Below are 72,089 nucleotides of genomic sequence, written 5' to 3' on the forward strand. Positions count from 1 at the left end.
TCTAAGGCCCACTTGACTTTGCTTTCCAGGATGTCTGGCTCTAGGTGAGCGATCACACCATTGTGGTTATCTGTGTCATGAAGACCTTTTTTCTTTAGTTCTTCTGTGTATTCTTGCCACCTCTTCTTAATATCTTCTGCTTCTGTTAGGTCCACAGCATTTCTGTCCTTTATTGAGCCCATCTTTGCATGAAATGTTCCCTTGGTATCTCTAATTTTCTTGAAGAAGCCTCTAGTCTTTCCCATTCCATTGTTTTCCTCTGTCTTTGCATTGATCACTGAGGAAGGCTTTCTTATCTCTCCTTACTGTTCTTTGGTACTCTGCATTCAAATGGGTATATCTTTCCTTTTCTCCTTTGCCTTTCACTGCCTTTCTTTTCTCAGCTATTTGTAAGGTTTCCTCAGACAACCATTTTGCCTTTTTGCATTTCCTTTTCTTATGGATGGTCTTGATCACTGCCTCCTTTACAATGTCAGGAACTTCTGTCCATAGTTCCTCAGGCACTCTGTCTATCAGATCTAATCCTTTGAATCTATTTGTCACTTACACTGTGTAATCATAAGGGATTTCATTCAGATAACATCTCAATGGCCTAGTGGACCATTCAGTGGAGGAAAATGCAGATTGGCTTGTCTCTAAACCTCCCCACAACTCCCCTTTTCTCTTGGAACAAAAGCCCCACAGATCTTTGCCTGATTAACCCTCTAATCTGATTTCCAACTCCTCTTATCACCCTATTCCAACCACACTGGGCTTCTTCCTGGACCCTGAACAAACCAAGCAGCTCTCCTGTCATAGGGAGATTTACACTTAGTTGTCCCTCTTAAAAGAGGGACACCTCCATTGGCAAACACCTCCAAACACCTCCATTTCTGTCTTAATATTTTTGCTTTTTAAGTAAATTTACAATCTGAGACACCAGGGAAACTCATTCGCTATATATGCCAACTACCAACTCCTTTTTAAGTCCTACCAAATTCTAATACTCACTTTTTATATTCAACATAACACATTATTTTCCAATAAAAATGACTTTACCTATTTATTACCATTTTTATTTTTGTTGTTTGAATGTCTTCTCTCACTAGCATGTAAACTTATCCAATAGAAAGAATCTATATTTTGTTTACTACAAAAGTGTGTGTCTAGAACAAACTATAATGTAGAATGCTATGCTATGCTAAGTCCTTCAGTCATGTCTGACTCTGTGCAACCCCATAGACGGCAGCCCACCAGGCTCCCCCATCCCTGGGATTCTCCAGGCAAGAACACTGGAGTGGGTTGCCATTTCCTTCTCCAGTGCATGAAAGTGAAAAGTGAAAGTGAAGTCGCTCAGTCGTGTCTGACTCCTAGTGACCCCATGGACTGCAGCCTACCAGGCTCCTCCGTCCATGGGATTTTCCAGGCAAGAGTACTGGCGTGGGGTGCCATTGCCTTCTCCAATAATGTAGAATAGTTGCTTAGTAAATATTTCCTGAATACTTGAATCAAATATATTGCCAAATGTTCTGTTTTAGTTGCCATTCCATGGTTATGTCTTCTAAATATTTTCTGTCATGCCTTCTATATAAGTCTAATCTATCCAAGAGAATTATAATCTCTTAACCAGTAGTGTCCACATCTCATAATCATTGAAGCAACCATATAGTGGCTGAACAAAAAAGGCATTCAGTATTTTTCCTTTCTACAAACATCTTATAGTCTCTGAATATATATATATATATATATATATATATATATATATATATATATATATTTAAGCCAAGGCACGAGTACATCCCAGCAACATTAATCTATTAAGAGCAAGAGCATTTCCTGAAAAGAATGCAAGCAGAGATGACCTGTGATTAGAAATGTCTGGTACACATTTAAGGGAAAGAGACTGAGTTCAGTGGCTAATACTATAGACCCATAAAACTACAGTTCTTAAAGTATCATCTCACTCCTGCTGCTCAGTACCTGTGAAAACATGCATAGGTTAAACAACCTTTCTGTGCATCAGTGCCTTATCTGTAAAATAGAAATAAAAGTAACTGCCACATAAGGTGGCTGTGAAAATTAAAGGTTAATTTGCTAAACTGCTTGTTAATTTAATGTCAATATATTAAATTTAGCTTATTATCCAATCAGGCACTCTGAACCTGACATATGTCAGCTCTTCAGGAGTGTGTGACTCGAAATTTTTACATCCATTTATCTGAGAATTTTATTCCTGCTTCTTCCATGAGCAATCTCTGTGACCTTGAGTGACTCATTTAAGTATTCTGGCTTTTGTTTATTTACCACTAAAAGGAAGAAATTGATGTTTGATGATTGTGCAGATCCTGAATAGCACTAAAAATGCATGCTTCAGTGAATGTTCAGGAGAAAGAGAAATGCAAACATTTTCACACTAAAATCGGTTCTTGGTCGTTGAGCATAACAGTCCTGGGATGATCTTTCTTTTCACATCAATTCTAATGCTTATATTTGGGGTGAAGGTGAGATTTTTAGTTCTGTATTGATTAGGAAACTTAGCTGATGTTCCTCTTCATCCTCTTTATAGTCTGCACTTCTGGATATTGAGAAGTCAGGGGACAATCAATGGGCTTGTGGGTTAGTCACTCAGTCATGTCTGACTCTCTGTGACCCCATGGACTGCAGCCCACCAGGCTCCTCTGTCCACGGAATTCTACAGGCAAGAATACTGGAATGGGTTGCCATTTCTTTCTTCAGGGTTATATATGCTATGCTCTGCTATGCTAAGTCACTTTAGTCGTGTCTGACTCTGTGTGACCCCATAGACGGCAGCCACCAGCCTCCCCCGTCCCTGGGATTCTCCAGGCAAGAACACTGGAGTGGGTTGCCATTTCCTTCTCCAATGCATGAAACTTAAAAGTGAAAGCAAAGTCGCTCAGTCATGTCCAACTCTTAGCGACCCCATGGATGGCAGCCTACCAGGCTCTTCCATCCATGGGATTTTTCAGGCAAGAGTACTGGAGTGGGGTGCCATTGCCTTCTCCGTTATATATAGTAGCATGTATATATTCAATCCAAGTCCTGATTTTTCCTCACTTGCCATCCTTTCACCTTTGATAACCATAGGTTTGTTTTCAATATCTGTAAGTCTGTTTCTGTTTTGTAAATAAGTTCATTTGTATCATTTTTAGAAAACTAGGAGTAATATGACATTTGCCTTTTTCTATCTGACTGCCTTCACTTAGTATGATAATCTCTAGGTCCATCTATGTTGCTCCAAATGGAATTATTTCATTCATTCTTTCTTTAAAAAAATTATTTAATGACTTCTGCATATTTTTATTTATTTGTTTTTATTTTCTGGCTGCTCTATGTGGCATGTGGGATCTTAGTACCCCAACCAGGGATCAAACCCATGCCCCCTGCAGTGAAATCCAGGAGTCTTAACCACAAGGACCAGCAGGGAAGTCCCTATTTGTTCTTTTATGTAGTTGAGTAATATCCCACTGTATACATGGACCACATCATCTTTATCCATTCCTTTGTGGATGGACAATCAGAAGATAAGACAAGGACAATGGTAGTGATATAAATGAGATGATAATCAGTATAAAAAGCAACAAGATTGGCCTGGGCCCTGAGGATGATGCTATCTATCAGATATGCTGGTGCATTTCTGCTGAATACCAGCCCTGAGTGTAGGAAATTATTGGAGGATCAAGAAAGGTCAAAAAGGATTAGAAGAAGGAATAAATAAGGAGAAACTCAGATCATCCTGAGCATAATCAGAAGTTTAATTAAATAATGTCTAGAAATGAGAAATGCAAAATTCTCTGGCATAGTATTCCTTTCAAAATACTTTGTGACTGCCATGCACCCTACCTTAGTCTGTGTAGGCTACTACAACAAAATACCAGGCTGGGTTTAAACAATAAAAACATATTTTTCTCAGTTCTGGATACTGGAAGTCCAAGATCAGGATACCAGAATGGGTTGGTGAGATCCTTCTTCCAGGACATGGATTTATCAGTGTGGCCTCACAAGATGGTAGGCAAGGAATCTCTCTGGCACCTTTTTAATTTCATAAGATATTAATTCCCTTAATGATATTCAACCCTCAGGACTAAAGCACCTCCAAAGAGCCCCCACCCCCAGCTACCAAGGCCATTACATCTCCCAGAGCCCCACCTATTACATCAGCATTAGAATTTCAACATGAGGATTTGGGGAAGATACAAACATGGAAACCATAACACAACCCAGCACTCTGAGCCCTCAAGATGGGGCCCAAACTTCTTCAAAGACATCAGTGACTTAAGAATATTCTCTGACAGGAAACAGTGCAGATACATCAACAGAAGTTTTGTTTTCATCACTCAGTGTTAGAAGAGCTATTTTGATCTCAGTAGATATGAACTTACTCTACAACATTCCACACAGTGATGTTTCTGGTCCTGTCTCTCTTTTCTACTCCTTTGCACTGTAAATGAGCAGGAGCTTGAGCGCTTGTGAGCCCCCTTGACAGCTGATGCTCCTGTATGCTCACTGCCACTTGGCTCCTGGCTTCTGGCAGCTCACACTGGCAAGAGTAGCTCCCATGGATTCAAGGCTCAGAGAAGCAAATGCATGCATCACAGCAGTTAGCAAACAGGTTCTAGTCCAGAATGCTGGGCTTCAAAGAATTCCCCTGATACTTACTAAGTGTACAATTGGACAGGACACTTAAATCTCCATGCCTCAATTTCCTTTCTGCAAAATCAGGATAATAATAGTACTTAACTCATACCACTGTCTGAGGGTGGAATGAGTTAACATATGTAAGATATTGAGATCAGTCCATGGCACTTAGCAGGCACTCAGCAGGTGTGCAGCGACTTATTAGTAAGCTTCAGTTAACTAATTTATTAATGATAAAAATATTCATAGAAACCTGAGTTTGCTTTTGAAATTTTCTCTTTTATTCTAGAAAAAAAAAATTCCTTTTCCAAAAAATCACCAGTATACTCTGAATAAAGTTAATACCAGCATTCAAGAATATATTTTTCCATATTATTCAATATACCACTCCTTTAACTAGCAGCCTTCATATTTTCAATGATTTTTATGATTTTGCATTGTCATGGTTGCAAATACATGCATGAAATTGGAACTTAGCTCACAATATGTCACTTTTAAAATCATAAAACTTCTCAGAATATAATGATGAAATTGAGCGGGATGCTATGACCCTTGCCTGCCATGTCCTCTGCCTGCCTGCATTTTGTCAGCAGAAAAACTTCAAAGAATAAATTTAATCAAAGAAGTGAGTAAATGCAGGAGCAAAGTAAAAGAGTCAAATAAGCTAAAATAATAATAATTCAGTCAGTAGGCAATGAGGGGATGGTACCAGCCCTTGGATAGACATCTGCCATCCCTCCTTCTCTCCCCAGTTGCTGGCATCTAAAATATAAGCAAACTTTTCTTTCCACCAACTTTGTTTCTTGGCTTTTGAGTAGTGAGCAGTCAGAACCCACTTTTGGTTGCAATGATACTATACTAAACCTGCTTCCAATGATTGGTATTAATAATATTAGAGTACAACTATTGTGCTAATGCTTAAGAAATACTTAAAAAGGAGTTTTAAGCATGTACTCATTACCATGAAAGTAAACCAAGGTGGCCCAACTGATTTTGGTTACACAAAGGCAATTTCTGACCCCTGGCTCTGCAATGAGATGGAAGAGAAGGCCAACTAACTTTGACTCCTTCTGGGACATTGATCACCATTACAACAAGGGAGGAAAGGCAAGGTAGTCACCCCAGAAGCTTATTTTCTTCTTCTACTCATGATGCCTATAATTCCAATAGCTGCCAATCCAGAGGTAGTTTTACCAGTTTAAGGATATCGATAGCATTTCTTAAAGTCCTTTGTTTTATATGCAACTCTCATGCATTAGAATAAGAAAGTAAAGCAGTGAAACATTTATATGGTCAGAATATTGGTATTGTTCTTTTTTTCTCCTTGAAAACTGAAGTTTAAGATAAGATTGTGAATATGTTTAGCCCAAAATGAATTATGAATCAAAGCTCTTTTTATACTGGCCAGGAAAACCAAGAAGCCAGAGAAATGTTTTCATCTATTGCATACAGTTCTCTGAGTTAAAGTAGACAAAGTCAAAGTAGTGAATCAATATTAATTAACACTGCCCCACCACACACATTTCTTTGTCAGAAGCTTCTTTTTTTTTTTTTTTTTTTTTTTTTTTCAGAAGCTTCTGAGGAAAGAGGCCAGTGAGGTGGAGGGTGTTCTTTGATACAACACCCTTCAGGGAAAACAAATGATGAAAGTTGGTTCTGCTCTGACTGTAGAGGTAAGGAATGGAGAACTTTTTTTAAATACCTGAGCCATGTTCACAGATGACCAGTCCTGTAATAGGTTGACTTAAGACTCAACCTTCAGCCTCCAATTATCCCTGGCTCTTTAGCCGGGTAGGTACCTGCATAGACAACGCATCATCCAAAAGAAGCCATTACACTTCTTCCACAAGAGGGTGCAGTTCCCTGAGACCAAGGAAGAAAAACAGACCAAGGAATACCAAGGAAGCCAGAAACACAAATGGTTCTGGTTCTAATGGTTCCAGATGGTTCTAAAAGAGGGGAGGTGTGTACAATTCATGTCACATATATTCTTTCTTTTTTGTTCATTAGCCCTGTTAGTGGTTTCTACCCTTTAAGTAGATGTCATTCAAATGTGCTTAATTTAGTTGAAACAAGTAGATCAGAACATAAGATGTCACCTCGTCCCATCACTTCATGGAAAATAGATGGGGAAACAGTGACAGACTTTATTTGGGGGAGCTCCAAAATCACTGCAGATGATGAAATTAAAAGACATTTGCTCCTTGGAAGAAAAGTTATGACCAACCTAGACAGCATATTAAAAAGCAGAGACATTACTTTGCCAACAAAGGTCCAACAAACTTTATCAACAAAGTGTACTTTACCAACAAAGGTCTAGTCAAAGTTATGGTTTTTTTCCAATAGTCATGTATGGATGTGAGAGTTGGACTATAAAGAAAGCTGCTGCTGCTGCTAAGTCACTTCAGTCGAGTCCGATTCTGTGTGATCCCATAGATGGCAGCCCACCAGGCTCTACCATCACTGGGATTCTCCAGGGAAGAACACTGGAGTGGGTTGCCATTTCCTTCTCCAATGAATGAAAGTGAAAGTGAAGTCACTCAGTCGTGTCTGACCCTCAGCGACCCCATGGACTGCAGCCTTCCAGGCTTCTCCATCCATGGGATTTTCCAGGCAAGAGTACTGGAGTGGGGTGCCATTGCCTTCTCCGATAAAGAAAGCTGAGTGCCGAAGAATTGATGCTTTTGAACTGTGGTGTTGGAGAAAACTCTTGAGAGTCCCTTGGACTGTAAGGAGATCTAACCAGTCCATTCTAAAGGAAATCAACCCTGAATATTCATTGGAAGGACTGATGCTGAAGGTGAAACTCCAATACTCCGGCCACCTGATGCGAAGAACTGACTCATTGGAAAAGACCCTGATGCTGGGCAAGATTGAAGGCAGGAGGAGAAGGTGACAATAGAGGACGAGATGGTTGGATGGCATCATTGACTCAATGGACATGAGTTTAAGTAATCTCTGGGAGTTGGTGATGGACAGGGAGGCCTGGTGTGCTGCAGTTCATGGGGTCTCAAAAAGTCAGACACGAGTGAGCGACTGAACTGAAGTAGGTCAGAGAGAGATGCTATAGTGAGATTCTGTTATAAAGTGGGGGCTTCCCTGGTGGCTCACTTGTAAAGAAGCAGCCTGCCAATGCAGGAGACTTGGGCTTGATCCTTAGGTCTGGAAAATCCCCTGGAAAAGGAAATGGCAAGCCACTCCAGTTTTCTTGTCAGGGAAATCCCATGGACAGAGGAGTCTAGAGAGCTACAAGCCCATGGGGTCACAAAAGAGTTGCAGAAAACTTAGCAAATAAACAACATCAATTATAAACTAAGATAGTCCAAAAATAATTCGATAAAAGGATTGCCTTCTCTGGGTACATAGATGATGTCCAAGTATGGATAATTGATATCACACATACGTCACACAAGAAATATGCCTAATGTTTTGTTCTGTAGACAATATTTTGCTTATTAAGATATTGATAACTGCAAAGATTTCCACAGCCAGTGTGTCCTTAATTCTCACTAGATTATTTCAATATTATTGCAATTGTCTTATTTTCTTTGCTTTCTCTCCAGAATTCACATGTGTATCTGACTTCCATGGTAGTGTTTGTGTGTTTTTCCCAGCATCTGACACAGTGACTGAGACAGAAGAGATGCTCAGAAAACAGGTACTGAAGTGATGAGTGAACCCCACACCAGAGCTCTGAAAATGCCAATTCCCTGCTCAAAAATTTCAGTATATCCTCATGATTTGCAGCACAGAGTGTGTTCCTAAGCACAATATTCATATGCCCTACAACTTGGCCCTCCACTTTACAATCCCTGAGAAAGTATACATTCCAGTCAGGCTATACTCTCAGTCCAGTTAAAATAGATCATTCTCACAGAACACCTTGGTCTTAAGCATCTTTGCACAACCCTGCTGCCTCAGCTTAGAATTCCTTTTCTTCTTTCTCTATCCTTTCCAATCATATCCACGCTCCAAAAATCAGTTCAAGTTTCACGTAATCCATGAGTGATCCTCCAGGTGGAAGAAATGTCTCTGAGTTTACAAACCCTTTGGTTATATTTCGTCAAGTATTTATTCTTTAATTCGTCAAAAACTTACAGCATTTAGCTAAGTGCTGAAGATCTAACATTCTGTGAAATGTGGTTCCTGTCCATGAAATGGATAGTCTGGTTGGAATTCCAGATATGCCGGCAGATCACTACAGTAGAGATAATTTAGGAACTATTAGTACATGGCTCTAGGTAATCTGTCAGGGAAGAATTCAACCACAGGCTCTTGGGGTGTCAGCAAGGACTGTCTGGAAGACATACATTCTTCATTTGAAATAATGAAGAGACCCGAATTGCAAGTCTGATTATGCCAATCCCCTCCTCAAAACTTGTAAAGTCTACTTACAGTCCACAGCAGAGTTTATGCTGCCATAAACTTACAGCTGCATAGGAATTAGTCAAGTGACTGGAGGCCCAAGAGAGGGGAGGAGGATTATCTGCATCACAAAAGAGGCCAGAACCAAAAAAAAAAAAAAAAAAAGGCATCAGGCTCTGGGTAATTACCATGCTTTCTAGCCTTCTTGACCTCTGTAGTTTTCCTCAATGAACCACAAAACAGGCCTTCTATTTGCCTTTGTCTAAAATACTGGAGAAACTTTTTCTTTCTTTTTTTTTTTTCTTTTTTGTTCATCTACACCACCAGATGGTAAGCTCTTTGTTTGAGAGAACTTGTCCTATATTCTCCAGAATATCATACACAGCCAAGGACACTGACCCACAAATTATCAGTTTAGTTCAGTTGTTCACAGTCTGTCCAACTCTTTGCAACTCCATGGACTGCAGCACACCAGATTCCCTGTCCATCACCAAATCCCAGAGCTTGGTCAAACTCATGTCCATCAAGTCAGTGATGCTATCCAAACACCTCATCCTCTGTCATCCCCTTCTCCTCCTGTCTTCAATATTTCCCAGACTCAGGATCTTTTCCAATGAGTTAGTTCTTCACATCAGGTGGCCAAAATATTTGAGCTTCAGCTTCAGCATCGGTCCTTCCAATGACCATTCAGGACTGATTTCTTTAGGATTGACTGAGATGACTAGGAAGACAAGGATTCTTTAGTCTTCTCCAACACCACAGTTCAAAAGCATCAATCCTTTGGTGCTCATCTTTCGTCATGGTCCATGATTATCGAAAAAAACATAGTTTTGACTTGATGCTTCTTTATCGTCAAACTAATATCTCTGATTTTTAACATGCTGTCTAGGTTGGTCATAACTTTTCTTCCAAGGAGCAAGCATCTTTTAATTTCATGGCTGTCGTCACCATCTGCAGTGATTTTGGAGGCCAAGAAAATAAAGTCTGTCACTGTTTCCATTATTTCCCCAACTATTTGACATGAAATGATGGGACCAGGTGCCATGGTCTTGGTTTTCTGAATGTTGAGTTTCAAGCCAGCTTTTTCACTCTCTCCTTCACTTTCATCAACAGCCTCTTCAGTTCCTCTTTGCTTTTTGCCATAAGGGTGGTGACATCTGCATATCTGAGGTTATTGATATTTTTCCTGGCAATCTTGATTCCAGCTTGTGCTTCATCCATCCCAGCATTTTGCATGATGTACTCTGCATATAAGTTAAATAAGCAGGGTGACAATATACAGCCTTGGAGTAGTCCTTCCCAATTTGGAACCAGTCTGTTCTATATCTGGTTCTAATGATTGCTTCTTGATCTGCACACAGATTTCTCAGGAGGCAGGCAAGGTGGTCTGGTATTCCCATCTCTTGAAGAATTTTCCAGTTGTGATCCACAGTCAAAGGATTTGGTGTAGTCAGTAAAGCAGAAGTTGATGTTTTTTTGGCATTCTCTTGCTTTTTTGATGATCCAACAGATGTTGGCAATTTATTCTCTGATTCCTCTGCCTTTTCTAAATCCAGCTTAAACATCTGGACTTTCATGGTTCACATACTGTTGAAGCCTTGCTTGGAGAATTTTGAGGATTACTTTGCTGGTGTGTGAGATGAGGGCAAATGGTGACTGCAGACGTGAAATTAAAAGATGCTTGCTCCATGGAAGAAAAGTTATCACCAACCTAGACAGCATATTAAAAAGCAGAGACATTATTTTGCCAATAGCACTCCATCTAGTCAAAGTTATGGTTTTTCCAGTAGTCATGTGTGGATGTGAGAGTTGGACTATAAAGAAAGCTGAACACCAAAGAATTGCTGCTTTTGAACTGTGGTACTGGGAAAGATTCTTGAGAGTCCCTTGGACTACAAGGAGATCCAATCAGTCCAACCTATAGGAAATCAACCCTGAATATTCATTGGAAGGACTGGTGCTGAAGCTGAAACTCCAATGCTTTGGCCACCTGATGTGAAGAAATGACTCATTTGAAAAAACCCTTATGCTGGGAAAGATTGAAGGTGGGAGGACAAGGGGATGACAGAGGTTGAAATGGTTGGATGGCATCACCAACTCAATGGACATGAGTTTGAGTAAACTCCGGGAATTGGTGATGGACAGGGAGGCCTGGCAGGCTGTAGTTCATGGAGTCACAAAAAGTCATACATGACTGAGCAACTGAACTGAACTGAGTGCAATTGTGTGGTAGTTTGAACATTCTTTGGCATTGTCTTTCTTTGGGATTGAAATAAAAACTGACTTTTTATAGTCCTGTGGCCACTGCTGAGTTCTCCAAATTTACTGGCATATTGAGTGCAACACTTTGACAGCATCATCTTTTAGGACTTGAAATAGCTCAGCTGGAATTCCATCATCTTCACCAGCTTTGTTCATAATGATGCTTTCTAATGCCCATTTGACTTCTCATTCCAGAATGTGTAGCTCGAGCTGAGTGATCACACCAGGGTGGTTATCTGGGTCATTAAGACCTTTTTTGTACAGTTCTTCTGTGTATTCTTGCCACCTCTTCTTTTTTTTTTTTAAGCCAAAATTATATTTATTTTTGTTAAATTTTCTTCTTGTATCTTACATTTTGACAATCATTTTTTTAATTTTATTTTATTTTTAAACTTTACAATATTGTATTAGTTTTGCTAAATATCGAAATGAATCTGCCACAGGTATACATGTGTTCCCCATCCTGAGTACAAGACAGCAAAAGAGCCACCTCTTCTTAATATTTTCTTCTGTTAGGTCCATACATTTCTGCCCTTTATTGTAGTCATCTTTTTATATTCATTGCAGTTAAATATGATAGTAACATTCAAAGGAGAAAAGTTCAGTGTAGAGGAAAATAAAGCATTATTTTTTGTACACTGTCAATTGCTATTATCACATAATGTTGAATTTATCTCTTGTCCAAAAATTGTTTTAACTTCTCTGTACTCTCATGCTATTTTTTTCACAGCCAACCACAGCTGAGATTCCTTCTATCAGGGCTCTCCACTTAAGATGTCAGAAGTTTATATAAAGCTTTGCGCCTTGAGCATCAAAATTCGTTCATCTTTCTTGACTATACCGAACTAGAGCTTTATCTCTCCTTTTCCCCTTAGAATTCTGTTTTACTTATACTCCTGGAAATCTCTCAAAGTTAGAGCAAGAAAGTGATTCCATCTATAATCACATTTCCTATGCTGCTGCTAAGTCACTTCAGTCGTATCCGACTCTGTGTGACCCCATAGATGGCAGCCCACCAGGCTCCCCCATCCCTGGGGTTCTCCAGGCGAGAACACTGGAGTGGGTCACATTTCCTATAGTTTGCAACTAAAGCCAGAAGAATAAGTGCTGGTCACTTAGTAAATACTGACACTGTTTCAGCCCTTTCCTAAGCATGACATTGATACCTCTTCCATAAAGCCATGATTTTCTTACTAGTCCTACTTTTTAAAAATATAGCATGAAAAATTTGAAACAGTTAAAGGTAAATTGAGAGACTGGTGTCACTTTCAAATTCCTTAGTGGGAGCGGTCATGAAAACAAAGACATTGTCAAACATTACCACAGTAGAACCATCAAAATCAGGAAATTAATATTGATTTCTTAATACCATCTGTTTGGGGCTAATACCATCTGTTTTGAGCTTAATACCATCTGTTTGGGGCTACACTGTGTCCCCCCAAGTTCATATATTGAAGTCTTCATCCCCACTACCTCAGAATATGACTGTATTTGGAGCTAGAGACTGTAAGGAGGTGATTAAATTAAAATGAGGCCAGTAGGGTTAGTCTCAAACCATTCCCATTTCTGGCCTCCTTAGGAAGAGACTGCAAGGAGATCCAACCAGTCCATTCTGAAGGAGATCAGCCCTGGGATTTCTTTGGAAGGAATGATGCTAAAGCTGAAACTCCAATACTTTGGCCACCTCATGCGAAGAGTTGACTCATTAGAAAAGACTCTGATGCTGGGAGGGATTGGGGGCAGGAGGAGAAGGGGACAACAGAGGATGAGATGGCTGGATGGCATCACTGACTCGATGGACGTGAGTCTGAGTGAACTCCGGGAGTTGGTGATGGACAGGGAGGCCTGGTGTGCTGCGATCCATGGGGTCGCAAAGAGCCGGACACAACTGAGCGACTGAACTGAACTAGGAAGAGGCAATTTGGACACACACAGAGACACCACAAGAAGGTGGAGGCCATGAGACCATGATGCAAAGAGGAAGCAAGAGAGTATCAATCCGCAAACTGGGGAGAGAAGCCCCAGAAAAAAACAAATCTGCTTATACCTTGATCTTGGACTTCCAGCTTCCATACTGTGAAAAAATAAATTTCAGTAATTTAAGCCCACTCTGTATTACTTTGTTACAGCACCTCTAGAAAACTAATGCACTATCTAACCCATAAACTCCATTTAATTTCCCAGTTGTCTAATCAGATCAGATCAGATCAGATCAGTCGCTCAGTCGTGTCCAACTCTTTGCGACCCCATGAATTGCAGCACGCCAGGCCTCCCTGTCCATCACCAACTCCCCGAGTTCACTGAGACTCATGTCCATCGAGTCAGTGATGCCATCCAGCCATCTCATCCTCTGTCCTCCCCTTCTCCTGCCCCCAATCCCTCCCAGCATCAGAGTCTTTTCCAATGAGTCAACACTTTGCATGAGGTGGCCAAAGTACTGGAGTTTCAGCTTTAGCATCATTCCTTCCAAAGAAATCCCAGGGCTGATTGCCTTCAGAATGGACTGGTTGGATCTCCTTGCAGTCCAAGGGACTCTCAAGAGGCTTCTCCAACACCACAGTTCAAAAGCATCAATTCTTCGGTGCTCAGCCTTCTTCACAGTCCAACTCTCACATCCATACATGACCACTGGAAAAACCGTAGCCTTGACTAGATGAACTTTTGTTGGCAAAGTAATGTCTCTACTTTTGAATATGCTATCTAGGTTGGTCATAACTTTCCTTCCAAGGAGTAAGCATCTTTTAATTTCATGGCTGCAGCCACCATCTGTAGTGATTTTGGAGCCCAGGAAAATAAAGTCTGACACTGTTTCCTCTGTTTCCCCATCTATTTCCCATGAAGTGGTGGGACCAGATGCCATGATCTTCGTTTTCTCAATGTTGAGCTTTAAGCCAACTTTTTCACTCTCCTCTTTCACTTTCATCAAGAGGCTTTTGAGTTCCTCTTCACTTTCTGCCATAAGGGTGGTGTCATCTGCATATCTGAGGTTATTGATATTTCTCCTGGCAATCTTGATTCCAGTTTGTGTTTCTTCCAGTCCAGCGTTTCTCATGATGTACTCTGCATATAAGTTAAATAAACAGGGTGACAATATACAGCCTTGACGAACTCCTTTTCCTATTTGGAACCGGTCTGTTGTTCCATGTCCAGTTCTAACTGTTGCTTCCTGACCTGCATACAAATTTCTCAAGAGGCAGATCAGGTGGTCTAATAGTATGTATAATAAAATATCCAAACAAAGTTGGCCAGTTGCATTTAGCTGTCGTGTCTTTTCACTATGCTTCAAAATGGAATAGATTTTCACTCTCCTTCAGTCAGAAACCATTCACCCTTGATGCTTGTGTGTGTGTGTGTGTGTGTGTGTGTGTGTGTATATATATATATATATATATATATATATATTTCTGCAGGGTTATTTCATAGAAAGACACTCAGTTTGTTTTGTATTTCATCATGATTAGATTCAGACAATTCAGGCTGTGCTTTATCTCATTGAATCCTATTTTTGACTTTGTCTCAATACTGGTAATGCTATCTTAACCACTTGATTTAGAGTCACATCTGCTGTCATTTTCCACTTAAACGGTAGTCTTTTTCCTTTTGCAATTAATTTCTTGTTGCTGTTATTTGGTTGTTCATACAGTTTGAGATTATGTAAATATGCTAGTTCTCATCAAAATTTTTCACCCAGTATTTTGAGGACTCAGGGATAATTCTTGCATGTATCAATTACTATGATATTACTAAATAGTGAAGTTTTAAATTATTTATATATTTATTACATGGCTTTCTACTATAAGGAAAAAATTTATCTTCCCTTCATTTATTTATTCATTTCTTTATATATTTATTTTGAAATTTAAATTGTCTCTGGTTTCAACAGTGGGAAACTCTTCAGGCTCTGTTAACAAGTCCCCAGTGTTCTTTGAGGATATTTTTCATGAGCTTTCCAGCTCATGTCTGGCATTTACAATGCCATTCCTGGAATTATCCACATATTTTAAGAATACATGGTTCCTTTTAGTGACAGTGGTGTTTAGAAGCCAAGATCTAGGCACTAAATGAGCTCATTGATACTGGGGTATAACTGGTCCCAGGCTCATTCAGTGGAAAGTGTGTTGTTCCGTCACTAATTTGTGTCCAACTCTTTATAACCCTATGGGCTAAAGCACCCCAGGCTTTTCTGTCCTTCACTATCTCCTGGAGTTTGCTCAAATTCATGTCCATTGAGTTGATGGTGCCATCCAACCATCTCATCCTCCACTGCCCCCTTCTCTTCCTGCCTTCAATCTTTACAAGCATCAGGGTCTTTTTCCAGTGAGTTGGCTATTTGTATCAGGTGGCCAGGGTATTGGTGCTTCAGTCCTTCCAGTGAGTATTCAGGGTTGTTTTCCTTTAGGATTGACTGGATTGGTCTCCTTGCTATCCAAAAGACTCTCAAGAGGCTTCTCCGGCACCACAATTTGAAAGCATCAATTCTTTGTTGCTCAGCCTTCTTTATGGTTCAATTCTCACATCTGTACATGAATACTGGAAAAACCATAGTTTTGACTAGAGGACCTTTGTCAGCAAAGCGATGTCTCAGCTTTTTAAAACACGGTCTAGGTTTGTCATAGCCTTCTTCCAAGGAGCAAACATCTTTTAATTTCATGACTGCAGTCACTGTCTACAGTGATTTTGCAGCCCAAGAAAATTAAATATGCCACTGCTTCCACTTTTTTACCCATCTGTTTTCCATGAAGTAGTGAGACTGAAAGCCATAATCTTTGTTTTTTGAATGTTGAGTTTTCAGCCAGCTTTTGCACTCTCCTCTTTTATCCTCTTCAAGAGGCTCTTTAATTTCTCTTTGCTTTCTGCCATTGGGGTGATATCTGCATATCTGAGGTTGTTGATGTTTCTCCCAGCAAAGTGGAGAGTGTGGACACATACAAATGTGAATTTACACTGATACTCCAACTTCAATACAACATGGTCACAGGATTTATTATAGTTTTCTTTTCTTTTTAAATGTATACATCTACCCCCAGCTGAAATTTTTAGGATGGTATGAAGGAAGCAAATGAACTATTTTTTTTTAATCTAAACATTTCATCTTACTAAATAATTAACTCCTAGACACCTCAGGTCTCACCAAAATGTGAGTACAAATGACTCTCAAATTAAAATAGCCCCTTCTGCAGGTGTTGAATTAGACAGTCTCACTTATTTTAGGGTCTTTCAATGAGATTAGAAAGAGGTGGGCTGTTGGGTAAGCACTTTAGTTCTCTAAATTTTCCAAGTATTGAAAGCACTTGTGTTCACCTAATTAAACAGAGAATCACCTGGGAGCATTGAAAACAGACTGAGGCACTAATTCTACCCAAAGACAATTAAATTATAAACCCTGGTTTAAGGCAGTTATGAGCATGTTCTAACAATCTCAAGTTCGCTTCCTTTTGTTAACCACTAGTTTAAACCGCTTTTCCACCTCATCACAGATTTACTTGTCACAAAAATAATCTGTGATCTAAACTTAATGTAAAAGGCAAAGGCTAAGATGGAATCTATGCTGTCTGCACTCTGAGCTTCCACCCATATTCTCTCCCCTACCCCAAGTGTGGTGGGACATGCCTCTAGCCAGTGGAATAGGCAGTGGTGAGAGGATTTTGCAAATTAATATATTGTCCTAAAGCAGTTGACTTGAACTCATTGAAAAGATGTCATCTTGGGAAGGCCTGACTTAATCAGCTGAAAGCACTTAGAAGAATGGGACCATCCTTGATGAGAAGAGCTGTCTCTCCTCCTCTGGTTTTGAAAATGTGAGCTGTCACATTGTAAAAAGGCAACAGAGAGGGCTGTGGAGCAAGGGACTGAGAGGCTCCCTGGAAGGGAGGCAACAGCCAAGAAGAAAACTCTGACATCAACCTCACAATGGCAGGAAGCTGAATTTTCCTAACAACTGCAGAGATTTTGGAAGATAATCTTTCCCAAGCTGATCCTCTAGGTGAGAATGCAGTCTGACCAACACCTTCATTGCACCCTCATAAGATCCTGAGGAGATAATCCAGGGAGCTGTGTCCAGATTCCTGATCAAGAAATATAAGAGTAAGTGTGTGTTGTTTTCATCCATTATTTGTGTGATCATTCATTTTGCAGCAACGTGAAATTAAACCACCTCTTTTTAGCTGCCAGGCAACATTTCCACTCATTAACAAGTTAATGATCTTGTTTAGATCTGAAGATGGAAAAAATAAAGCACTGGACATAGGATCAGTGAGTAGTAAAACTTTTTGACTGATGGCAATATCCAGCTCCCCCCCCCCCCCAAAAAAAAAAAAATTGGTATGATGAGCATGTCTGCTCTACTATGGCTTCCCAAAAAGTATTTACAGTTTCAAGGACACTTTTGGTGTCATTGACTCCTTCTCTGTGCAAGAAGAAAGGCAGCCCTTTGACATCCTTTTCCTAAAGGGTCAAGAGTGAAGAATGCATTTCTATAAGATAGCATGCTAGGAGGTTCTCATAGTAAAGTTCTGAGAGCAATTTTCCCTGTAATGATGAAATATTTTAAGTAGAGATGTTCATTACCCATGAAAGGGGGAAGCTTTCTGCATCAAAATATTGAAATTAAATGAAATTAAACAATTTTTTCTCATTTTTAGAGCTACTTAGAATCTTTGCTCTACATCTCTAAAAAACAAAATCATGTTTATTGAATTTGCAAGAGCCCCATGACTTTTTCAATTATTGAACAATTTTTAACCTGGGAAGACAACTGGGTAAACTTATATTCAACATCAGTGAATTCTTTTTTAGAGAAAGAAAACACTTTTATTGTTGAATAAGCATTAAACCAGAATGTGCTGAGTATTGTAGGCAATCAACTTCAACCGCAATCCATTATTCACATATCTTTAAGGTAAACAAAGCTGGTCCACATGTACACCCATGGCTGATTCATGTGAATGTATGGCAAAAACCACCACAATATTGTAGGGTAATTAGCCTCCAATTAAAAAAAATTAAAAAAAAAAAAAAAAACTGGTCCTCAAGAGAACTTGACAACACCATTTGTCACCCACAATTCATCCTAATTTTACCTGGAAATTGAGGTGACCATCTGTATTATCTGAATGCCTTTTTTTTTTTTTTTCAGATGAAAAACTAACTTCTCACCTCTTTGTGATCAAGAGGTAGTTTTGCAACTTGGAGCGAGATACCCACTGAAATTAGGTTCATGTCTTCTAATAGAAGCTAGGAGATGGGCTGCTAACTCTTTTGATGTTACAGTGTGTTTCTCAGACTAGAAGCCTCAGCATCAGTACCTCCTGGACTCTTGTTAGAGATAAGCTCTGTATCCAACCCCAGACCAGCTGAATCAGAAACTCGAGTCTGTTTTAATCTACCCACATGCCAGTTGATTTTGATTCACACTGATGTTTGAGATTCATTTCCTTATTCCACATATGATTTGTGGGATCCCAATCCACTCCTCTCTTCAGGACAGACTTTTACTCTAAGGTGTGTGTGTGTGTGTGTGTGTGTGTGTGTGTGTGTGTGTGTGTATATATATATATATATATATATTAGTACAGACTTAGTGTGTGTATATATATATATACACACATATACACACACACATATATTAGTAAAGAATTAGTGTATAAAGAATTAGCACTGGGAACTGTGTAGCCACTGAGAGTGGGAACACAGTTTCTTCCTATGGAGTTATTAAATGCTTAGCAAGAGTAATTGAAGAGACGTGAACAATGTTTAACAGCTCTAAAAGACGTCACTGAAGACATTGACTCTAAAATCAAAGGTGTTTAATTGATAGAAAAAATATAGATATGTTTCTTCTTTCCAGTCTGTCAGTCAGATTATTTACAGCCTTACAGATTTCTTTTTCAAATGAACATCCAAGAAGTAAATGTGTTAAATGTTAACATCTGTTCTGAAATAATTCATCAGTGTTACCACACACAGATGAGGTGAAACTTTCTTAAATGCCTGTTTAAGCCACCTAAGGTTGCAAGTGTTAGCAAAGAATGCTAAGTATTTAACATCTAAAATCCCAGCAAATATAGTGGTATATCAGATCTTTATAGTTATTAATAAACAAAGTTATGTAATACCAAAAGGCAATAAAATTGTAGGAGAGGATTAGTTTCTATCTGTACTGAATGGAGAAGTAAATAACATCAAAGTCTCAGCTGGATGATTGTAGCTTATCTAGGTGGCCTAAATACCAGAGTGGCTATTGTGTCACTTAAAATTTTAAGTAAAAAAAAAAAAAAAAAAAAATAGCTTATATAATGTTGCTTAAAATGTTAAATTTTTAAAAATTATATGTTGTTGAGTTACAATGTTGTGTTAATTTTATTTGTACAGCAAAATGATGCAGTTAGTCAATCCTAAAGCAAATCTACCTTGAATATTCATTGGAAGGACTGATATTGAAGCTGAAGCTCCAATACTTTGGTCACCTGATATGAAGAGCCTGATCATTGGAAAAGATCCTGATGCTGGGAAAGATTGAAGGTAGGAGGAAAACCCGTTCTCCTCAACAGAGAGTGAGATGATAGGATGACATCACCAATTCAACAGATGTGAGGTTGAGCAAACTCCAGGAGATAGTGAACAACAGGGAAGACTGGCATGCTACAGTTCATGGGGCCACAAAAATCAGACATGACTTAAGAACTGAATATATATATACATATATATATATAATGATTCTTTTCCATTATAGATTACTGTAATATATTGAATATGCTTCCCAATACTATACAGTAGATCTTTATTGCCTAGCTATTTTATACATAGCAGTATCTATTAATCACATACTCCCAATTTATCCATTCTCCTTTTCTTTTGACAATTTTTTGTTTGCTATGTTTGAATCTGTTTCCTGTTTTGTAAATAAGTTCATTTGTATTATTTTTTCAGTTCAGTTCAGTTCAGTCGCTCAGTCGTGTCCGACTCTTCCTTTTTTTTTTTTTTTTTTTTTTTTTTATTTTATTTTATTTTTAAACTTTACATAACTGTATTAGATTTGCCAAATATCAAAATGAATCCGCCACAGGTATACATGTGTTCCCCATCCTGAACCCTCCTCCCTCCTCCCTCCCCATTCCATCCCTCTGGGTCGTCCCAGTGCACCAGCCCCAAGCATCCAGTATCGTGCATCGAACCTGGACTGGCATCTCATTTCATACATGATATTTTACATGTTTCAATGCCATTCTCCCAAATCTTCCCACCCTCTCCCTCTCCCACAGAGTCCATAAGACTGTTCTATACATCAGTGTCTCTTTTGCTGTCTCGTACACAGGGTTATTGTTACCATCTTTCTAAATTCCATATATATGCGTTAGTATACTGTATTGGTGTTTTTCTTTCTGGCTTACTTCACTCTGTATAATAGGCTCCAGTTTCATCCACCTCACTAGAACTGATTCATATGTATTCTTTTTAATGGCTGAATAATACTCCATTGTGTATATGTACCACAGCTTTCTTATCCATTCATCAGTTCAGTTCAGTCGCTCAGTCGTGTCCAACTCTTCCTGACCCCATGAATCGCAGCACTCCAGGCCTCCCTGTCCATCACCAACTCCCGGAGTTCACCCAAAATCACATCCATCGAGTCAATGATGCCATCCAGCCATCTCATCCTCTGTCGTCCCCTTCTCCTGCTGCCCCCAATCCCTCCCAGCATCAGAGTCTTTGCCAATGAGTCAACTCTTCGCATGAGGTGGCCAAAGTACTGGAATTTCAGCTTCAGCGTCATTCCTTCCAAAGAAATCCCAGGGCTGATCGCCTTCAGAATGGACTGATTGGATCTCCTTGCAGTCCAACGGACTCTCAAGAGTCTTCTCCAACACAGTTCAAAAGCATCAATTCTTCGGCGCTCAGCCTTCTTCACAGTCCAACTCTCACATCCATACATGACCACAGGAAAAACCATAGCCTTGACTAGATAGAACTTTGTTAGCAAAGTAATCTCTCTGCTTTTGAATGTGCTATCTAGGTTGGTCATAACTTTCCTTACAAGGAGTAAGCGTCTTTTAATTTCATGGCTGCAGTCACCATCTGCAGTGATTTTGGAGCCCAAAAAAATAAAGTCTTGACGCTGTTTCCTCTGGTTCCCCATCTATTTCCCATGAAGTGATGGAACTGGATGCCATGATCTTCGTTTTCTGAATGTTGAGCTTTAAGCCAACTTTTTCACTCTCCACTTTCACTTTCATCAAGAGGCTTTTGAGTTCCTCTTCACTTTCTGCCATAAGGGTGGTGTCATCTGCATATCTGAGGTTATTGATATTTCTCCTGGCAATCTTGATTCCAGTTTATGCTTCTTCTAGCCCGGCATTTCTCATGATGTACTCTGCATATAAATTAAATAAATAGGGTGACAATATACAGCCTTGATGTACTCCTTTTCCTATTTGGAACCAATCTGTTGTTCCATGTCCAGTTCTAACTGTTGCCTCCTGACCTGCATATAGGTTTCTCAAGAGGCAGATCAGGTGGTCTGATATTCCCATCTCTTGAAGAATTTCCCACAGTTTATTGTGATCCACACAGTCAAAGGCTTTGGCATAGTCAATAATGCATAAATAGATGTTTTTCTGGAACTCTTTTTTGCTTTTTCAATGATCCAGCAGATGTTGGCAACTTGATCTCTGGTCCCTCTGCCTTTTCTAAAACCAGCTTGAACATCAGGAAGCTCACGATTCACGTATTGCTGAAGCCTGGCTTGGGGAATTTTGAGCATTACTTTACTAGCATGTGAGATGAGTGCAATTGTGCAGTAGTTTGAGCATTCTTTGGCATTGCCTTTCTTTGGGATTGGAATGAAAACTGACCTTTTCCAGTCCTGTGGCCACTGCTGAGTTTTCCAAATTTGCTGGCAGATTGAGTGCAGCACTTTCACAGCATCATCTTTCAGGATTTGAAATAGCTCTACTGGAATTCCATCACGTCCACTAGCTTTGTTTGTAGTGATGCTTTCTAAGGTCCACACATTCCAGGATGTCTGGCTCTAGATGAGTGATCACGCCATCATGATTATCTGGGTCATGAAGATCTTTCTTATACAGTTCTGTGTATTCTTGCCATCTCTTCTTAATATCTTCTGCTTCTGTTAGGTCCATACCATTTCTGTCCTTTATCGAGCCCATCTTTGCATGAAATGTCCCCTTGGTATTTCTAATTTTCTTGAAGTGATCTCTAGTCTTTCCCATTCTGTTCTTTTCCTCTATTTCTTTGCATTGATTGCTGAGGAAGGCTCTCTTATCTCTTCTTGCTATTCCATGGAACTCTGCATTCAGATGCTAATATCTTTCCTTTTCTCCTTTGCTTTTTGCTTCTCTTCTTTTCACAGCTATTTGTAAGGCCTCCTCAGACAGCCACTTTGCTTTTTTGCATTTTTTTCCATGGGGATGTTCTTGATCCCTGTCTCCTGTATAATGTCATGAACCTCCAACCATAGTTCATCAGGCACTGTATCAGATCTAGTCCCTTAAATCTATTTCTCACTTCCACTGTATAATCATATGGGATTTGATTTAGGTCATACCTGAATCGGAGAAGGCAATGGCACCCCACTCCAGTACTCTTGCCTAGAGAGTCCCATGGATGGAGGAGCCTGGTGGGCTGCAGTCCATGGGGTCGCTAGGAGTCAGACATGACTGAGCGACTTCACTTTCACCTTTCACTTTCATGCATTGGAGAAGGAAATGGCAACCCACTCCACTGTTCTTGCCTGGAGAATCTCAGGGATGGGGGAGCCTGGTGGCTGCCATCTATGGGGTCACACAGAGTCGGACACGACTGAAGTGACAGCATAGCATAGCATAGTAGAGCATAGCATACCTGAATGGTCTAGTGGTTTTCCCTACTTTCTTCAATTTAAGTCTGAATTTGGTAATAAGGAGTTCATGATCTGAGCCACAGTCAGCTCCTGGTCTTGTTGTTGACTGTATAGAGCTTCTCCATCTTTGGCTGCAAAGAATATAATCAGTCTGATCTTGGTGTTGACCATCTGGTAGTGTCCATGTGTAGAGTCTTTTCTTGTGTTGTTTGAAGAGGGTGTTTGCTATGACCAGTCCATTTTCTTGGCAAAACTCTATTAGTCTTTGCCCTGCTTCATTCTGTATTCCAAGGCCAAATTTGCCTGTTACTCCTGGTGTTTCTTGACTTCACATATAAGTAATATGATGTAATACTTGTCTTTCTTTGTTGGACTTGGTATGATAATCTCTTTCTCCATCCATGGTATTATTTCATTCTTTTCTATAGCTGAGTAATTTTCCATTGTGTGTATGTGTGTGTGTGTGTGTGTGCATGTGTGTGTGTGTTTGTGTGTGTGTATACACATACCACATCTTATTTAACCATTCCCCTGTTGCTGGACATTTATATTGTTTCCAGTTCTTGGCTATTGAAATAGCAGTGCTATGGACATTGGGGTATAGGTGTCTTTTGTGTTATGGCTTTTGTCTTTTCTGGATATATGTCAGAAAGTGATTGCTGGATCATATGGTAACTCTATTTTCGGTTTTTAAGGAGCCTTCATACTGTTTTCCATAATAGGCACAAGATGTTGCATTTTTGAAACTTCCCTTATTTAATAATATAATTTGTATTTTTCTTCACTTCAGAAGCATTTTTCCCTCTTGTGCTTCATAAAATTTGTCTTAATTCTCATTCCAGAGTTCTTTGCTTGGAAAATTGAGAAGGGTAGCAATAGTGATTGATAGTTAAAGTCTTAAGTGTTTTAAAAAGCTGTGATGAGGTAACAGAATTGCAGACATTTAGAAGTTATCTACACCAAAACTTTAGTAAAGCAAAGAGAACTTGAGTGGAGAGTAGAAATGGTCCACTCTAGGAAGAGTGAGATCCCATGGGTGTGGACTTGGAGATGTTCTCTGTATATGATAGATACAAAGTCCCCATCAGCAAGTGTGAAGGGTATCCAAGTTTGTTGAGGAGAACAGTAGAGGCTGTACACTGTGTTTTTCCAAACTAAAGGACAGACTGAAAGGTCAACATGTGCAAGTTTGTGGAAGCAGAGTGTGACTGACATCTGTCAAACATACCTGGCTCTCTTCCTAAGTACATGGTGGGGTTTTATTTTGCTGCTCTTTGAGATTTAAGTATGCCCTTATTTGACCAACGTTAACTAAAGAAGTAACATGCCACTTTTTGGTAGACACTCTAAAAGTTAAGTAGGGATCCATGATGATTTTTCTTTCCCTCTCCCATGGTACACCAAAACCATCTATTTTCTTGGGTCCCAAAATGTTCGCAATGCAGAGCAGAGGCCTCCAGCTGACCAGGAATAAACAAGTAACAACCAAGAAAACAGAGTTTCTGGGGTTTGTTGCTACCACAATGGATAGCTTTGAGCCCACTGTCCTGAAAACAGACAAGAATCTAAAGATTCTCTCTGGTCATTAGACTGGGGAGCAGAAGAATCCAAAGAAATTATAGCATCACTATGAATTAAGACCCTGAAATGGTACTGATGAGCCTATTTGTAGGGGAAGAATGGAGACACAGATATAAAGAATGGACTTGTAGATGCAATAGGCAGAGGAAGGAGTGGGACAAATGGAGAAAGTAGCATCAACATATAAACACTATCCTGAGTAAAATAAATAGCTAGTGAAAAGGTGCTGTATGATACAAGGAGAAACTTAACACTCTAATGACCTAGAGGGGTGGGACACGGGGAGGGAATATATGTGTGATTATGGCTGATTCGCATTTTTGTGTGGCAGGGTCAACACAACATTGTAAAGCAATTTTCCTCAAATTAAAAAATAAATTTAGTAACTGAGTAATAAAAACAATTACCTGGGGGAAAAAAAGAAAAGGACCCTGGCACTTTCCTCAGATTCTTGGTGACCTATGGGACACTATGGGGAAGAGGAAGCCCCAAAGGTACTTCAGGCTGATATTCTCACATCAAGAGAGGACTTGATGCAGTTTTACTATGAAATGTATGTTGGGTTTGTGCACTAAAATTGCCACCTGCTACATATGTTTTGTGAGTGGAAATTTTTGCAATCCAGTGGTCTAACCTGCTCCATCAGCAGGCAACATTTGACCCTGACTTCTAAGACCAAAACATGAACTAATGCTCCATGCTCCACTCCCCAAGAGGGCAATTAACATTGATTTTGTAAGTAAACTTAACATCATTAATAATAATGTCACTGACTTGTTAAAGACTTAAAATGTGTCAAGCCATCTGTTAAGCAGCTTACATGGAATGCCACATTTTTCCCTTTCAACAAATCTATGAAAGAGTTATTACCCTTATTTACCATCTAAGGAACTGAGAAATTGGAAAGGCTAAAAACCATCCCCCAGTCACACAGCTAGGGGGTGGCAGAGCCAGAATAACAGTACAGGTCTGCTGGAAGCCAATGCCATTGCCTGCGGAGCTACCATTAATCACCTCTCACCTGGATTATTGGAACAATGGTCTGTCTCTGCTTCTTGTCTGGTTCTCTCCATTACCCCTCTTCCATTCTAAGTTCAGTATGAGTAAGTAATGCACGTCTGACCTTGGAAATTATTAAAATGGTACTGACTCCCAATACTTCTTATATAATATATAAAATCTAAACTCATTGTGTCAAAGAAGGACTTCACAGACAAAATCCCAGGCTACTTCTTGACATAATTTGCCACCACTCCTATTTTTCTACTCTTTGATCTTCTAATATTATATTTTCTCTGTTGATTCTGCTAACAGCCATTTTGCTATGTACTATCTCTTCTACTAGTAATGCCCTGCAGAGGAAGACCTATGTACTCTTTCAGCTAAATCGTTCAGTTAGTAAAGCAGTGTAGGTATAACCTATTCTGTAGGGACTTTTGAAGTATTCCAGTCTGGATTAGACATTCCTATTTTCCCATAGTACATTGTATAGCCCATTATTGTATAGATAATATGATACTTCAAGTACATCAATCCTGGAGTCGGAAAATCAGGTGTTTGAATATCAACTCTGCCACTCTCTAAATATGCTTTGACAAGTTATAGAACCCCACAAAATGTCAGTCTCAGAGTTGGAAGAAATAATATAAACATAGAATTTTCTTGGACATAATTTTTGTCATGGTTTGTTTTAAAATTATATTAAATAGTTTAATACCATGCTTGTCTATAGTCAGAGTTCAATACTTGCTAGTATGCTTATTTCCTTTATCACACAGTAGAATGACTATCTAAATAGCAGTTTGTGAACTCCTTAATGTCTCATTTTTTTCTTCCTTAGACCCACTGCCTAATATAGTAGATCCTGAGTAAATATTTGCTAACTGAATGAATGGGAGATAAAAAAAAAAAATTAGGAGGATGCCACTTAAAATGCTTGAAGGGATTAGCATTCATTCAGGGTTCTTCAGGATACCCAAAAAATGGCATCAAAATTAGTTTTATATTTTGGGCAATTCCATTCCATTCTTTTCTGAGACTGTATGGAAGACTGATGAAAAATGTAGGAGGACTGAGAAAACAAAGGACTCCTTCTGAATTATATCAAAATGCTCAGTGAAGTAAGAGCTCTGATCTCACTGATATTTAGGAAAAAACTGGAAGCCTATGAGCTGAAGAGACTTGAAATATTTCTGAGAGAAATGAGCCAAGCAGTCAATGAGGGAGAAATATCAGGCATGCTGGGATGTGGTCAGAGCCAGGATGCAGCTGGTGGGTATAAACACTGAGGAGGCCAGGTCTGCTTGGCGGTCGTTCTTCCTCTAGCAGGGATAGGATGCAAGCGTAAAGAAAGCGTCCTCATGCTGGATCCCTTGGGGAATCAAGGGCAGCACAAAGTTTACTTAGGCAGAGCACAGAACTTTACTAGAATCTTCTTCAGTGTACCAGTTGGGTCCAAAAGGGTTAGCACATAGGAAAGGAAAGGAAAGTGAAGTCGCTCAGTCGTGTCCAACTCTTTGTGACCCCATGAACTGTAGCCTAACCAGGATCCTCCATTCATGGAATTTTCCAAGCAAGAGTACTGGAGTGGCCTGCCATTCCTTCTCCAGAGGATCTTCTCAACCCAGGGATTGAACCCAGGTCTCCTGCATTGCAGGCAGACACTTTACCGTCTGAGACACCAGGGAAGCTGGTGGCACATATGAAGTTTTTCATAAGTATTTATTAAAAACTTTAAAAAATATGAATGACAAGCTATGTCATTTCTGGGGCTTATATTTCATGGATAAAGTTCAAAAGAAACAACAGTTTTACTTTTAAAGTATAATACTCCTCCTATAGAGCAGGTATTCTGTGTTTGAAATACAAAATTCTAGATTTCACTTTCCAAAGTATACTAAGAATAAGATGAGCAGAAATAAGTAAATGTTTCTACAAATAATGTCAAAGAGACTTCCTTTGCCTGACTGCTTAGAGGATTAAATTTAGAGGGTAGAGAATAGCTCATGATGATATGAATCATTGCTTGAATTTTCCTTTAGAATCACAGTAAGCACAAAAGAGATAAACTGAACTCAGTTTGAAAAATGAACCTATATAAATGTAATCAATTTTGATATGATTAAAATGAGAAACTCTACAATAAATTAATGTAGACATAACTTTTTTCTTGACTTCAGTTTTACTTGAATATGCCTTTGGTAGCATGTTGGGAAAATAAGGTGACAAGGAGATGATTAAGAAAAGGGATTATTGGAAGCAGTATAAGTAAAACTTTGGATTTGGAGCATTAATATTTAGAGATGGAAGGAGAGAATGAACTGTTTCTTTTGGACTGTTTATTTTGAGTCTTCAAAACTCATTAGCATGTCTAGAATCACCTTTAGTGATGCTGTAGGGCGGTATGACAATTAGACCACAGAAAAAATAACGGGGTGTGTAGGCGATCAGTCTTGGGGAATTAGACACCTTAAAAGCATTTAACTCTTCCTCTACTTGAATTTTCACACACAAGAAAAGTAAATTTAATTCCCACATGGCTGCAGAACTTTAAATGCATTAAAAATTACAGACCTCATTGGTTTCAATAACATAACTATAAATATGTAGGGAGTTTGGTGGCCATAAAGTACAACTTGTTTCATATTCCTGCATTTAATACAAAAGTGAGATCTGATTTTTTTCCCACAATAAGAAAAGTTGCCAAGGGGAGACCTGCTGCCCTGCTGCCTGCTCTACCTTGACTCTGCCTCTCCAATGGACCAAGAAGCAGGTACAACCACTTTTCTAAGCACTATTGTACCTGATACACCAGGGAAGAAGAGCATGAGGAATGCTACTGGGAGTCTTGGTATTTTAGGGGAAAAGGACATCTACTTTCCAGAGTAATCAAACGTAAGGAATCAAATGGTTGCATCTAAGTCATTTATTTGTGTCAAGTCAGGGAGAAGTGGATCAAGCTACTTATAATGGTTCTGAAAGGACCTGCCTCTACACCTTGTTACACCTCTGCAGACTTTACCAATCTTTCCATAGCCCCTCCCTGCCCATTTGGTACATTTTTACCACCAAGTTGAGAAACTGCACTCCACTCCTAATGCAGAATGCATGTGCTTTTTTGTGGTTTGCATTTCTGGTAGCTGTGGACTCAGGAAGATTTTAGTAGAGATCTTCCTTTTCCCAGGAAATAATTAAATTGTGCTCTGGCATAAACAATGTTTTAGAGTTTCTGAAGGCAAAGGAAGAGCTGCACTGAGAGTATCCATGAGACAGACTCATCTATTCTGAGGTGTCAGGAATAATTTACTGAAAACATTTTGTTGAGCTGAGATGTGAGAATAATGCGACAACCGTGGCAGATGATGAGGAGAAAGGGATAGCCAGAAGGGAGAAAGTAGGAGCATATTAAATAGTATTTACTTTCCATTCATGGTGCTGTTCAAATATCAGTTAAAGAACTGAGATATACAGGGGTTATACCATAGTTATTTGTTGTATATTATTCAACAAATAACTATGGTATAACCCCTGTACATCTCAGTTCACTGTATATTCAGAGAAGGCAATGGCAACCCACTCCAGTACTCTTGCCTGGAAAATCCCATGGATGGAGGAGCCAGGTAGGCTGCAGTCCATGGGGTTGCGAAGAGTCAGACACAACTGAATGACTTCACTTTCCCTTTTCACTTTCATGCATAGGAGAAGGAAATGGCAGAAGGAAATGGAAACCCACTCCAGTGTTCTTGCCTGGAGAATCCCAAGGACGGGGGAGCCTGGTGGGCTGCCATCTATGGGGTCACACAGAGTCGGACACGACTGAAGCGACTTAGGACTGTATATTGATACAAAAAGGATATTCTGAGAATTTTCATATTATTTCCTTTTAACAAATATTTCATGTCTTGGGAATGTATACTAAAATTTGATTTGCCTTTCTTCCAGACAAATATAATTCAGGAATAGTAAATAGGTATTAAAGAAATATGGAATGTTCTAAATATATAACAAAGTAAATATTCTCTTGCATAAACTGAGGATGAATTAAATAATAATGATAAATAAGTTGGCCTTGAATTACAACATACTTCCCAAAAGGGGTTGAATATTATAGTGGATATAATTAGATCTGTATTTGATAATATAATACTAGTTATATTTGGTTTGGCTGAGAGGGGGTAGCAAGGATATGTACTAAAATCCATGTGCAATATGATAGAGTAGGGTAGTGAGGGGCACTCTTCATTGTAACTTTTTTAGTCAGGTGAATTGTACTAGAAAGTACCAAAATGGAGGACTCACAGCTCCTTTACCTAAATATCAGATGCACACATGCACACACACACACACACACACACACACACACACACAAGTTACCCAATAATGTTATGTGATTCTGGGAAGGAACTATCCATACTTCAACTGTCTCAAAGGGAAGAAAATTGGAAAGTCCAATCAGGTAACAAGCCCTGCTTTGGACTGCCATTGTTCCTGGTTTGGTGACAGAGTATTGTTTTGTTTAGTCCTGTGTGCCCTGTTGCAAACTCAATTTCTGTAACATGGCCTTGATAACTCAGATCCCTATCCAAACCATTCATGGAAGAGCAGTCCTACTTTTCTTTCTCCCACTATATTCACTCAGCTCTGCATAATATGGTGGACTGTAAAAACAGGGTATTTTCAAGCCACCAAAAAATTGCATATATATTGCAGGAGATGTTTAATATATTATCTAATCCCATGTAATTCAAATGCTGTTCATTTCTGCCCTGAAAAATAGCTTTCATAAATCTCCTATTTTCTAGATGCAGGTCTTATCATACTGCAGGTACTCTCCTCAGGGTAATTGCTTCCAAACTTCTTTAGTACTATCATTCAAAGTATAAATGAAATGGCATCTTTTGGTTGAAGGCTACCGGGTAGACTTTTTAAGCAATTAAGGTTTCTACATGTGTCCTCATTTGGAAACTCTACTGGGGCAGATTATGCTGCCAACTTCACTCAGGTTGTACTCTGCATTCATTTCCTTGTGGTTGTAGACTGAGGATATAATTTCTTCCTGCCTGTTGGCCAGAGTTGCCCATCAGCTCCTAAAGGCCATGCCCAGCTTTCTGACAGGGAGTCAATATGGCTCCTTACTTCCTCAAAGCTCACAAGGAGTGTTTCCAAAGTACATCCAGGAGCAACATTACATACCATAATCAAAGGAGCGACATCTTGTCACCTTTGCCATATCTTATTGTTTAGAGCAAGTTACAAGTCCCACCCAAACCCCAGGGAAGGAAATTATATAGAGTCATGAAGACTAGAAGTCAGAGATTGTGAGGGTTCATGCTTGAATCTATTCACCATGGTCCAAAGTGGATGGTTCTCTAATGACAATAGTATGCAGATGAACCAACCCTGGAATCATCTACATCAGTGCTTTTTCTTACATGACCTTAACAGTCCTTACACTTCAAAGTCACTTTTGATAAGAAGTTGTGCTACTTTCCTCAAAATATCAAAGGAACAAGAAACATTAATAACTTCTTAGTTTAATCCTCTATTTTCTCTTTGAAGTAGAGGCGATGATGTGTTTGGGTGTCTTCATGAAATGAAGGTTGAATATGGCACCTATAGTGAGTGGGAAACGAGTTGTCTAGCATCATTCATAGGAAACCTGGACAGTTTTTATAGACCAGATAAGATTAGAAAGTCTGAGTTTTTAATCACAAATTATTGAAAACTGTGAGTTTTCCCCCTCTCTGTTCAACAACATAAATATGAGTGGAGAAATCAGTTAGTTAACTAGCCAGATGAGAGCTGTGAAGAAAGAAGACTTAGGAGATGAGATGGCTGACAGGAGAATGAATGAGTAGATGGATCAGGATCAAACTGGGAAAAATAAGATAGTCAAACAGGCTTTCTCACAATGGTCAGAAAAAAGATATTAAGGGGTTGAGCAACTTCAAAAAATAGAAAATAGAATATCAGACTCCAAAAGCAAAATGTTATCACAAAAACCCACTTCAGGCTGTGAAAGTTGAGAAATGGCTGGTGTGAAAAAGGAAAAAAAAATCTTGAAAATTGGAGGCAAAAAAAAAAAGAAAGAGAGAGAATCAGAATGCTCTAAGATTGTCCATGGAAAGGCCAGAATGATGTAAGAGCTTAAGGCACAGGGTAAAACTGTTGACTAGAGTTAAAGACTTGGGGGAGGATGGTCCTAGGGGTAGGCTACTGACAAGTGGTGGGTGGATGACAGGTGAGAGAAGGACCCATGTAATAAAGCCTGGTGTAAGCATCAAAGCAGAATGCCTATTTATATGAGCTTTGGGTTGTAAAGGTTTGGAAACAGCAAGAATGTAGCCTCCACAACCTGCATTATAAAAACCCTAAAAAAAAAAAAAACGAAAGTACAACCACCCTCTTAGGAAAGATCCAGTGCTAGTGAAAGCCAACAAAGAAGACAGTAGCTTGATGAGGGGTTTGTGTACACGAGAGTAGGATTCCTGGATGGAGACACACAGGTCTTAGGGGGGCTGGAGGATGGGTCTTGTGGGAGAACGCTGACTTGTGGGGATGCAGTATTGAAGATAACACATTATCTACCATTACTGAGTTATCAGATTTGCTGCTTTTAGCACAATAAGACTTCCAGCAGATGTCAAGACATTTGAAGTCCTACATTGCTGATGTATCTTCCTTCTGTGACAGCTTCACAATTGATATTTTGGAACTATTTTCAGGGCTGAGAACTTTCAACTTCTTCCACAGAAACATCAGTTATGATCATCTTTCCATTTATTCAAATGTTCTGTCCTGAGATCCAGCCTCAGATTCCCATCCAGCTGCATACCTCCTTGGCGTACAGGGATACTCCTCCACATGTCTGTTCCATCTTTTTATTAAGAAAACAATCTAAGCATTCCAGTTCTAGGCTCCTTTCTTAGAAAGTTTCTATAATACATATGAAGTGATATTAGCTAACATACTGAAGTGTCTCTTTCATATTATATATTATGTGTTTTCAGTATTTTTATGTCCATGTATAAGGCCCTCATTATATCTTTTCCAACAAAGGTTCATCTAGTCAAGGCTATGGTTTTTCCAATAATCAAATATGAATGTGACAGTTGGATTATAAAGAAAGCTGAGCACCGAAGAATTGATATTTTGAACTGTGGTGTTGGAGAAGACTCTTGAGAGTCCCTTGGACTGCAAGGAGATCCAACCAGTCCATCCTAAAGGAAATCAGTCCTGAATATTCATTGGAAGGACTGATGCTGAAGCTGAAACTCCAATACTCTGGCCACCTGATGCGAAGAACTGACTCATTGGAAAAGACCCTGATGCTGGGAAAGATTGAATGCAGGAGGAGAAAGGGACGACAGAGGATGAGATGGTTGGATGGCATCACTGACTCAATGGACATGACCTTGAGCAAGCTCCATGTGTTGGTGATGGACAGAGAAGCCAGGCGTGCTGCAGTCCACGGGGTCACAAAGAGTCCGACGTGACTGAGCAATTGAACTGAACTAGTATATCTACTGAGTACATTTTCAGTTACTTTACATGTTACATTGGAATTTAGCTCCTATAACAGTGTTTTCTTTATTTCTCTATTTCTTATTTTTTAATTAAAATACAGTTTACATACCCACTCTTGCCTTTTACTTTCTATAATATTCCACTTTTCAATCATTTTTTAAAGAGTAGCAACCATTCAATAAATTTAAGTGACTTTTGTATAGATTGGCTTAACTCCTGACAAAATTTATTTACAGTTGCCCTTTATTATGCTTCCAATAATGCTGCTATTAAAGGTGTTTTACTCAAATCCTCTTTAGCATAAACTGGAGTAGAGTTTATATATAATAACAGAGCTAAAAATGCCTTTGATCATAAGAACTAGAGTGATGGATCCTGGGCGCCTAAAAAATCTTCCCACTATGGATGTGGCCCCAAACACCTGAGCCTGCCCTCTGCACCTGACTGAATCAAACCATTAGAGCTAGATTCAAAGTGGCAGTCAGATTTACTCCCAGCCAGGAATTTAGATCATAGACAGAGAGATACAGGCTGGGATCTAAGGAGAGGGGAGGCAACCTGATGGCAATGATTTGGTTAAAGCACAAGGAGTTCCTTGTCCCTGAAGCTGTTTTAGTACCTGCCTTTTCAGAAGTTTTGATTCCCTTCTTTTTCATTGCCTTTTGAGCACCAAGCAAACTCATAATAAATCTCCTTGTACTTAATTAAGTAGGCCAAGGTCTATTGCTTTCTATTGCATGTGCTCAAAATAACCTTAACAGATACAGTAAACTTGTTAGTGCTACACTGAGAAATGTTCTATGCCCAAGGACAGTACATTTAAACTTAACCAATTTTTTTTTTAAATGTGAGCTATGGAGAAAAGTTGAATCTGGAACAAAAAATATAGGTGAATCAGTGAAAATCTATCTTTTTTTTTTTTTTTTCGGAAAATTAAAAGACCATGTATAAATTATTCTAATGGTGGATATAACATAAAAGCATACTTCAGGTATGTTATATGTGCATATTTTGATTATAAAGACTTATGCCTCAGTTCTTAAATGTATCATTTGAATGATTTTATTAATATATGACTTATGTTTATCATTTATGAACAAAAATTTTGTATCCTGAATTTCTGTAACAATTCCCTTTTTGTATAATTTCTTAAGATAAAATGAAGGGAGAATGAAGAAGGATAAGATTAATCCATCTCTTATACGTACTCCTGTTCACTCTGTAAAGTAAAATGAAGGTGGCTGGAGAAGGCAATTATGAGATTTAGTTCTCTCACTAAGAAGCTCAAAGTACTTATCTGTCATTATTCAATTGATTTTGTACTATCCCCTAGAGAGTCGTGGGAAACAGCTATTTTATAACCAGAGAAATTAATGCAGAAATGCCACATGCTGTGTTAACTGTAAGAGCAGGATTAAGAATCACAACCTTGGAGTTTATGAAATATTGTTACCCCATTAAATTATACTGGGTCTGTCTTACTGCTTGTACAGTCCCCTTATCCTAACTGTGCTTTGAATGCAGCCATGAGCTAAACATTTTATGAACCTTCTGGTTTAAGGTGAAAGAAATCCTTTAGTGTCGATTAACTTCATTCATGGACCGACCCCTGTCTTTACAGCTGTCTATGAAGACATCTGCATCACTATTAAAATGTCACATGCATCCTGATTTGTCAAAACCATTTTGAAGTCAAAGTCACGCTTTCAGTCTTCTATGAGTTGTCTGAGCCCATATTCCACATATTTTCTATCGTATCTTCCAATGTCCTCTGCTTTTGGTTGTCCACACTTACCATCCATGTCTGCCCCCATGAGGTGGGCATTGTTCTTTCCTACTTCTTGTCTTTGTATTCTTATTACATCTTTCAATAGCTATTTCTCCTGAAAAGTCTATTTTCTTCCACTGATTTAACCTAAATCCTGCTTGTCCTACCTTCGCCATGGAGTCTTACATGGAAATTAAAATTAAGCTATCCTTTCCATTTCAAATTCAGGTCATATTTCTGTCTTTATTGTAAGGATGTTTATATTCTTTACTTCAATGCTCTCTCTTTTCTTAAACATGTACTTGGTTACTTTCTGTAATTATATCCCTTCTTCACAAGAGATTAAAATCTTCTAAGGACAGGAATGACAACTTACTCTAACTCAGACGACATCAAGCACACTCTTTCACTTATTATTAATAGGTGTTTAATAAATGGAGCACATAGTGCTGATTAATTTGCTAGCATGATTAAGTGAATTCGAAATTAGCTTTGGAAAGCAGAGAAATTTTTTAAATTCTTAATATCTATGTATTAATAATATAAGGGAGAATTAAATACTCCTATATTCATGAAATAAAGAAGAGTTCACAAAAACATAATTTTAGTTTTTAATTTCCTTATGCTGAATAGTGGGCCATTAGGTAGCAATTTAGTCTACATATGGTAAGCTAAATAGCACAATCAAGAAACCCCTTTAGGTTAGTATTAATCTTGATTGTATAATCGTCTAAAGTAAAGTATCATTTTTGTTTATTGGGCACTTAATTCTGTTGTCTATTCAGGCAGTCATTGGCTTCTGCACATCCAAGGGCTATCCCAAACCTACCTTAAACTATTATAGTCTTCTTGCGTTTTTGACACACCCATCTACAATGGTAATAATCTTTCCCTCTGCATAATTGTGTAGTTGATAGCTGATCAAATTCATGTGTTTTAACTTCTGTGTACAAATACTTACTCTAGAGAACCCTGTACATGCTAAGTCACTTCAGTCCTGTCTGACTCTTTGTGACACTATGAACTGAAGCCTACCAGGCTCATCTCTACATGGGATTTTTCAGGCAAGAATACTGGAGTGGATTGTCATGCCCTCCTCCAGGGGATCATCCCAATCCAGGGATTGAACCTGCATCTCCTGCACTGCAGGCAGATTCTTTACCAGGGAAGCCCACATTGCTGCCAGACTGTTTACAATCTGAGCCAGAAGGGAGGCAATTTCTAAGATGATGAGTATGTTTTTTTGTTTGTTTTTTAACTTTACAATATTGTATTGGTTTTGCCATATATCAACATGAATCCACCACAGGTATACATGTGTTCCCCATCCTGAACCCTCCTCCCTCCTCCCTCCCTGTACCATCCCTCTGGGTCGTCCCAGTGCACCAGCCCCAAGCATCCTGTATCGTGCATCGAACCTGGACTGGCGACTCGTTTCACAAATGATATTATACATGTTTCAATGCCATTCTCCCAAATCATCCCATCCTCTCCCTCTCCCACAGAGTCCAAAAGACTGTTCTATACATCAGTGTCTCTTATGCTGTCTCGTATACAGGGTTATTGTTACCATCTTTCTAAATTCCATATATATATATATGTGTGTTATTATACTGTATTGGTGTTTTTCTTTCTGGCTTACTTCACTCTGTATAATAGGCTTCAGTTTCATCCACCTCATTAGAACTGATTCAAATGTATTCTTTTTAATGGCTGAGTAATACTCCATTGTGTATATGTACCACAGCTTTCTTATCCATTCATCTGCTGATGGACGTCTAGGTTATTTCCATGTCTGGCTATTATAAACAGTGCTGCGATGAACATTGGGGTACACGTGTCTCTTTCAATTCTGGTTTCCTCAGTGTGTATGCCCAGCAGTGGGATTGCTGGATCATAAGACAGTTCTATTTCCAGTTTTTTTAAGGAATCCCCACACTGTTCTCCATAGTGGCTGTACTAGTTTGCATTCCCACCAAGAGTGTAAGAGGATTCCTTTTTCTCCACACTCTTTCCAGCATTTATTGCTTGTAGACTTTTGGATCACAGCCATTCTGACTGGCATGAAATGGTACCTCATAGTGGTTTTGATTTGCATTTCTCTGATAATGAGTGATATTGAGCATCTTTTCATGTGTTTGTTAGCCATCTGTGTCTTCTTTGGAGAAATGTCCAGTTCTTTGGCCCATTTTTTGATTGGGTCATTTATTTTTCTGGAGTTGAGCTACAGGAGTTGCTTGTATATTTTTGAAATTAGTTGTTTGTCAGTTGCTTCATTTGCTTCATTTTCTCCCATTCTGAAGGCTATCTTTTCACCTTGCTTATGGTTTCCTTTGTTGTGCAGAAGCTTTTAAGTTTAATTAGGTCCCACTTGTTTATTTTTGCTTTTATTTCCAATATTCTGGGAGGTGGGTCATAGAGCATCCTGCTGTGATGTATGTCGGAGAATGTTTTGCCTATGTTCCCCTCTAGGAGTTTTATAGTTTCTGGTCTTACGTTTAGATCTTTAATCCATTTTGAGTTTTTTTTTTGTGTATGGTGTTAGAAAGTGTTCTAGTTTCATTATTTTACAAGTGGTTGACCAGTTTTCCCAGCACCACATGTTAAAGAAATTGTCTTTAATCCATTGTATATTCTTGCCTCCTTTGTCAGGCCAATATCACTGATGAACATAGATGCAAAAATCCTTAACAAAATTCTAGCAATCAGAATCCAACAACACATTAAAAAGATCATACACCATGACCAAGTGGGCTTTATCCCAGGGATGCAAGGATTCTTCAATATCCGCAAATCAAGCAATGTAAAACACCACATTAACAAATTGAAAAATAAAAACCATATGATTATCTCAATAGATGCAGAGAAAGCCTTTGACAAAATTCAACATCCATTTATGATAAAAACTCTCCAGAAAGCAGGAATAGAAGGAACATACCTCAACATAATAAAAGCTATATATGACAAACCCACAGCAAACATTATCCTCAATGGTGAAAAATTGAAAACACTTCCTCTAAAGTCAGGAACAAGACAAGGGTGCCCACTTTCACCATTACTATTCAACATAGTTTTGGAAGTTTTGGCCACAGCAATCAGAGCAGAAAAAGAAATAAAAGGAATCCAAACTGGAAAAGAAGAAGTAAAACGCTCACTGTTTGCAGATGACACAATCCTCTACATAGAAAACCCTAAAGACTCCACCAGAAAATTACTAGAACTAATCAATGAATATAGTAAAGTTTCAGGATATAAAATCAACACACAGAAATCCCTTGCATTCCTATACACTAATAATGAGAAAATAGAAAGATAAATTAAGGAAAGAATTCCATTCACCATTGCAACGAAAAGAATAAAATACTTAGGAATATATCTACCTAAAGAAACTAAAGACCTATATATAGAAAGCTATAAAACACTTCTGAAAGAAATCAAAGAGGACACTAATAGATGGAGAAATATACCATGTTCATGGATTGGAAGAATCAATATAGTGAAAATAAGTATACTACCCAAAGCAATTTATAGATTCAATGCAATCCCTATCAAGCTACCAACGGTATTCTTCACAGAGCTAGAACAAATAATTTCACAATTTGTATGGAAATACAAAAAACCTTGAATAGCCAAAGCAATCTTGAGAAAGAAGAATGGAACTGGAGGAATCAACCTGCCTGACTTCAGGCTCTACTACAAAGCCACAGTCATCAAGACAGTATGGTACTGGCACAAAGACAGAAATATAGATCAATGGAACAAAATATAAAGCCCAGAAATAAACCCACGCACATATGGACACCTTATCTTTGATGAGTATGTTTTTTAGCAGAAACTTTGCAGACCAGAAAGGAATGTCACAATATATTTAAACTGGTAGGGGGAAATCTACAAGCAAGAATGGACTACCCAGGAAGGCTACTATTCAGATTTGAAACAGAGTTCTACAGAAAAGGAAAAGCCCAAAGAATTCAGCACCACTAAAATGACTTTGAACTATAAAGAAAGCTGAGCGCCCAACAATCGATGCTTTTGAACTGTGGTGTTAGAGAAGACTCTTGAGAATCCCTTGGACTGCAAGGAGATCTAACGAGTCCATCGTAAAGGAGACCAGTCCTGGGTGTTCATTGGAAGGACTGATGCTAAAGCTGAAACTCCAATACTTTGGCCATCTGATGCGAAGAAATGACTGACTCATTGGAAAATACCCTCATGCTGGAAAAGATTGAAGGCGGGAGGAGAAGGGGATGACAAAGGATGAGATGGTTGGATGGCATCACCAATTCAATAGACATGAGTTTGAGTAGGCTCCGGGAGTTGGTAATGGACAGGGAGGCCTGGCGTGCTGCAGTCCATGGGGTCCAAAGAGTCGGACACAACTGAGCAACTGAACGGAACTGAAACTAACTTTGCAAGAAATATCGAAAAGGCTTGGCTAAGTGGTAAGAAAGAAGTTGTGTCTTTTTACCTACCCTAGAAACCTACCCTAGACCACCATGTTTCTCTGAGCTCCTTCTGCATCTCATCCTATTTTTTCCCTCAAAAACCTACATGTTCAATTAAATATCTCTTGTATCTGTATTAGCAACAAGGTATTGGATTAGCTCTTGCAATGAATTTCCTGCTGTGGCAAAATATTTAAGAAGTTATGGAATGTTAATTATTTGATCAAGGAATTCTACTCTAGACTTTATCCTAAGGAAACAATCAGAATTAGGCAACAATGTTCATGTACAGAGATGTTCATTATACCATTAATTGAAATGTCAAAATATTTGAAATCAAAGCAAGGAATGTATTAAATTTTCATAAACAGGAAACAACTTATCAAAATTAAAGAATATTTGAAAATAATATTTAATGACAAACATAAATACCACATATTGTGATATATTACTCATTAAATGACTTATTCATGCATATTTATGATCATATGCAATATGTCACACATAATTCAAGGCTCTGGTTACATAGCTATAAACAAATAAGCAAGCCCCTATCCATGTGAAGCTCATATTCTCATGGTAAAAGTAAATAATATAGAGATAAGCAAATATGTATATTATAAAGAGTCAGATAGTGATGAACAGAATAATGGAAAGCATGATTCAGGTGCTGTTTTTAAGGATTGTCAAGGAAGATAAAATAAACCAAGTGGATATCTGAGAAAGAGAATTTCATACAAAGCAAATATTAAAGTCTTGTTATTGGAATGAGTTTAAAATTGAAGGTCATTGTCATTCAAGATGAATAAATGAATGAAAGGAAATGGAAAACCTCATGCACTTTTCATGGGATATAAATTGGTACAGCCACAGTGGGATAAAGTATAGAAGTTCTTCAAAAAAATAAAAGTAGAACTACCACATAATCCAACAATTCTAGTTTTGGACATTTATATGAAGAAAACAAAAATCACTAACTCAAAATGATATATGCATCCCAGTGTTCATCGCAGCATTACTTACAGTAGCCTAGATGTGGAAGCAACCTAAGTGTCCATTTAATAGATGAATGAACAAAGAAGATGTTATAGATAGATATATATAGATATATAAGACAAAGTTAATCAGCCATAAAAAAGGAATGAAAAAGGGTGAAATCTTGCCATTTGTGACAAAATGTATGAACTTGGAGGGTATTACACTAAATGATGAAACTCAGACAGAGGCAGACAAATGCCATGTAATTTTACTTATACATAAAATCTAAAAGAGAAAATTAAAAAAAAAAAAGAAAGAAATAGATAACAAATTTGTGGTTACCATCAGCAAGGGTTAGGGACAAGGGAAATTCAAGAAAAGGTAGAAATTTCCATTTATAAGTACTAGGAGTGTAATGCACAGCATAATGACTATAGTTGACACTACTATGTGATATACACAAATATTGTTAAGAAAATAAATCCTGAGTCTTCATCCCAAAGGGAAAAAAATCTCTTTTTGCTGTTTCTTTGTACTTCATGAGATACTATATGCTAACTAAACTTATTGCTGTAATAATTTCAAATATATATGTCAAGCCATTATGCTGTACACCTTAATCTGATATATGTACACACACACACACACACACACACACACAGGTATATGTCAACTATATTTCAATGAAACTGAACAAAAGCGAAAGATAAGCTTAAATTAAAAAAAAAATGTTAAAGTAGAAAATAATTCTTTCTACCTACTTGTTTTCCAGCTACTCAGGACCTTTACGTAAAGGCAACCACTGTTACTGAGTGTTTAAATATCCTCCTAATGAAAATGTCCATGTGTGATGCCTCAGATATGACTTTTAATTTAAATATGCTATTTTATTTAATCATCATAAAAACTCATGATATGACTATGCATTACTCTCATTTTAGAGCAGAAGAGACAGAGATTCATAACGACTTAACACCTTGTCAGAGTGCCACAAGTAGATAAAATCTCAAACAGACTTCAAATATAAACAAACAAGGGACTTCTGATTATTAAAAACGTGTCCACACAGTTTTATCAATTTTATGTCATATTTTTGTATGTCAAATAATAAAAGGAAAAACTCATTAAGTATGGTTGATGACACATATATAGCACAACAGAAATATTCACAGGTACAAATATTCTCTTAAGTCCATTTTTAATGAATCACATTTCAATTTGTTGACAAATGTATTTAAGTATTTTCAGGGGAAAAAAGTACTGCTGGCATCTTTGCAGATAATCAAACTGGAAATAGCTCTCTGAAAGCTACACCAAAATATAATAATAGCAATTACATTTCCTTCTGTGTTAAATATGCCAGATTTTCGTAAGCACTTTACTTTTTTAAAAAATTGCATCTTACACATGCTTCTGTGGTATGAAATATGATTATTCCCATTTAACAGTTGAAAATAAAAAGCTGGACAATTAAGCACTACATATAATGAGAGCAAAAGCTGGTATTTCATCCCATGTCTCCACACCAACACTTTTCTTGTCTTTTTGGTAATAACTCACTGTGGTTTTGATTTTATTTCCCTGATGATTAGTGATGTTTAGCATCTTTACATGTGCCTGGTAGCCATCTGTATGTCTTCTTTAGTAAAATTTCTACTCAGTTCCTCTGCCTATTTTTAAAACAGATTCTTTGTTTATTGATACTGAGATGTATGAGCTCTTTATATATTTTGGATATAAACCCCTTATAAAATATCACTTGCAAATATTTTATCCCATTCAGCTTCTTTTCATTTTGTGGATGATTTCCTTTCCTGTGCAAGAGTTTTTTAATTCGATGTGATCCCATATGTATATGTTTGCTTGTCTTGCCCTTGTACTTGGTGTGATAAATTGACTGAGTTTCATTGTGTCACATGTAGCTGTCCAGTTTTCCCAACACCATTTACTGACGAGAGTGTCTTTACCCCATCGTATATTGTTGCCTCCTTTATCATAGACTGACCATTTAAGTGTGGGTTTATTTCTGAGTTTTCTATTCTGTTCTCTTGATCTATGTATTTATTTTTGTACCAATATCATATTACTGTGATTACTGTAATTTTATAGTATAATTTGAATCAGGTCATGTAATACCTCCAGCTTTATTCTTCTTTCTCAAAATTATTCAGATATTCAGGGTCTTGTGTTTTCACAAAAATTTTAAAGTTGTTTGTTCTAGTTCTCTGTGAAATGACATTATTATTTTGATAGGAATTTCATTGAATCTGTAGATTGCCTTGAGTTGTATGATCATTTAAAAATATCCTCCCAATTCATGAGCACAGTATATTTTTTCCATTTATTTGCATCAATTCAGTGACTTTCATAAATGCCATATACTATTCAGAGCACACGTGTTTTACCGTCTTGGTTAGCTTTGTGTCTCTGTTAGTCACTCATTCGTGTCTGACTCTTTGTGACCCCATGGACTGCAGCCCAGGAGACTCCTCTTTCCACGGGATTATCCAGGCAAGATTACTGGAGTGGATTGCCATTCCCTTTGTTAATTTTATTTGTAGGTATTTTACTCTTTTGATGCAATTTTAAATGAGATTTTTTTCTTAATTATCTGTGTGATAGTTCATTTTTAGTGTATAGAAACACAACATAATTTTTATATTAATTTTGTATCCTGAAACTTTAATGAGATCATTTGTTACTTCTGATAGCCTTTTAGTGGAATCCTTGGGATATCTATATATAGAGAATCATGTCATTTGCAAAGAGTAATAGTTTTACTTCTTCCTTTCTAATTTAGATTAATTTTGTTTCATTTTCTTCTCTGATTGTTGTGGTTAGGTCTTCCAATAAAACATTTAATGAAAGTGGCAAGAAGGGGCATCCTTGTCTTGTTCTTGATTTTAGAGTAAATATTTTCTTCTTTTCCTTACTAAGTGTGATATTAGCTGTGATTTTGTCATATATGACCTTTATTATGTTGAGTTATATTTCATCCAAACCCACTTTGCTGAGGGCTTTTATCATAAACTTATGATGAATTATTTGCAGTACCTTTCCCACATCATTAAGATGATCATGTGATTTTTTTATCTTTGTTTTGTTATTTTGTTTATGGTGTGTCACATTCATTGATTTGCAAATATTGAACCATCCTTTAATCCCTAGGATAAATTCTACTTGATTATGGTGTAAGATCTTTTAAAAGTACACTTAGATTCAGTTTGCTAATATTTTCTTGAGGATTTTTACAACTATGTTCATCATGAATATTGGGCTATAAGTTTTATTATTAATTTTGTAGTGGTTTTGTCTGGTTTGGAAGTACTTCTTTCTCTTCAGTTTTTTGAATAGTTTGAGAATAAAAGCTATATTAACTCTTCAGTGAATATTTGGTAGAATGCACCTGTGAAGCTCTATGGTATTGCACTTTTGTTTGTTGGGAGATATTTTTAACTACAGATACAACTTCATTACTCTAAATCAGTCTGCTCAAATTTTCTACATCTTGCTGATTCAATCTTAAAAGATTATAAGTTTCTACTAATTTGACCACTTTCTCTAGATTATCTGATTTGTTGATATGTAATTGTTTGTAGTAGTCTATCATGACTGTTTATCTCTAGTATCAGTTGTGACTTCTATTCCATTTGTAATTTTATTTATTTTGGTCCTCTTTTCCTTAATAAGTCTGCTTAATGTTTATCATTTTTTTTAGAGAACCATCTCAGTGTAATTGATAATCTCAAGGGTTTTGTAAAATATCTATTCTATTTCTTTATACTCTGATGTTTATGATTTATTTACTTCTACCAAAAGGGCTTGTTTATTTTTTTTCAGTTCTATTTAGGTGTAAGGTTAAGCTGTTTACTTGAGATTTTTCCTCTTTCTTGAGGTAAGTTTGCATTACTATGAACTTCCCTCTTAACAATGCTTTTGCTGCATCTCACAGATTTGGGTCAGTTTTCTTTTCATTCTGGTGGCTCAGATAGTAAAGAATTTTGCAATGCAAAAGACCTGGGTTCAATCCTGGTTGGGAAGATCCCTTGGAGAAGAGAATGGCTACCCACTCCAGTATTCCGGCCTGGAGAATTCCAGGAACAGAGGAGCCTGGTGGTTTACAGTCCATGGAATTGCAAAGAGTTGAAAACAACTGAGCAGCTAACACTTTCACTTTCTTTAAACATATTTTTATTCAATTATTTATGGCTGTGCTGGGTCTTTGTTGCTGCATGGGCTTTTCTCTAGTTGCAGTAAGCAGGGGGCTACCCTCTAATTGTAGCACATGGACTTGTTGCCATGGCTTCTCCTGTTGTGGAGCACAGGCACTAGAGCATGCAGGCTTCAATAGTTGCAGCATGTGGGCTTAGTAGTTGGAGTTCCTGGGCTCAAGAACACAGGCACAGTAATTGTGATGCATAGGCTCAGTTGCCCTGTGGCACGGGGAATCTTTCAGGACCAGGGATAGAGCCCGTGTCATGCATTGGCAGGCAGATTGTTTACCACTGACCACCAGGGAAGCCCCTCGTCTCAACATTTTTGTTTTTTAAATTTTGTCTCAAGGTATTTTTTTTAATTTTCTCTCACTGCCCATTTATTGTTAAGCAACGTGCTGCTTAATCTCCTCTTGTTCATGTCTTTTTTCATTTTTTTTCCAGTAATTGATTTCTAGTTTCATACCATTGTAGTCAGAAATTATGCTTGATATGACTTCCAACTTCTTAAAATTATTTGACTTGTTTTAAGAGGTAGCATCACAGATACAATGAACATGAACTTGGGCAAACTCTGAGAGATAATGAGGGATGGGGAGTCCTGGCATGCTGCAGTCCATGGGGTTGCAAAGAGTCAGACATGGCTGGGTGACTGAACAACAACAAGGGATAGCATGTGAACTATCCTGGCAAATGTTCCATGTGCACATGAGAAGAATGTGTATTCTGCTACTAATTGATGAAATTTTCAATATATATCTACTAGGATCCTTGGATAAATGGTCATTTAAGGCAGGGGGCCCTAACCCCTGGGCCACTGATCAGTACTAGTCCACGGCCTGTTAGGAACCAGGCCACTCAGCAGGAAGTGAGTGGTGGATGAGTGACTGAAGCTTCATCTGTATTTACAACCACTCTCCATTGGTCACATTACTGTTGAGCTCTGCCTCCTGTCAGATCAACGGCAATGTTAGATTCTCAAAGGAGTATGAAACCTACTGTGAACTGTGCATGTGAGAGATCTAGGTCACACACTTCTTATGAGAATCTAATGCCTGGTGATCTGATGTGGTGCTGAGGCAATGATGTGAGTGTTGGGGAGTGGCTGCAAATACAGATTATCATTAGCAGACTGGTTTGACAGCACAGAAACCATAATAAATCAATTTCTTGCAGACTCATATCAAATCACTATCACTGAGTGGCAAGTGAAAATTAAGCTGCATCTGGTGGCAGGCTTTACACAGGCAAGTGAGTTGATATACTTCAATTGTAGAGTTGCCTCTAATGGCAGGCTTTAAGTCATAAACCAACATTTATTTTATTCCATGCATGGTCTACCCATTATTTTATTTACCACTTCCATCCATGCCTCTTTCCCACATGGCACAATCATCTCAGCCAGTTTTGGTAAACGCACAACATGACCACATTCAAGATGAGTAAATGGCAAAATCAATACAATATTGTAAAGTTAAAAAATTAATTAATTAATTTAAAAAAAAAAAGATTGCTTGAGAGCTTATTTGAAAAGAGGTAAAGACCCAGTGATGAGACAGCAGAAGACTCTAACACTGCCAAAAAAAGAAGGATGCGCTTAAAATATCAGGAGTCCTATTTAAATCACAGGTTCATTGCAACAGGTTATTCACATTCTCAAAGCCTGCTTTGTATTTATAATATGAGGTAACTGGCTACCCAATGAAGTGCTGAAACCTTTGAAACTGCTTGGCCAAGCACCCTGCATTAAATGACAAGCCTTTAGAGTTTTCAAAAGGAAAACAATGTGAGCGTGAAGAACAGAAGCAATTATTGAAGGACACCACTTCATCAAATGTGTCTGCACTGAGCGCATGATTATTAGTGTCTAACTGCATTGCTAAAGCTAAGAAGCCCTTTACTATTGGTGAAAAGTTGATCTTGCCTGCTGCTAAGGACATTTACTTTTGGGAGAGGCTGCAGTTCAAAAGACAGCATGTGCATGTCTGTCAATTAGCACCATAACAAGACGAATTGATGAAACAGGAGACCCTGAGGCACAATTGTTAGAGAGGACTGATGAATCACCATGGTACTCAATCCGGATTGACAAGTCTACCAATATTGGCAACAGGGCAACAGTGCTTGTTTGAGGCTAATTAATTTTTCAGGAGGATGTGCTGGAGGATATGTTGTATGCACTTCGTTGCCAACCAACACGGCAGCTACAGAAATTGTCGAGTCTTTGAATGATTCAGTTCAGTTCAGTCACTCAGTCGTCTCCGACTCTTTGTGACCCCATGAATCGCAGCACACCAGGCCTCCCTGTCCATCACCAACTCCCGGAGTTCACTGAGACTCACGTCCATCGAGTCAGTGATGCCATCCAGCCATCTCATACTCTGTCGTCCCATTCTCCTCCTGCCCTCAATCCCTCTCAGCATCAGAGTCTTTTCCAATGAGTCAACTCTTCACATGAGGTGGCCAAAGTACTGGAGTTTCAACCTTAGCATAATTCCTTCCAAAGAAGTCCCAGGGCTGATCCCCTTCAGAATGGACTGGTTGGATCTCTTTGTAGTCCAAGGGACTCTCAAGAGTCTTCTCCAGCACCACAGTTCAAAAACATCAATTCTTCGGCGTTCAGCCTTCTTCACAGTCCAACTCTCACATCCATACATGCCCACTGGAAAAACCATAGCCTTGACTAGATGGACCTTTGTTGGCAAAGTAATGTCTCTGCTTTTCAATATGCTATCTAGGTTGGTCATAACTTTTCTTCCAAGGAGTAAGTGTCTTCTAATTTCATGGCTGCAGTCACCATCTGCAGTGATTTTGGAACCCAAAAAAAGAAAGTCTGACACTGTTTCCACTGTTTCCCCATCTATTTCCCATGAAGTGATGGGACCGGATGCCATGATCTTCGTTTTCTGAATGTTGACTTTTAAGCCAACTTTTTCAGTCTCCTCTTTCACCTTCATCAAGATGCTTTTTCGTTCCTCTTCACTTTCTGCCATAAGGGTGGTATCATCTGGATATCTGAGGTTACTGATCTTTCTTCCGGCAATCTTGATTCCAGCTTGTGCTTCTTCCAGCCCAGCGTTTCTCATGATGTACTCTGCATACAAGTTAAATAAACAGGGTGACAATATACAGCCTTGACGTACTCCTTTTCCTATTTGGAACCAGTTTGTTGTTCCATGTCCAGTTCTAACTGTTTCTTCCTGACTTGCATATAGGTTTCTCAAGAGGCAGGTCAGGTGGTCTGGTATTCCCATCTCTTTCAGAATTTTCCACAGTTTATTGTGATCCACACAGTCAAAGGCTTTGGCATAGTCAATAAAGCAGAAATAGATGTTTTTTGGAACTCTCTTGCTTTTTCGATGATCCAGCAGATGATCCAGCAATTTGGTCTCTAGTTCCTCTGCCTTTTCTAAGGCCAGGTTGAACATCAGAAAGTTCACAGTTCACGTATTGCTGAAGCCTGGCTTGGAGAATTTTGAGCATTACTTTACTAGCGTGTGAGATGAGTGTAATTGTGCAGTAGTTTGAGCATTCTTTGGCATTGCCTTTCTTTGGGATTGGAATGAAAACTGACCTTTTCCAGTCCTGTGGCCACTGCTGAGTTTTCCAAATTTGCTGACATATTCAGTGCAGGACTTTCACAGCATCATCTTTCAGGATTTGAAATAGCTCAACTGGAATTCCATCACTTCCACTAGCTTTGTTCATAGTGATGGTTTCTAAGCTCCACTTGACTTCACATCCCAGGATGTCTGGCTCTAGGTCAGTGATCACACCATCATGATTATCTGGGTCATGAAGATCTTTTTTGTACAGTTCTTCTGTGTATTCTTGCCACCTCTTCTTAATATCTTCTGCTTCTGTTAGATCCATACCATTTCTGTCCTTTATCGAGCCCATCTTTGCATGAAATGTTCTTTTGGTATCTCTAATTTTCTTGAACACATCTCTAGTCTTTCCCATTCTGTTGTTTTCCTCTATTTCTTTGCATTGATCGCTGAGGAAGGCTTTCTTATCTCTTCTTGCTATTCTTTGGAACTCTGCATTCAGATGCTTATATCTTTCCTTTTCTCCTTTGCTTTTTCCTTCTCTTCTTTTCACAGCTATTTGTAAGGCCTCCCCAGACAGCCATTTTGCTTTTTTGCATTTCTTTTCCAGGGGATGATCTTGATCCCTGTCTCCTGTACAATGTCACGAACCTCAGTCCATAGTTCATCAGGCACTCTATCTATCAGATCTAGTCCCTTAAATCTATTTCTCACTTCCACTGTATAATCATAAGGGATTTGGTTTAGGTCATACCTGAATGGTCTAGTGGTTTTCCCTACTTTCTTCAATTTCAGTCTGAATTTGGCAATAAGGAATTCATGATCTGAGCCACAGTCAGCTCCTCGTCTTCTTTTTGTTGACTATATAGAGCTTCTTCATCTTTGGCTGCAAAGAATATAATAAATCTGTTTTTGGTGTTGACCATCTGGTGTTGTCCATGTGTAGAGTCTTCTCTTGTGTTGCTAGAAGAGGGTGTTTGCTATGACCAGTGCATTTTCTTGGCAAAAGGAAAACTGAATTGGTCTTTTTGTGTTGGTGTATGCACAGATGGAACAGCTGCCATGAATGGATGTCTTTCTGATTATACTACTCAGGTCAAAGAGATTGCTTCTGAATGTGAGTCTATCTACCGTGCCATCCACAGAGACATGCTGACCAGCCAAAAATTGTCACCTGAGCTTACCAAAGTGTTCCAGGATGTAATTAAAATTATCAACTTCATTAAAGTGCATGTCTTTAACTCATGTCTGTTCATGCAGCTCTGTGAGGACATGATACAGGGCATACATGTCTTCTCTTATACACAGAAGTAAGATGGGCTTCTAAAGGTATATCACTGGCCAGAATTTTTGCGTTAATGAGAGCCACTCCACAGATTTGTCTTAGAAAAACAATCACCACGGGTAGCAAATTTCAGTGACACAGAATGGATCACAAACTTGCTTACTTGTGTGATACATTCAATCTGCTCAACAAACTCAATCTGTAACTTCAAGGGAGAATGACAAATGTGTCCAAGTTGGCAGATAAAGTGGTTATATTCAAAACCAACCTGGAATTATGGGACAATGAGTGAACACTAGCATTTTTGACATTTTTCAAAGATTAGCAGAGATTTTGAAGGAGACTGAGCCAGGCCCTTCTTCCTCCCAGCTGACACATGATCACTTATCTCAGCTTTCAAAAGACTGAGCATTACTTCTCAGGCACGAAAAAGCACTTAAACTGGGAAGGAATGGATCCGAGACCATTTGTGAATATGCAAGATGAATCAACTTTGTCCATGCTAGAAGAGGATCAACTGCTCAAATCACAAATGATGGTGGTCTTAAAAGCATGTTTGAGACAACTTCAAATTTCCATATGATCTGGATTAAAGTCAAGCTGCAATATCCTGAGATTGCCACAAAAGCACTGAAAAGCCTGCTTCTATTTCCAACATCCTATCTCTGTGAAGGATTTTTATGCAGTGAGAGCAACCAAAATGAGATTACAGAGTAGACTGGACATAAGCAATACACTCCCAATGGGACCCTTTAGTTACAGGAATACAAACTCAGGGCTCTCACTGATTCTGCATTAAAATGTGTTGAAATCATCCCCAAACCATCCACTACTCCTAGTCTGTGGAAAAATTGTCTTGCACAAAACTGGTCCTTGGTGCCAAAAATGTTGGGGACTGCAGATTTAAAGCCAATATCTCCTTACTGACTTTCTGTCTTAATGATATATCCATTGATGTGAGGTATTAATATCCCCAAATATTATTGATGCTGGGAAAGATTAAAGGCAAAAGAGAAGGGGACAACAGAGGTCGAGATGGTTGGATGGCAGCACCAACTCAATAAACATGAGTTTGAGCAAGCTTTGGGGGATGGTGAAGGACAGGGAAGCCTGGTGTGCTGCAGTCCATGGAGCCACGAAGAATTGGACACAACTGAGTGACAGAAGAACAACAACAAATATTGCTGTATTGCTGTTAATTTCTCCCTTATGTCTGTTAATATTTGCTCTAGTTAAGTGTTCTCTGTAGGGTGCATAAATATTTATGAATGTTATATTTTCTTCTTTGATTAACCATTTGTCATTTTGGGCTGGAGTTGGAGCTGGAGTGGACATGGGCCAGGCCTTTTTTCCAGTGCACACCAGTGGCAACCATCTTGGCAATAGGGCTGTAGCCAGCACTTGGAATGAACTAGAGTTTTCCCAGGGCAGGCCAGTGGTTACTTCTTTGGTCGGGGGAGACTTAGCTGGAGACCAGTGTTGACTGAGGTTTTTCCAAGGGTGCAACAGGATCGAAAAGCTAAGTTTTAGGACTGGAGACTGGTACATGCCAGACTTTCCCAAGAAAATGCCATGGCTGCCACCTGGTAGAGTGTCCTTTTGTTTAGTCCTGTGTGTCCTGTGCGACCCTCAAGAGTCTTCTCTAGTGACAAAATTGGAAAGAATAAATTCCTTCTTTATGGTCCAACTCTTATATCCATACAGGACTACTGGAAAAATCATAGCGTTGACTATGTGCACTTTGTCAGCAAAGTAATGTCTCTGCTGTCTAGGTAGTATTGTTTCTTACTTCTTATAGTCTTTTCTTTTTCTCTTAGAGAATTCCTTTTACAATTCTTGTAGAAATGCTTTAGTATTGATGTGTTTAGTGTTTGCCTTTCTGAGAATTTTATCTTTCCTTCAATTCTGAATAATAACTTCATTGGGCGGAAAACCTAGTTTGTAGATTTTCCCCTTTAAGCACATTGGATATATCTTGCTACTCCATTTTGGCCTGCAATGAGCTGATAACCTTATATAGCTTTTCCTATATGTGACTCTCTTTCACGCTTCCTGACATTAGAATGCCTTCTTTATGTTTAACTTTCAATATCTTAATTATTATATGTCTTGGTGTACATCTCTTTGGGTTCATTTTATTTTGGACTCTTTCTGTTTCCTGATCTGGATATCTATTTCTTTCTTCAGCGTTAGGAAGTTTTCAGTCATAAATTCTTCAAATACATTTTGTCCACTTTCCTTTTCTTAACCCCTATAATATTAATAATGTTAGTAAGTGTGAAGCTGTGCCAAAGGACTTTTCCTCTGAACTGTTCTCAATTTTATTTTATTTTTTTCTTTATCCTTTTCTGATTGTGTGATTTCTGTTATTTTATCTTCCAGGTCACTTATGTATCCTTCTGTATTACCTAGTACGCTGCATGTGTTCTAGTAAAGCTCTGCCAACCCACCTCTTAAGTGATGCTGCATTAGAGTTTTCAGGTATTCTCTCAGCCCCTGTCAGATGGGTTCACAAGCCACGTTCTGCAGTGAGAGTGGTTACTACTTTGCTCTCCTGGGCAGGACAAGGAGGACCACTTTAAGAAACTCCAAAAATTTCCCAAACAGTCTTTCTGGTCAGAAGAGATCAGGAATCAAGCTTGCTCTACAGTGGATGAAGCTGTGAGTTAGTTTTTCTGCCTGTGTGTAGGCATACCAGGTTCTAGGCCGTTCACACTCTGCATTTTGAGAACCCAAATCAGGCAGACTTGTACCTGCTGAGTATCCTGGTCAGATTTAACCATCAACTTTGCTGTGTAGCGGAGAAGGCAATGGCACCCCACTCCAGTACTTCTGCCTGGAAAATCCCATGGACGGAGGAGCCTGGTAGGCTGCAGTCCATGGGGTTGCTGAGGGTCAGACACGACTGAGCGACTTCACTTTCAATTTTCACTTTCATGCATTGGAGAAGGAAATGGCAACCCACTTCAATGTTCTTGCCTGGAGAATCCCAGGGACAGGGGATCCTGGTGGGCTGCCGTCTATGGGGTCGCACAGAGTTGGACACGACTGAAGTGACTTAGCAGTTTGCTGTGTAGATGAATAAATTTGCTGGTATATACTACCACTTGGCCTTTGCAAATAGGAACTCAGTCTGTCAAGATTCACATGCTGACATTTAGAAGACCCTCCCTCCTTCTGTCATAATCAGATTCCTAGTGGGTGAGTCCCAAAGGTTCCCCTGAGATCTCTTGGGGTGAAACCAGAATCAGGACCCCCACAGTGACCCACAGTTCTGGGGGGGGGGGCGGGGAGGTAGATATCACTCAAAGCTCTCTTTCTCTTTTCCCACTGGAGGAATTGTGGGCTCAGGGGAGATCTCTCAGTATGGTGCTTCACCAGCCAGGAGAAAAGTAGTTTGATCAGTGTGTAGCCCTTCCTTGACTCTGATTTTTAATTTTTTAATTTATTTACTTTAATTGGAAGATAATTACTTAATGTTCTGATGGATTTTGCCATACATCAACATGAATCAGCCACAGGTATATGTGTGCCCCCTATCCTGAGCCCCCACCCACCTTCCTCCCCATCCCATCACTCTGGGTCGCCAAAGAGCACTGGCTTTGGGTGCCATGCTTCATGCCCTGTGGTATCTATTTTACATATGGTAATATATATGTTTCAATTCTATTCTATCAAGGCATCCCACCCTCACGAACTCCTACTGAGTCCAAAAGTCTGTTCTTTATGTCTGTGTGTCCTTTGCTGTCCTTCAGGAAGTATCGGTTACTGTCTCTCTAAACTCCATATGCACACATTAATATACAATATTTGTCTTTTTCTTTATGACTTACATCACTCTGTAAAATAGGATCCAGTTTCATCCACCTCATGAGAACTGACTCAAATAAGTCAGTTCTTCACATCAGGTGGCCAAAGTATTGGAGTTTCAGCTTCACATCAGTCCTTCCAGGGAACACCCAGGGCTGACCTACTTTAGGATGGACTGGTTGGATCTCCTTGCAGTCCAAGGGACTCTCAAGAGTCTTCTCCAAAACCACAGTTAAAAAGCATCAATTCTTTGGTGCTCAGCTTTCCTTATAGTCCAACTCTCACATCCATACATGACCACTGGAAAAACCATAGCCTTGACTAGATGCAACTTTGTTGACAAAGTAATATCTCTATTTTTAATATGCCATCTAGGCTGGTCATAACTTTCCTTCCAAGGAGTAAACGTCTTTTAATTTCATGGCTGCAATCACAGTCTGCAGTGATCTTGGAGCCCAGAAAAATAAAGTCAGCCACTGTTTCCACTCTTTCCCCATCTATTTACATGAAGTGATAGGACCAGATGCCATTATCTTAGTTTTCTGAATGTTGAGCTTTAAACCAACTTTTTCACTCTCCTCTTTCACTTTCATCAAGAGGCTTTTTAGTTCTTCTTCACTTTCTGCCATAGGGGTGGTGTCATCTGCATATCTGAGGTTATTGATATTTCTCCCTGAAATCTTGATTCCAGCTTGTGTTTCTTCCAGCCCAGTGTTTCTTATGATGTACTCTGCATACAGGTTAAATAAGCAGGGTGACAATACACAGCCTTGACATACTCCTTTTCCTATTTGGAACCGGTCTGTTGTTCCATGTCCAGTTCTAACTGTTGCTTCCTGACCTGCATACAGGCTTCTCAAGAGGCCAGTCAAGTGGTCTGGTATTCCCATCTCTTTCCGAATTTTCCACAGTTTATTGTGATCCACACAGTCAAAGGCTTTGGCATAGCCAATAAAGTAGAAATGGTTGTTTTTCTGGAACTCTCTTGCTTTTTTGATGATCCAGCAGATGTTGGCAATTTGATCTCTGGTTCCTCTGCTTTTTCTAAGACCAGCTTGAATATCTGGAATTTCATGGTTCATGTATTGCTGAAGCCTAGCTTGGAGAATTTTAAGCATCACTCTACTAGCGTGTGAGATGAGTGCATTTGTGTGGTAGTTTGAGCATTCTTTGGCATTGCCTTTCTTTGGGATTGGAATGAAAACTGACCTTTTCCAGTCCTGTGGCCACTGCTGAGTTTTCCATATTTGCTGGCATACTGAGTGCAGCACTTTCACACCATCATCTTTCAGACTTTGAAATAGCTCAACTGGAATTCCATCACCTCCACTAGCTTTGTTCATAGTGATGCTTTCTAAGGCCCACTTGACTTCACATTCCAGGATATCTGGCTCTAGGTGAGTGATCATACCATCGTGATTATCTTGGTCATGAAGCTCTTTTTTGTACAGTTCTTCTGTGTAATCTTGCCACCTCTTCTTAATATCTTCTGCTTCTGTTAGGTCCATATAATTTCTGTCCTTTATTGACCCTATCTTTGCATGAAATATTCCCTTGGTATCTCTAATTTTCTTGAGGAGATGTCTAGTCTTTCCCATTTTATTGTTTTCCTATATTTCTTTGCATTGATCTCTGAGGGAGGCTTTCTTATCTGTCCTTTCTTATCTCTCCCCACTCTGCATTCAAATGGGGATATCTTTCCTTTTCTCCTTTGCTTTTTGCTTCTCTTCTTTTCACAGCTATTTGTAAGGCCTCCTCGAACAGCCATTTTGCTTTTTTGCATTTCTTTTTCTTGGGGATGGTCTTGATTCCTGTCTCCTATACAATGTCACGAACCTCCATCCATAGTTCATCAGGCACTCTGTCAACTAGATCTAGTTCCTTAAATCTATTTCTCACTTCCACTGTGAGGAATTTGGGATTCCTCAATGAATTCCTCAAATAAGGGATTTGATTTAGGTCATACCTGAATGGCCTAGTGGTTGTCTCCACTTTCTTCAATTTCATTCTGAATTTGGCTATAAATGTAAGAGGGTTCCCTTTTCTCCACACCTTCTGCAGCATTTCTTTTTTGTAGGCTTTTTGACGATAGCCATTCTGACTGGTGTGAGATGATATCTCATTGTGGTTATCTATTTTTCTGTCTTTGTGCCAGTACCCTACTGTCTTGATGACTGTGGCTTTGTAGTAGAGCCTGAAGTCAGGCAAGTTGATTCCTCCAATTCCATTCTTCTTTCTCAAGACTGCTTTGGCCATTCGAGGTTTTTTGTATTTCCATATAAAGTATGATTATTTGTTCTAGTTCTGTGAAAAATACTGGTGGTAGATTGATAGGGATTGCATTGCATCTATAGATTGCTTTGGGTAATATACTCATTTTCACTTTGATTCTTCCAATCCATGAACATGGTGTATTTCTCCGTCTATTTGTGTCATCTTTTATTTCATTTACTGTGTTTTTTAGTATTCTATATATAGGTCTCTTGTTTCTTTAGGTAGATTTATTCCTAAGTATTTTATTCTTTTTGTTGCAATGGTGAATGGGATTGTTTCCTTAAATTATCTTTCTGTTTTCTCATTGTTATTGTATAGAAATTAAAGGGATTTCTGTGCATTAATTTTATATCCTGCAACTCTACTATATTCATTGATTAGCTCTAGTTATTTTCTGGTGGTGTCTTTAGTGTTTTCTATGTAGAGGATCATATCATCTGAAAACAGTGAGAATTTTACTTCTTCTTTTCCTATCTGGGTTCCTTTTATTCATTTTTCTTCTCTGATTGTTGTAGCTAAAACTTCCAAAACTATGTTGAATCATAGTTATGACAGTGGGCACCCTTGTCTTGTTCCTGACTTTAGGGGAAATGCTTTCAATTTTTCACCAATGAGGATAATGTTTGCTGTGGGTTTATCATATATGGCTTTTATTATATTGAGGTATGTTCCTTCTTTGCCTGCTTTCTGGAGGGTTTTTATTGTAAATGGATGTTGAATTTTGTCAAAGGCTTTCTCTGCATCTATTGAGATAATCATATGGTTTTATTTTTCAATTTGTCAATGTGGTGTATCACATTGATTTGTAAATATTGAAGTATTCTTGGATCCCTGGAATAAAGCCCAGGGAACTGCTCTGGAAGTAACAGGTGCAACAGTTTAAAACCCTGTAGTTAACATTGACTAAGCATTGGAGGGGGGCTATAGATCTTGTGAACAGCAATGGCTGGAAAAAGGAACTATCTGAAACTGAACTGACCCCACATGCCCACAACAGCTCCAGAGAAATATCTAGATACATTTTTACTATTATTAATTTTTAATTTTTTTTAATTTAAGTTCTTTATTACTCCTTTAATTTTCAATTTTATAACCTACTATTACCTTGAAAAAAATACCCTGTTTTTAAAGCAAATTTCATATCTGTATTTTTTATAATTTTTGTGATTGATTTTGTTTTTTTATTTTTAAGAGTTTAACCTCTACTCTAGATTTTTAATCTTGCCTTCTGGTATTTGTTATCAATTTTGTACCTTTAAGAATCTAATCTTCACTATCCATTTTCACTTAGGGGTGTAATTACTGGCTTGATTGCTCTCTCCCCTTTTGACTCTCCCTTTTCTCCCCCAGGTCACCTCTTATCTCCTCCCTCCCCCTTCTCTTCTGTACTTAACTCTGTGAATCTCTGGGTGTTCTGGGCTGTGAAGAACACTTATGGAATTGATCACTGGCTAGATTTGTCTCTCTCCTTTTGATTTCCCCCTCTTCTCTTCCTGGTCACCTGTAGTTCCCTCATCCCTCTTCTCTTCTCTATGTAACTCTGTGAATCTCTCTGGGTGTTCCAGACTGTGGAGAGCACATAGGGAATTTATTACTGGCTAGCTTGCTCTCTCCCATTTTGATTCCCTCTCTTCTCCTCCTGGTCACCTTTATCTCTCTTCTCCCTCTTCTCTTCTTCATGTAACTCTGTGAAACCGTGGGTGTCCCTTGCTGTGAACAGTTGTTTCACCATTAACCTAGATGTATTATCTTCTGTGTTGTATAGATGGAAAAGTCTTGACTACTGTAAGAATAAGACTGAAAGCCACAGGCAGGAGGTTTAACTCCAAAACATGAAGAACATCAGAGAACTCCTGACTCCAGTTCAGTTCAGTTCAGTCCCTCAGTCGTGTCCGACTCTTTACGACCCCACAAATCACAGCATGCCAGGCCCCTCTGTTCATCACCAACTCCCGGAGTTCATCAAGACTCACATCCATCAAGTCAGGGATGCCATCCAGCCATCTCATCCTCTGTCATTCCCTTCTCCTCCTGCCCCAAATCCCTCCCAGCATCAGAGTCTTTTCCAATGAGTCAACTCTTCTCATGAGGTGGCCAAAGTACTGGAGTTTCAGCTTTAGCATCATTCCTTCCAAAGAAATCCTAGGGCTGATCTCCTTCAGAATGGACTGGTTGGATCTCCTTGCAGTCCAAGGGACTCTCAAGAGTCTTCTCCAACACCACAGTTCAAAAGCATCAATTCTTCGGCACTCAGCCTTCTTCATAGTCCAACTCTCACATCCATACATGACCACTGGAAAAACAATAGCCTTGACCAAATGGACCTTTGTTGGCAAAGTAATGTCTCTCCTTTTGAATATGCTATCTAGGTTGGTCATAACTTTCCTTCCAAGGTGTAAGCATATTTTAATTTCATGGCTACCATCATCATCTGCAGTGATTTTGGAGTCCAAAAAAATAAAGTCTGACACTGTTTCCACTGTTTCCCCATCTATTTCCCATGAAGTGACTAGACCAGATTCCATGATCTTAATTTTCTGAATGTTGAGCTTTAAGCCAACTTTTTTACTCTCCACTTTCACTTTCATCAAGAGGCTTTTTAGTTCCTCTTCACTTTCTGCCATAAGGGTGGTGTCATCTGCATATCTGAGGTTATTGATATTTCTCCCTGAAATCTTGATTCCAGCTTGTGCTTCTTCCAGTAGAGTGTTTCTCATGAGGTATTCTGCATATAAGTTAAATAAGTAGACTGACAATATACAGCCTTGATGTATTCCTTTTCCTATTTGGAATCAGTCTGTTGTTCCATGTCCAGTTCTAACTGTTGCTTCCTGACCTGCATGCAGATTTGACAAGAGTCAGATGGGGTGGTCTGATATTCCCATCTCTTTCAGAATTTTCCACAGTTTATTGTGATCCACACAGTCAAAGGCTTTGGCATAGTCAATAAAGCAGAAATAGATGTTTTTCTGAAACTCTCTTGCTTTATCCATGATCCAATAGATGTTGGCAATTTGACCTCTGGTTCCTCTGCCTTTTCTAAAACCAGCTTGAACATGTGGAAGTTCACGGTTCACGTATTGCTGAAGCCTCACTTTGAGAATTTTGAGCATTACTTTACTAGCGTGTGAGATGAGTGCAATTGTGCGGTAGTTTGAGCATTCTTCGGCATTGCCTTTCTTTGGGATTGGAATGAAAACTGACCTTTTCCAGGACTGTGACCACTGTTGAGTTTTCCAAATTTGTTGGCATATTGAGTGCAGCACTATCACAGCATCATCTTTCAGGATTTGAAATAGCTCAACTGGAATTCCTTCACCTCCACTAGCTTTGTTCATAATGACACTTTCTAAGGCCCACTGGACTTCACATTCCAGGATGTCTGGCTCTAGGTCAGTGATCACACCATCGTGATTATCTGGGTCATGTAGATCTATTTTGTACAGTTTTTTGGTGTATTCTTGCCGTCTCTTCTTAATATCTTCTGCTTCTGTTAGGTCCATACCATTTCTGTCCTTTATCGAGCCCGTCTTTGCATGAAATCTTCCCTTGGTGTCTCTAATTTTCTTAAAGGGAGCCCTAGTCTTTCCCATTCTGTTGTTTTCCTCTATTTCCTTGCATTGTTCACTGAGGAAGGCTTTCTTTTCTCTTCTTGCTATTCTTTGGAACTCTGCATTCAGATGCTTATATCTTTCCTTTTCTCCTTTTCACTTCTCTTCTTTTCACAGCTTTTTGTAAGGCCTCCCTGGACAGCCATTTTGCTTTTTTTGTATTTCTTTTCCATGGGGATGGTCTTGATCCCTGTCTCCTGTACAATGTCACGAACCTCAGTCCATAGTTCATCAGGCACTCTATCAGATCTAGTCCCTTAAATCTATTTCTCACTTCCACTGTAATCATAAAGAATTTGATTTAGGTCATACCTGAATGGTCTAGTGGTTTTCCCTACTTTCTTCAATTTCAGTCTGAATTTGACAATAAGGAGTTCATGATCTGAGCCAAAGTCAGTTCTGGTCTTGTTTTTGCTAACTGTATAGAGCTTCTCCATCTTTGGCTGCAAAGAATATAATCAATCTGATTTCAGTGTTGACCATTTGGTGATGTCCATATGTAGAGTCTTCTCTTGTGTTATTGGAAAAGGGTGTTTGTTATGACCAGTGCATTTTGTTGGCAAAATTCTATTAGTCTTTGGCCTACTTCATTCCATATTCCAAGGCCAAATTTGCCTGTTATTCCAGGTGTTTCTTGACTTCCTACGTTTGCATTCCAGTCCCCTATAATGAAAAGGACATCTTTTTTGGGTGTTAGTTCTAAAAGGTTTTTAGATCTTCGTAGAACCGTTCAACTTCAGCTTCTTCAGTGTTACTGCTTGGGGCATAGACTTGGATTACTGTGATATTGAATGGTTTGCCTTGGAAACGAACAGAGATCATTCTGTCGTTTTTTAGATTGCATACAAGTACTGCATTTCGGACTCTTTTGTTGACCATGATGGCTACTCCATTTCTTCTGAGGCATTCCAGCCCGCAGTAGTAGATATAATGGGCATCTGAGTTAAATTCACCCATTCCAGTCCATTTTAGTTCACTGATTCCTAGAATGTTGACATTCACTCTTGCCATCTCTTGTTTGAACACTTCCAATTTGCCTTGATTCATGGACCTGACATTCCAGGTTCCTATGCAATATTGCTCTTTACAGCATCAGACCTTGCTTCTATCACCAGTTACATCCACAGCTGGGTATTGTTTTTGCTTTGGCTCCATCCCTTCATTCTTTCTGGAGTGATTTCTCCACTGATCTCCAGTAGCATATTGGGCACCTACTGACCTGGGGAGTTCCTCTTTCAGTATCCTATCATGTTGCCTTTTCATATTGTTCATGGTGTTCTCAAGGCAAGAATACTGAAGTGGTTTGCCATTCCTTTCTCCAGTGGACCACATTCTGTCAGATCTCTCCACCATGACCCACCCATCTTGGGTTGCCCCACGGGCATGGCTTAGTTTCTTTGAGTTAGACAAGGCTGTGGTCCTAGTGTGATTAGATTGGCTAGTTTCCTGTGAGTATGGTTTCAGTGTGTCTGCCCTCTGATGCCCTCTTGCAATACCTACCGTCTTACTTGGGTTTCTCTTACCTTGGACATGGGGTATCTCTTCACAGCTGCTCCAGCAAAGCACAGCCGCCGCTCCTTACCTTGGAGGAGGGGTATCTCCTCACCACCGCCCTTCCATTGGATAGCTCCTCTAGGCCCTCCTGCACCTGCACAGCCATGGCTCCTTGGGCATGGTGTTGGCCCTCCTGGCCGCCGCCCCTGGCCTTGGGCTTGGGGGCACGGGATAGCTCCTCCCAGCCACCACCCCTGACCTTTGACGCGGGGTAACTCCTCTTGTTGCCGCCCCAGACCTCGGACGCAGGGTAGCTCCTCTCTGCTGTTCCTGCGCTGTCGCAGCCTGGCACTCTCAGCCACTGCCCCTGACCTTGGACGTGGGGTAACTCCTCTTGTCCTTTGCCCTTTGGGCATGGGGTTCTCCCGGCTTCTACTCCTGACTCCAGGGAACATTAACTGACAAGAGCTCATCAAAAAGCCTCCATACTACACTGAATCTGAGCTCCACCCAAGAGCCAAGAAGTTCCAGTGCAAGACATACCATGCTAATCCTCCAGCAAAGCAGGAATATAGCCATGAGAATTAAAAGACAGGCTGCCCCAAACCATACCAAACCCATAGGCACACCAAAACTCACTACTGGACACTTCATTGCACTCCAGAGAGAAGAGATCCAGCTCCACCCAAAAGAATACAGATGCAAGCTCCCCTAACCAGGGAACGTTGACAAACCACTAGTCCAACCCAAGCTCTCATTTGCCGGACAAAGCAGAACATACTGCTGCTAACACTGTGAAGTGGATTTTGTTGGCTGCCTTGAAGGCGAATATGGAGAGCGCTCTCTGTGATGCTGTGCAAGTGTGCAAACTGCAGAGATGGGCAGAGAAATTAGAAAAACGGATACAGACACTAGAGCAAGAGTTGCATGGCCTTGGGGGCCATGGTGTCTCAGACTATGAGGTAATGAAAGATGAGGAGACTGTGGGTCCTTGCTTGTCAGTGAGATCTGTTGTACAGCAAAAGGTGAAGCACAAGCGGCCCATGGCCCAGGGGAAGCATCCCCAAGGGGCCTGCAATGTGACTGAATTCACAATATATCGGCCATTTACTCAGGCAGAGTGGGCCGACTTGGGCAAGCAGATCCAGCAGGGACATGAGGACACCTTGACAACATGGGTTCTATGAATGTTGGACACAAGAGTGGATGGCATCATTTGTGCTGGGGATGGGGTAGAATGGCTGGCATCCCTGACCACACACCCCTCATTGAGACAGAGATTGAATAATGCAAGGTGGCTCATACAGGGTGCCCCTAACCAGACACACACCCTGATGGAATGGATCAATACTGCCATCTGCACCATGTGGATGAATGCAGGAGAGCTGCCTGGGACTGTGAGTAAATGGCATACCTATGCCAAGTTGACCCAAGTGGTGGGAAAATTGGGCATGAGACAGCCATGTTTAACCTGAATGCCCAGAGCCCAGACAATGGGTGTTTCACTGGTATGCAAGATGCTTAACAGTTCTCCATCTGCCTATTTTGGATCCTCACCTGCTATGCTTATACCCCATGTGGGGTGCCCTGTCTACAAGGTGACCTCAGGGATGGCTAGTTTGGGAGACTCAGAAGGGCAACAGCAGGCTAAAGGGCTTAGTCCTGTGAGAGCCCCAAAGGGCAGCCGAGTTGACAAAGGTCCCACCCAGATGACACTGGCACAAATGTGGGCTAATTTAATAACAACAGGGCTTGACAAGAATAACATTGATAAGCAACCTAATGCTGTACTCCTAGAACAATGGAAGCAATTGAGCCCAGAGCAACAGTTTACTAAATGTGAAAAGCACCCACGGCATGAGGTACGGGTGGTTCAGATAAAAGACTTTATGCCAACTGGAGATGTCTCTGCTGATGCCCTGTTCCATTTTGAACAGAGGCTGCATGTGGAGCTTGCAGTTCACTGGTAACTGACCAGTGTACAAACAGTAGTAGCCCTGGCTGCCCCCAGTGCTTAATGCAATCTGGTAATAGCAAACCAGAAGTTTCCTGGCCTCAGTGCATGTAATGATGGCTGTGGTAGGTAAAGCATTGGAGTAAAGGCTGTGTCCTTACCATAGGAAGTTGGGCAGCTTCCTGTGCGAGTGTTCACTGTGTATATGTCCCCAATTCCAGAATGTTTTGGGGACAGATATCTTGCACAGTCTTGTGTTTCAGACCTCTGTGGGGGAATTCCATCTCCAAGCACATGTTGTGAAGGAAGATATAAGGGGATACACAAAGCATCCCCCACAGGTATTGCCAACACCTCAGAGGGCAGTGACTGTGAGACAATATTGCCCACCAGGTGGCCACAAAGAAATAGGTGCCACCATTGCTGAGAGGCAAAAGTGGACATTGTACATACTGCACAGTCCATTCAGCTCTTCTATGTGGGCTGTCTGGAAGCCTGATGGCTCTTGGTGGATGACTGTGGACTACAGAGAACTAAATAAAGTGGTGCCACCTAGGCATGCTGCTGTGCCATCAATCCACGACTTGATAGACCAGTTAACTACAGTGCTGGGCACTAATCACTATGTGGTGGGCTTAGCTAATGCTTTTTTCTCCATAGCTATAGCTGCTGAGAATCAAGATCAGTTTGCCTTCACTTGGGAAGGACATCAGTGGATGTTCCAAGTCCTCCCCAAAGGATATCTGTACAGCCCAACAATATGTCATGGGCTAGTTGCAGGGGATTTGGAAAAATGGCCTCACCCTACATCAGTGAAACTGTTTCATTATATTGATGATGTGTTACTAACCTCTGGTTCTTTTGCAGATTTAGAACAGTGTGCACCAAAGCTTATAGAGCACTTGGAATCATGTGGGTGGGCGGTAAATGCCACAAAAATCCAAGGGCCTATATTGTCTGTCAAATTCTGGTGAAATATCTGGTCAGATAAGATAAAAGTTATACAAGAAACAGTGGTTGATAAAATACAAATGTTCCCACGGCCCACAATAGTGACCCAGTTACAGATCTATGGTGGCCTCTTTGGCTATGGGAGGATGTTCATACCTCACCTGCTGCTGCTGCTGCTAAGTCACTTCAGTCGTGTCCGACTCTGTGTGACCCCATAGACTGCAGCCCATCAGGCTCCCCCATCCCTGGGATTCTCCAGGCAAGAACACTGGAGTGGGTTGCCATTTCCTTCTCCAATGCATGAAAGTGAAAAGTGATAGTGAAGTTGCTCAGTTGTGTCCGACCCTCAGCAACCCCATGGGCTACAGCCTTCCAGGCTCCTCCGTCCATGGGATTTTCCAGGCAAGAGTACTGGAGTGGGGTGCCATTGCCTTCTCCGTCATACCTCACCTAGCGTAGCCCAACTGGCACGACACTTGTACTCATTGATAAGAAGGGGGGTGACTTGGGACTGGTCAGATTCTGTGGAACAGGCATTCTGAGCCACTAAGCAAGCAGTGCAGGATATGCAAACATTTTATGAATCCCACAAAACCTTTTAAATTAGATGTACATGCTATCCAGGAAGGATTTAGATGGGGCTTGTGGCAATGACAGGAGCAACTGCATGCTCCTTTAGGCTTTTTGTCCCAGTTGTGGAAGGGGGCAAAAACAAGATACTCTTTGGTAGAGAAATAGCTGGCATCTCTGTGTACTGCTTTGTTGTCCACAAAGGCGATCATGGGGAAGGCCCTGTGCTTGTTAAGACAACACATCCCATAGCAGATTGGCTACAGTCTTGGGAGTCCGCTCCCAAGGGGGAATGACACAGACCCCAACTTTGGTTAAGTGAGGGACATCATTAGAGCAAAGGAGTTCCCTGTCTGCCAGCCCATTGTCTCCAGAGTTACCTCACATTTTGGGACTGGTGACATTTACAGTGCACATGTGGGAAGACAGCACGATTATGGAGCCGGAACCCTCACCTTTCAAGGAAGGTAAACCCCTGATAAATGCCCAGGCTTGGTATACTGATGGGTGCAGATGGGGCCAAGCCTCCACCTGCACTGCCCTAGCCATCCAGCCTGCTACAGACATCATATGGTTTGACTCTGGGGTTGGTCAAAGAAGCCAAGTGGGCTGAGTTACATGCTGTCTGGATAGTGGCCAAATATGAAGCAGGGCCCCTTGCTATCTGTACAGATAGTTTGGAAGTTTATAAGGGCCTAACTTTATAAATTACTACCTGAAAAACACAGCAGTGGCTAGTAGGCCACAGACCCCTGTGAGGACAAGCCATGTGACAAGATCTATGGGACTTAGGACATGAAGAGGACATATCAGTGATACATGTAACTGCGCACCTGTTTGTGGTGAGCCCAGGGAATGATAAAGCTGACACATTCGCATGAGTCAAATGGGTGAACCAAGCCCCTCCTAATAAGGTAGTGGCTTGGCTACCTTGGTGCCTGCGTGACGCAGGGACAAAAACTGTGTGGACAATCGCCAAAAGATGGGATCTTCCTATTTCTTGGGGAGAAATAGCAGATGCCTGCCATGAATGTTCTATATGTGCCCAGGAAGCTCTTTACCCCCACAGTCTGACAGCCACTGATGGACAGACAGGTGGTGAGAGGAAGACTTCCTTTGACTTGATGTCAAGTGGACTTTGCAAGGCCTCTGCCACTAACAGAGAAGGCCAGCTTCACTTTAACAGCTGTAAATACAGCTACAGGTTTGCTGTTTGCCTGGCCATGTAAGGCTGTTGGCCAATATTGTACACTTAAGGTGCTTGACTGCCTGAAAGCCATGTACGGTCATCCTCTGATTATAGAGAGTGACCAGGGTACCCATTTCACCGGAAGGGAAGTCCAGGACTGGGCAAAGAGGCTGGGAATTCGATGGGTATTCCATGTCCCATATCACCCCCAGGCAGTGGATACGACTGAATGATATAATGGTTTGTTAAAACAAGGCTTGTTGTTGTCTATTGATCCCCACTTCTTGAACCTATGCCTATGGGGAGTCTTACAGGTTCTCAGTGTGAAACCACACAGGGGTAAAGTCAGCCCTGTGGAGGCTCTTCTGCATCAAGCTGCTGCACCGAACAACTGCAGGTGGCAACAAGAGATATTCTCCTAAAGCCTGGCTGTAAAACCCAAGGTAATATCCTGTTGCCAGCCCCAGCAGAGATTGTGCAAGGACTGGATTCGGCCATGGAAGATAAAGGCACCCCACATGCGGTGGTTAGCTCTTCTAGTCCCTCGGGGTCAGGGATTACAACAGGACTCTTTGGTTGTCCCCTAGGTGACAAGCACCTGGTCCCCTCATGTGCATATCACCTGGCCAGGACCTCTGGGAGCTGCCTCAGTGTCAAAAGGTGCATTTGTACTCTCCCTGCAGTCAATCATGACTTCCCCTGTTATGCTCCTTGTGGAGCTGCAGGATGTGAGAAATCTATAACATGCGATGCCTTACCAGAGACCCACTGCAAAAGGGGTGGGCCAGCCTGTCCTGTACTGGGCATTGGGTTTTGATTTGTATCAGATGTGTAGCCCACACTCTAGTGGTTTGTTGTTATAGCCTTTACTGTTGTTGTGGAATATGGGTGCAAGCAGCAGTGGTATACACCAGAAAAAGCCAGAGAGAGCTGAGTCTGTGTAAACAGTGGGACAGAAGACCCTGAGGGGTGGAAGGATCATGGGGAAATTAACTGACAGCACGGTGTCAGTCAGGCTCTGCTTCCCCACTCTGTCATGGCCTCATACCCTATGTTCTGTAAACAATGATATTGCTGACCTTGTTAGCACTGGGCCTGCATGCCCACCTGGCCATAGGCCACTTTTGTCTGTCTTAGTATATCAGTAGTCTTTGAAGACTTGATGCTGCTGCTACTGCCTGGAGAGAAGAAAGGTGTCTGCAGTCCCCATAGCTGCTAGAGCCTTCCATCTTCCCTGGTTACACCTTATCTACCTGGGTTCAGTGAACAGTGTGAGCAACAAGACAACAGAGCATGGGGCTGTCTATCAATTTTACTTCTGTCAACTCACTGTCAGCAAATCACCCCATACTTGCTTTCTCATCACCCGATGGGGCCTTTACCAGCTCAGACCCCCTTCAGGGTCTTTACACTTCTAATCCCCTTTGTCTGCCACTGTCCCTCTATTTCTCCCAAGCTAGCCACCACCGAGGTCTCCTCATAGATGGGATACCCCACATAGGGCACAAGAATAGCAGTCAGGGATCCTAAAGTGGTAGCCAGGGCATTGTTCAAAATGGCTTCTCAAATGCCAGTAAAACAATCATCATCTGGGCCTCGGGTATGTGGGTTAAATATCTACTGCTTCATACCCAGTTCTCTCACCACTTAGGTCAGCTTGGCACTGACATGACATTTACTCACAGTATCTGGGATCCCTCCCGCATTCAACCACATGATGTGGATGGCAGCATTAATCCATTCCATGGGGGTGTGCATTTGGTTAGGTGCTCTTTGCATGAGTCGCCTAGCCTTTGTCTCAACAAGGGGTGCATGGTTATAGATGCCAACCATTCTATCTTGTCCCTGAAATAAGTGAAACCATCCACTCCTGTGTCCCAAAGTCACAAGAGTCATGCTGCCAAGGGTTCCCCTTGTTTTTGCTGAAATTGTGTGCCCAAGTCAACAAATTCCGCTGGAGTATGTGGTCAATATGTTGTGAACACAGTCACATTGGGGCCCCCTCCAGGAGGGCCCCCACTGGGCCCATTGTAATCTCATGCTTACAATAGGCCTTGCTGCCAAGCAGGGACCCACAGTTTCATAGTGTTCACCATCACCATCACCTACTGCCTCACTTTCAGAGATGCTGGGTTCTTCAGGGCTACGGAGTTCTTGCTTTAATGCCAATACACATTCTTCCAAGCATCGTTGCACATTGCACACCAGTGGAGCACCACAGGGGGCACTATCCAAATTTGCCCTAGGACAATCAAGAAAATCCACCCCACGATGCCAGCAGAAGTCCATGATGCCTTGTTTGGCAAATGGTAACTCACCATCTGTAGTGCCTTTTTAATGCTATCCAGTGAAATGTCCACTGCCTCTCAGTCTTTCACAGGAACCCAAGCTGACAGAATCATGTCCACATGCTACCACATGCTATATGGTGACCACTGGCTCCCTCCATCCAGTTGAGCCTCAGGCCTCCCTACCTGCTGGGTATCCTGCCGACTACACCAATTGTCTCGTTGATCTTGTTTTTGACACCAGCTGTCTTGCTGTTCACACTGTTCGCTGAACAAAGGGTAGGCAAGGCGTGAGCTAAGAGGCTGGAAGGTGACTCAAGGAGCCGTAAGAACTGATGCCACATTTCTTCTCTCCTCTCACGGCTGACCCAGTGGATACAACTGTGACACAGCAGTAATGCTGCCATTGTTTAGGTGACGTTCATATATACATATAGCCCAAGGCAACCACAATGAAGTGAGTACCTCATGACACACGTGCACATTCTAAGTGATCTCAGCTGCTACATAAACATCATTTACAAACTGTGGGGCAAGAGCTGAGAAGCCATGGGGGTGAGCAAGCCTGATCATGCCATCCTGGCTAATGTGCTCTTTCCCTATACACACCAAGACCTGGAAAGATGAGAGAACAGTTTTGTGTAAGGCCATCTCTGGAGAAGCTAGGGCTAACCTCAAGAAATGCAACACAGCTGTATTAGCTTTGCAAGGAGGTTACCAGGATGATAGGTAACCTGATTTTAAACTCCTTTACCCCCTCAAATATCCTGGGACTCTCCATTAGTGAAAGCCAAATGGAAGCCCAAGGACATGAAGTTGTGCTAAGATAGTCTAAATCAAGCTAACAACTCAGGCATAAAGCACAGTCCAGAAGGGCAGAGAGCAAATTAGAAAGGGAAAACAAATGATAACCAGATTTTACCACCCACCGGCCAAATTAAAGAGCCAGGGAAACATCTGTCAGTAGTCATGGAGTCCCCAGGAATCTAGGCTACATAATATTGACATAATGGGCCAGGGTTAATCAATACGATAATGGTGTTTTCCTAGGTGGTAAAACTAAGGAAGAACTTGTGCTTTTTTTTTTCTTCTCACAATCAAAATATATTCTAAAAAGTACATGAGTCCCCACCCTTCTTTATAAATAGTTATGGTAGTTTTCTACTATGGATTAATCCACTATTCCCTAAAGGGCAAAGATGTATATTCATGTGATCATATACATTTATATTGAAGAGAGTTGCTCTGATGTGTGCAGGTTAGCTATTTTTATGCTTAGAAAATAAAACAATGAGGATTAATGGATTTGTACAAGTGATTTGAAATATTCATTAGTATTCATAAGGATATACATTAATGTAATAAACCAATGTCTAGGTATGTGAAACAATTATGTTTCTTTTCTATATGCCTGAAATTGCTCTTAAAGATAAATTCCTGTAGGTGGAAGCAAAACTATGTCACCATATCATTAATTATCAAAGGCATAGTTCCTGCTGTTGAGACTATTATCAAGCTAATATTAATTTTACCTTATTTATTAAGAATGTACATGCCATATATTTCAAACAGAATGTAAGGAAACAAAATAAGATTGAACTTGATGCAAATATGGGCATTTGGGATATGTAATAATCATGTGAGCAGAGAAAATAGGTACTATTAGGTACCTAAGCTGTGCTTAGTGAACTCAGAATTTAATTCTAAACTTGTGAAAATATATACTTAAAATTTAAAGGTATATGTTATGCATTTATATTCCAAAATAAATGCACTATGCACATACAAACTAAACTAAGGGGGAAAATATTTCCCATAGAATTTAGTGAGACTGAAGTTTTATATTTTTTATTGTAATGGTCAACACTATAGACAATGTCTTCAGCATTATTTTTTTTCACTTTACATGTAAAATATGCAAAAAATACTGCTACAATAGCAAAGTGTTTTGTGAGGATTAAATTAATTCATGTAAAAATTTTTCACCTGTGCCAAGTACACATTGAATCTTCTATAACTAGTACAGAATTATCATTATGAATATTAAGTGAATGATGTTAAATAATGAAAGTATTAATTCATAAAATATGTCTAGTTACCTGATTTCTGGTGACATATCTTAGTACTGGGATGGAACTTACAGACATGAGAAGAACAGATAGTTAATACATCTGTTGAACTCTATCTCTCTGAAATTTCACAAGTCTTGAGCCAACCCTTGGCAGTTTTTAGATTTTAGTCAATTAGTACTGAAACTTTTAAAGATGAATTCTAATGTAAAATTCTCTGTTGCTGGTTAAATTGCCACCCATACACTTTAAATACTAAATGTGAGAAGGGAAAAGTTATAGCTCTGCCTCAAAATTATAAGAGTTATCTTTGAGTCTCATTCATATGGATGCTAATACATTTCAGTGTATTCACAGCAAAAGAACTGCCTAAAGATATAATTCATGTTATTCTCAAAAATATGTTTGACTTGAATGTAATCTATTATTTTGCTATATCATCATGTATGGAGTAACTGGCTTCCAACCAAGTCATATACCAGAATCTCCAAATTAAGAAAGACTTGACAAGAGCATATTATTAAATAAAATGACTGTGAATTAATCATTGGGAATTTGAACATGTATAATGTTCTTGCAAAGTATGCAAGACATTTTCTCTTTGTTGCTTCACAACTACTCTCAACTCTCCTTGAAAGATTATTCTATTGGGTGTGTATTTCAAGAGGCTACTTTGCCCTTCGGCTTTTAGTTGGATGTGATCAATATAAGCAGTAAGAAAAATCAGAGGGAGGAAGATATGCAATTTCAGAGTACTCATTCCCCCGTTCTTTCCTTCATGGTTTGGACTGGCTGCTGCCTCACTCAACAGAACATCATCTCTTTTGACAAGCTTCACTCTGCACTGGCTCTTTCTCACCATAAATCCCAGTACTGCCCTCTTCCCTTGGTGGAATCTCCTCACACTTGCTCAAGTAGCCATCAGACACAGCATGGTTGGAGTGCAAACAAGGCAAGAATATTAGGCGATCTGGTGGATTTGGCACTCAGCCATTCTGGTGACAACAGTGCAAAGCTCACTTGCTCCCATGGTTCTAAACAGTTTTGATAAGGAAAAGGAAAGGATGAAAGCAGTGTATATCCAAACGAAAGTGTGAAAAATCGACAACTTTGACAGCAGCTCTAAAAGAGCTTCCATCTCCGATAACTGTAGTTCAAAGATACCTAGTAAACAAAAGATTTACACAAATTAAATACTAAATAAATATTAAATCTGATCTTTTTCTATATAAATGGCAATGGAAGAAAGTACTTAGATTAGAAATGTGAATTAGGCATTAGCTAACAAATTTGAACTCTTAATTCATTTCAGTTCAGTCGCTCAGTCGTGTCCAACTCTTTGCGACCCTATGAACCGCAGCACGCTAGGCCTCCCTGTTCATCACCAACTCCCGGAGTTCACTCACACTCACATCCATCGAGTCAGTGATGCCATCCAGCCATTTCATCCTCTGTCGTCCCCTTCTCCTCCTGCCTCCAATCCCTCCCAGCATCAGAGTCTTTTCCAATGAGTCAGCTCTTCGCATGAGGTGACCAAAGTACTGGAGTTTCAGCTTTAGCATCATTCATTCCAAAGAAATCCCAGGGCTGATCTCCTTCAGAATGGACTGGTTGGATCTCTTTGCAGTCCAAGGGACTCTCAAGAGTCTTCTCCAACACCACAGTTCAAAAGCATCAATTCTCAGCGCTCAGCCTTCTTCACAGTCCAACTCTCACATTCCTGCATGACCACTGGAAAAATCATACCCTTGACTAGATGAATCTTTGTTGGCAAAGTAATGTCTCTGCTTTTGAATATGCTATACAGGTTGCTCATAACTTTCCTTCCAAGGAGTAAGCATCTTCTAATTTCATGGCTGCAGTCACCATCTGCAGTGATTTTGGAGCACCAAAAAACAAAGTCTGACACTGTTTCCACTGTTTCCCCATCTATTTCCCATGAAGTGATGAGACCAGATGCCATGATCTTCGTTTTCTGAATGTTGAGCTTTAAGCCAACTTTTTCATTCTCCACTTTCACTTTCATCAAGAGGCTTTTTAGTTCCTCTTCACTTTCTGCCATAAGGGTGGTGTCACCTGCATATCTGAGGTCATTGATATTTCTCCCGACAATCTTGATTCCAGCTTGTGTTTCTTCCAGGCCAGCGTTTCTCATGATGTACTCTGCATAGAAGTTAAATAAGCAGGGTGACAATATGCATCCTTGACGTACTCCTTTTCCTATTTGAAACCAGTCTGTTGTTCCATGTCCAGTTCTAACTGTTGCTTCCTGACTTGCATACAGATTTCTCAAGAGGCACATCAGGTGGTCTGGTATTCCCACCTCTTTCAGAATTTCCCACAGTTTACTGAGATCCACATAGTCAAAGGCTTTGGCATAGTCAATAAAGCAGAAATAGATGTTTTTCTGGAACT

The 72,089-nt window shown here is 39.9% G+C and overlaps 1 long non-coding RNA gene across 1 annotated transcript; it reads left to right on the forward strand.

Moving 5' to 3' along the window:
* Positions 1–16,769: 16,769 nt before the first annotated feature.
* On the forward strand, positions 16,770–33,338 carry LOC129619581 (uncharacterized). The gene is made up of 4 exons (XR_008697942.1): positions 16,770–17,346; positions 19,633–19,782; positions 28,395–28,472; positions 32,759–33,338. It is a non-coding gene; the product is annotated as an uncharacterized LOC129619581 (long non-coding RNA).
* The last annotated feature ends 38,751 nt before the right edge of the window (positions 33,339–72,089 follow it).

This window comes from Bubalus kerabau, chromosome 9, assembly GCF_029407905.1.
Source record: "Bubalus kerabau isolate K-KA32 ecotype Philippines breed swamp buffalo chromosome 9, PCC_UOA_SB_1v2, whole genome shotgun sequence".
In the NCBI taxonomy this organism is placed as follows: Eukaryota; Metazoa; Chordata; class Mammalia; order Artiodactyla; family Bovidae; genus Bubalus; species Bubalus kerabau.